Here is a 72,089-nt window from a genome sequence, read left to right as displayed (position 1 = left end):
AAATTTGCAGTTTAAAAATGTAATGGCACTGATATAAGTGGAATCCACAGTTGTTTTGTAAACAAGTCATATGATGGAGGTCAGAAGGTAAAAAGTGAATTATAAAATTACTATTTTTAAAAGTGACACTAAGAAAATATATTAAAATTATATCTAAAATTGCTAGTCATTTATTTTCAGAGGAGGAAAAAACCTCTTGACGAACCATTCGTATCAGAATTGCTAGTTTCAAAAATAATTATTGCACATGGTTAAGTTTTAATTGTTTGGGGGGTGTTATTCCTTTTTCTAGAGTCAGACTCCTACTTTCATCTGGTAGTTTTGTTTTTTATCTTTATTTGCCTTATGGATGCCTCTGACCTTCCATTATATGAAGCACTGGAAAGGAAAAGCTGGATCTCCTGATTTTATTTTTCTATAAGCTGTTTTTAAGGCAAATTTTACTGTTTAATCATGCAAGGATTGTTGGTTTCAACAGAAAGACTCCAAGGAAATGGCCAGACCTGACATTTTTCAACTACATATTTAGAGTTTCCCATTAATCACATTTATTACAAAAGGTACCACATAACTATATCACATTAATATATGTTCAAATTTAACAATTAAGTGGGTTAGGTTTGTATTCATTCACCTCTTTCTCCTTTTTGAGGCTTTATCCTTTTTCAACTAGGTTTCATCCTTAGTTTTTATGTTTTATCCTTTATCAGACACACCCTACTGCATTGACATTTATCTGTCCTATGTTCTGTCCCCTCTACTGGTTTCAAATCATCAGCTAGCTAAATGGATAAATCATTTTCTGTTTATAGGAAAGAGCTAGAGGTCCAGGTGCATTTATTTTAACTGTGGTCTTACAAAGATAATAGATCCACAGGCAGCATGATGTTGCAAAAACAAAACAAAACAAAATAAAATAAAAAAACCCCACTAAACTTGGACTTAAAAGTTTAAATCTCATAGTTTTAACATCAGTTTTGTGATTCTGGACAAATAATTTAACCTCTCTGTAAAATGAAGCTAAGAACACTTGTAATACTACTTCACTGAATTCTAATAATGTATTTTGTAAAATGCTTTGTAGGAAACATTAACAGTAAGAATTTTAAGCCAGGTAGTAGTAGCAGTAGCAGTAGCAATAGCAGTAGCAGTAGCAGTAATAGTAGTAGTAGTAGTAGTAGTAGTAGTAGTAGCAGCAGCAGTAGTAATTCACATTTATATAGGACTTTGCCTCCCACCTTCTCCGCCCCCCCTCAATCACCATGTTAGGTTCTGATGGTGGTATGACTCTTGAACAAAGGAGAAAGAAGATCTAAATCTGGCATGAAGTGTGATATAAGTGGTGTAAAGAGTCATAACTGAGACCACACACCTCATAAGAGGTAAAGGTTAGACTTGAATCCAAGTCCTCCAATGCTAGGCCCAGTGTTCTTTCTACTATACCCATGTTCCCAGTGGGGCTTTGCCTGGGAAAGGGGCAGGGGAAGGAGGTGCAGCTTGCATTTTTAAATCATTTAACAGTATAAATACTGACCTATTTGATGTATGTACTAAGGCAGCCCAGAGTGCATTTACTTTATTCACTCCTTCATTCACCAGATATTTGAATGAAACACTGTTGAATACAAGAACATGTTAAGTCTGTCCCCTTTCTCAAAGAACTTTCCATTTAAAATCATAGAGCCAGACTGAACCAGCTCATGAGAGCCAAAGTTAAAATTTCAGTTGTATTAATTTATATCTTAGAAACTGGCAAACATGACAGATTGGTGCTTGATTAGTATAATCTTTCAATTTCTTTAATATGAAACTGAAAATGTGAATATAAACAAATACTTTCATAGTCACTCAAAACTAAGGAAGTTCCCCCCCCCAAACCTCATGAAAATCTTAGGAAGGATAATTTAAGGAGTGTTGGCACATCATATATCCTTCACATTTTCAGTTTCATATTAAAGAAATTTAAAGATGACATAAATGATTGTTTCAATTTAGTATTTTCACTGATAGCCAAAAAGTCAATTGGACAAAAAGTGGACTTCTTTTTTCAGGTGGAAAGTTTCACACAGAGAATGAAATTGATCTGTCTGACACTTGGCACATTCTCCATTCCAACAGTTCTCTTCTAAGTCCTCCTATATACCCACTATAGGGGATCTACCCAAAATACTCTGGGCCTTTCTCTAGATCTCTTGACATATGAGTGCCAGTGGAGCACACATATGGACTGTCTTACCTCATCTCTCTCTACTTAGTTGTCCATCTTTTCTAGTCATGCATCTATCTCTTCAGTGACATCTTTTATGCCACTGTTTGTGGACAGTTTATTGTTGGTAATACGCTGAAGTCTATTTGTCTCCATTTTGTATGTTGCATCTCCTCTTTGCCCTTGGATTGACCCAGACTCTTGATTCTTCAGAGACTGTGATATGAAATGATAATAACATACTAGCTAGGACATCTAGGTGGCACAGTGGATAAAGCATTGAGCCTGGAGTCAGGAAGACCTGAGTTCAATTCTGTCCTCAGACACTTTACTAGATGTGTGACCCTAGACAAGTCAGTTAACGCTGTTTGCTTCAATTTCCTCATCTGTAAAATGAGCTGGAAAAGGAAATGGCAAAGCACTCCAGTATCTTTGCCAGAAAAACCCCAAATGGTCACAAACAGTTGGACATGACTGAAATGCTGCAGTAATGATGATGATGATGATGATGAGGATGATGATGATGATGATAGCTAGCAAATGTTAGCTTGCTAGCTAAGGTGTTGAGGGCATACACTATTTCATTTGTGTTTTTAGATCCCTAGCACCTAGCATGTTGCCTTGCATATTTAGATAGTACTTTAAGGTTTGCAAAGCTCTTTACAGATATGTCTCATCTGATCCTCAGAACAACTATGGGAGGAAGGTGCTAGTATTGTCCCCATTTTACAGATAAGACAGCTGAGGCAGCAAAGCTCAAGTGACTTGTCTAGGGTCATACAGCTATTAAGTGTCTGAGACTGTATTTGAACTCAGATGTTCTAGACTCCCGACCCAGTGTTCTATCTACCACACCATAAAGCTTCACTGGAAGGATACCGGTGTTAAAAAAGATAGATTTTTGTTTCAAAGGAAAGCTTGAGGTCATTAAAAGTGCTGTCCATTATGCCATAGGCAATGCAGCCAGCTCTCTTCCTCCTATTCAGTTTTGAACCCATTTCATTGTCATCTACAGTATCTGTCCAAGATATTAATGGACCAGTTCTATGGGCAGCTCAACCACCTATGTATGACAGTCTGGACAATAGGTACCCCTCCCTTCTCTTGTTTTTTTCCCTGTGTGAATGGATTGGTATGGCTGAACTTTTTTAAGCATTTATGGATCTCATTTAGGAGGCTCTGTATTGTTCTGAGATTTGATGCAATCACCACAATGTTATCTGCAATCAGAAATATTTGGTGGACCTCTCTGGCTTTAGGGAATTCCTTCCCATTTAGACTCGACACTGGACCTATAACACCAACCGTGACAGTAACAAACCTTTGGCAAGCATATATTTCCCATCTTATGCTTCACTTGTTATCAATAATCAGCAGATCATTGAACACCTCTGTTGTTAGCTCTGTCGAATCTTTTATGAACTAACATATGCTTGGAGAAACTACGTTGTTGGAGATGAGCCTTCAAAGTCCTGTTTTACTCAGCCAAATCAAATCCTTTTTGATTAGTAGGCTGAAAAGAGCTGTGCCCTAAGCCTGGAATAAACTTCCTTCTCATCTCTACATCTCAGAATCACTGTCCTCCCTAGTGGTTCAGCTCACATATCACCTCCTTCATGACCTTATTTGTATTCTCTCCCTCAGATATCTTTGTTTTTCAAATTTCCTTGTCCTACACTTAATTGTGTATATGCCGTATCTCTCCAACCCATAACCCCTCCTCAGGGAGAATAGAAGCTTCTTGAGGGCACAGGCTGTTTCATTTGTATCTTTACAGCACATTGCATTGTACATATTGGGCACTTAATAAGTTAGTAAATTGAATTAAAGGTTTGAGGTGCCTTCCTTACACTAGGCTAAGCTACCAAGGTAGTTCTTTTAAACCAAAGCACTTACTGGTATTACCTTCATGCCTCAGACAGACCATGAATAAGAATGTGAACCTAGAACTCAACCTTAACATAGCTCAGGATAGTTCTTTGTCTTGGTCTGGAAAGTCCTGCTCCTTTTCTTCATGGTGAAATAAGGAAGAAGGCGAAAAAGCTGAGCTTTCCAACTCCTTGATCAGGACTTCACTGTTTTCTTTGAAGTTCTGCAAATTACCCAGGAAGTCATACAAATGTATATTCAAGTGTAATAAATAAATGTTTGGTGACTAAATACTAAATTAATTCTAAGTGCTGATGCCTTTTTGGATTACTCCTTGATATCTATGCTACTGTTTTCCTTATTTAGTGTAATTGGTAGCTGACAATCTACTTAACTTTAGATGCAACAGACTCTAGAAGAGAAAACACTTCTGTTCAGGGGACATAAATTTGGATTCTAATTTAAGCTCTATCACTGACTCTGTGTATGAGTATAAGTAGGTAGCTAAGTTTCCCCATATGCAGAATTGACTACCATCTTTCTCCAACCTGCTTCCATAGAGCTGCTATGAGAATTAGTTATATGCAGTAAAGATTCAAGTACCACTTATATCAAACACTGAAATGTGAGAATAGCAGCCCAGAGATAGGGGACCTGCAGCCTCAAGGCCATATGTGGCCATTTAGGTCCTTAGGTGCAACCTTTTGATGGAATCCAAGTTTTACAGCACAAACCCTTTTATTAAGGGGATTTGTTCTGTGAAGTTTGGATTCAGTTAAAGGGCTGCGCTTGAGGACTACCCCCCCTAGAATATCCTTTTCTAAGCTCCTGTACCATGGTACAGTAGAAACAGCCCTGTCTTTGGAGTCAGAGGGGCCTGTGTTCTAATCCTGGCTCCACTACTTATTACCTGGGTGACCTTGAGCATCTCTCTGGAGCCTCAATTTCTTCATCTGTAAAATGAATAATTAGGACTAGATGATCTTTAAGGTCCCATTAGACTCTAGAACACCTTATGTTCTCTGGGACCCCCCAAAATGCCTGGTGAGTATCCCGGCTTCTTGCAGGAAAAGGGGCAATTTTTTTGAACTGTAAATGGCACCAACAAACACCAGTGTCATCTTATATTCTCCAAACCAATCAATCATAATCCATTGGAGATCAGTCCTTTGCAGACACCAACTTGGCCAGTTATTGGTTTGATAATTGCTATTGTTCCCCTCTTTTCTGTAACTTGTAGGCATGGCTAGCAGGGAAAGGGATAGGGGTACAGGCTATGTTCATGTCCCTCAATTCCAAGTCAGCACTCCCTCAACAACCCTACCTTTCTTAAATGTTACCATCACTACATGACCCCAGAAAATTAAAAAGTAGTTGTCCCCAAGAGCAGATGGGGCACTAACCTTTTGATCTAGACAATCTGCAAATAGGATGCTGACAGAGGGAGCTGCCACCACTGCTGCATTTATACATTTTCACTGTGTTCTTCTAGCTAAGGGGCAGCCAAATCAGCTACTAGGTTGTCCTTGTGAGACCTGAACAGCAAGCTCGCAACTTTAAATAAAATTCTTTCAAAACTACCTTCTGGAATGTAGTTCAGAGGGGGTAAAATCAAAAGTAGTTTTTCTTACTATGCTTCATTACCTTTAACAATTTAAAACACAAAGGCTTTTTCCAGTTGGTTTCAAATATAGCATATGGAAAGCACTTGCCTGGCAGGTTGGAATGAAAGCCCTTAGGGCACTTCTGCTTTGGTTTCAGATACCCAGTAGGCTTGGCACCACCTCCCTCTAGTGGCAAAATACAGTACTACAGTAATACAGATTCCCAATTCTGTATTGGAACTTTCTTAGCACGTTTACTGCCACCACCTGCAGGTAGTTTAGGGCTTACAGCATCCTTCAGAGAATGGATACAATGCACCATCTTTTTAGTTTTTGTGCCCCCTGTGCTTCCTATCTCTTCAACAGGCTTCTTATTTCCACCTGGAAACAGGGACCTAATGGATATTATGAATCCCTAAAAAGGAAGTAGGGTTAAAAGGGTATTGTGTCCCTTGCTTTAAAGAAAATGAGTTCTTTAGATCAGGGGTTCTTAAATTTTTTTGTAGCCTACACCCCTTTAGCAGCCTGGTGAAGCCTAAGGACTCCTTCTCAGAATAATGTTTTTAAATACATAAAATGACATACATAGGACTATAAAGAAAATCAATCATGTTGAAATAGTTATCAAAATATTTTTTTAAAAAAAATAAGTTCACAGACCTTAAGATAAGAAATTCTGCTATAGATAGATTGGGTAGAGTGAAAGACACCAGGGGATGGAGTTATAAAGAGCTAAAAAGGTGTTGTGTTTTTTGTTTTTTTTTATTTTTTTAAGTTAATGAAGGACACTTGGTTAGACAAACAGATATTTGTGTTTATTTTTGCTTTCAGTTTACTAAGTTGTTTCATATTGAATTTACCAGTGCCTCACTGTGATGATATGCCAAGGGTTCTTGCCATAGGAATATGTTAGAAGTGTGGCTGTATTGTGATGGGTTCCTTGTGGTACTTCCGATAGTAAACCACTTTGGATGGAGGTGAACCTGAGGTGCTGGACTTAGAATCAGGAAAACCTGAGTTTATATTTAGCTGCAGACACTTCTAGTAGGATAACCTTGGACAAATCACTTAACCTTCTCTCAGCCTCCATTTACTTATCTGTAAAATGGATATAAAAATAGCCACCTACCTCCCAGGGTTAATGTAAAGATTAAATGAGATTTTTTATATATATATATATAATCTCATTTAGTATAATCTCATTTAATAAATCACTAAAGCACTTTGCAAACCTGAAAGCATTATATAGATGCTAGTTATTATTATTCCAAATGATCCTTGAATGTAGACGTGTCTCTTAAGTATAAAGCTGTCTTCAATATCTATGTATGTATAACTCCATGCCTAGCTCACCTAACATGGAGCCCATAATATCTCCTACCACATGGGTTGGAGTAACCTCTTTGATTAACTTTCTGACTCTTTAAAAGTAATGCATTGAAGCTGTTTGCTTATTTCCACCAGTGGTCAGCTGACTCTTAGCTGCTGCAGCCCAGTGTACTCATTTCCCATATCTGTTGCAGAATTAGGATGATAAACTAGGAATTTCCATCTGTAGAAGCTACATCACACTTTTGTTAGTGACTTTCTGCTCCCCATTGACTCCTCCTACATGGAATGGCTCAAGTGGTAAATATTCAGTAGGATGTCAGCTCTCAGCGTAATGGAAATCTGTAATTTCTTCACCATTGCTATGAAAGTCCTGAGGTAGTTTAGTTCCTTTTAAGGATCAAATTTTAGCTACCAGTGAAACTTTTATTCCTAAAGATCTTGATTGCTATGCTACAGGCTGTCATCAGCCACAGATAGCTGGAGAAGTTGGTGTATACCTTCCTTACCTCTAATAAATAAGCTTATGTTAAACCTCAGTTGTTAGGTAATTCAGTGATGCAAGAAGCAACTATTCTTTTGTAAAGCAGAATTTGAGGTTCAAACCAGGACTTTTACACCCACTTCTGTGTTACACAAGTATAGTCCTCAGAAGCTTTGCCAACAGGGGTAATTCTGGCTAATGATTCATACTGGGTGTGGGAGGAGGAAAATAATCTCACAAATTAATAAATACCAATTGAAAAGGAAAAATGTGATTAGAGCAAAGTTTTAATCGTTAACAAAGAATAATTGCGAAAGGCCAGGTAACACATGGAACACAATATTAGCTCTACCTAAACACTCAAAATTTCTGTTGTCATTGTGATATAGGAAAGCAAAGTTAGATGTATTTTCACTTGGCAGGGGGAAGGAGGGAACCTTCTTATAACTCTTTATCTTATTAACATGTACAAAACTAACTCAGAGCTTAAATACTTTGAAATCACTAAAATCTTGAGGGTCCTATGTTATGTAACTCTACACACTCCACAAATTATGAACATCAGTTTTACAAATGTCTCGTATTTAGTTAGCTGCTTGTATATTGCCTCCTGCCCCTCTCACCCAACCCAAGGCTGCTCCACATACTTCCTTCCCTCCCTTACCCTCAACCCCAACTATAAGGGACTTTAGTCCTTGCACATTCAAGGACACATTAATAATCCTAGAATTTATCCTGGGAAGAGTTCAGAGATCACTAGACCACGATTCCAAATCCAGCACACTTTTAACAGGTCACTGTCACTGTTAACAGAAAGTGGCACGGACTCATAACATGGTTAGAAGACAGGACCATTTTCAAGTTGTGTTTGTACGTGGAGCTAATACAGGCAGCAGCAGTGAAGAGTCAGAGTTGTTAGAATAGTTTCAGCTTGCTCTGAGCTCATTTTTAATTATCACCCAGCTTAATTACAGTTATTAAGATTCTATCTAGCTGAAAGAGAATTGTGTGCAGAGATCTTTTATTTGAGCTCCTATGTTAAAAGATAGGGTTTTTAAGGCTCTAATGTGTCAGAATTTGCATCTCCACAGTGTCAAGCACAGTGTCAGACACATCAAGTCCTCAGTAAATCCTGGCTGACTGAGTGACTGCTTCATCCATTGGAGGGTACAGGTGTATTATACTTGGGGTGGTTGAAGAAGCATAGCCCTTTTCAGAGGGAATAATGTGATAGGCAGCCCTGGATGCCCCAGGCTCTACTGGGTGATAGATAAGATCCCAGCATAATTATAAGATCCTGGTAGTATTTGCCAGATGCAGAAAAGGTGTGTGTCAGTATAAGGGAAGGACTCATTCATATCTTTTTCCTCCGTCTTCTTTGTCTTCTCCCATCTCTCTGGTGAAAGAGGGCTGGAGAGGAAGTACAGAGTGGAGCTGGAGAGAGTAGACTGAACAAACCTGAACTAGATTGATTGAAGTGTTGGGAGGACGCTGAGGTTTCTAGCTTTTCCAAATTAGTCCTGACAACTTAATTCAGGCATCTACAACCTCTCAAACTCATGCCAAAGTCAAATGGGAGATTGTTTTCATTGTCACTCAGGCTTCTAACAAAAGCATAAGGCAAAATTGCAAAGTAAACAAAATTTGTCTTTAATATTCTTCAACCACCAATTTTGAATCTCCCTTCCACCTTTTGCCAGCTATTTTCTGACCCCAGTCTAGCAGCTCCAGACTCCCCTAATCCACATAAATTTGCCCAACCTCTCCACAAAAACCCCTTCTACCTTCTTCCATTCAAAATGCCTATTTCATGAATGCTGCTGATCCCATCTATACATTGATCACTGGATCAATCAAAGTTATGAATCAAAAAAAAGTTATGAATGACCAAAAAAACTTTACACTGCTTGGGGGAGTTTTGCTCTTAAAAAAAAGCTTCTTAAACAAAATGAATCTCCAGTTAGTTCAATATAAGTGTGTGGTCATGGGGATTTTATTTTATTTTTTAATCAGGGAGCTCCCCATTGCTATACTCATGCTCCTATCCTGACAAAAAATAAAATACACAAAATCAGCATTGCATTTGTGCATCATTGCCTCTCTTCCCTCCATCCCTCTCCCCCAAACAAACATTATAATTGGTTCTGAGCTCCAAAGGCCTCAGTTACACAAAGGATCATCCCTTGGGAGGAGAACATGGGCTGTCATAACTGAAGATGAAAACATTCAAAAGTCTGTGTTCTTTAACGCACAGTGTTTCCTGTATTTATTGAAGTATTTATTGTTTCTCCAGTCATTTAAAAATTATCACCCCCAACCACATATCAAGGTGACAAACATACCTTTGTTTGAATTTGTGGTAGAATCTCTGGTAAGCAGGAAGGTGTAAACATCTAAGGACTAGAAACTTAAATGTATAGGCTATAAAAGTCTCTTAAGGAAATAGTGTCTAATAATTTTGTGGATTCTTAGAAGCCAAATGAAGCAAGGGAAAAAAAAGGTCTATAAAGGCAGACTGGGGCTGCTCACAAGTGGCTAACCCTGGAAAAATGATTCCAAGCCTTGACTTTCTAAAACCTAGAAGTTTTCCAATTATCTGCAGGGAAATCTTTATTTCTTTAGATGCTTTAGATCTTTAGATCCTCTGTAGCTAGGCTGGTGATTCAGCTGTGATGACATTCCTCCAAGGATTCCTCATTGAGCCTTAGGGTCCAGGGTTTGTGGGATAGAAACATTACCATATGAAGTCACATTTGACATCTAGAATATGGAGGTTTCTAATAATTTCCCATGAATGCTCATCTAGTCTATAGCTTTCCTAGTCTACGAAGCACTGTACTTGCCACATCTAGATGGTAGGGTCCACTGTTTCTTTGTGAATTTATCACTGGAGGCAGTCACAGAATCAAGAGGTAGAGGTCAGAATAATTATGAGCCTACCAAATTGGTGACAACTCCATGAACTTTAACTGGAAAGCCACCTGGAATTACCAGCAAGAACCTAATGTTTCTGTCATCTAGTTTCCAGAAATGTTACTGGCATGGAGATTCTGAAATGACCGTCAGACCTAGTCACTGACCCACAAAGGGGAAAGGAGTCTGATGACTACTGGAAGCCCACTTGTATGTGGCCTTATTCCAAAGGAGGCCTTGACTTATGGCCCAGAAAGAGCTGAAGTATTCAACCACTAAGCTGTGTCCCTGTCAAAGCTTCTAGATCTATTTGCTATTTCAGTAAAGTTTATCCTCTGATATTAATTTCTTGAAGTCTTCCAGTCAGGGGTCTCTCTTCTATATTAAATACCATTGCCCATGTGCAGCACATATACTGATAGAATAGAGATCACAAATCTAGTCTTCACTTGGTAGCAAAGTTGTAGGGCCAAGGTTTAGAAAACAGAATATCAGATAGCTGGATGATTACTTATTTCAGCCTATGATCATCAGATCTCAGAATAAGGAGTAATAATCATCAAAACTATTTCATATCAGTTAAATATAAAATTAGATCAATGGAACAGATAAGAAGCAGAGACAAACACATTAGCATATTAGTTTGAAAGTCCAAGCACTTGGGGGGAAGACTCCTTATTTAATAAGAACTGCTGGGAAAACTATAGACAGTTTGGCAGAAAATAGATTGAACCTGGCATTTCACACCACATACCACAAATAACTACAAATTGATAAACATCCAAAATGAAAAAGATCGCACCACAAGGCAGGCAAGCTGAAAGAGAGGGAAGAAGAGAGAAAGGAAGAAGGAAAGAAAACAGTAAATGGATAGTGATACCATATATAATTATGATTAGGGAGAGAATTCATAGTTAATCAACAGGTAGTGGATATCACAAAAGAGACAATTTTGATTATGTAAAGTTAAAAAGCCTGTTCACAAACAAAATCAATATAGGTATAAGAAATTAAACTTATTCTGAGAAAAATCTTTGCATTAAACATTTCTGATAACAGTTTGACATTTAAGAAAGGGGATTTAAACAAGCATGAGATTAAGAGCTATTACAGCTTTCAGAAGAAGAAATGCAATCAACTATGTGAAAAATGCATCAAATAACCTATTCTTGAGCAAAATACAAATTAGAAGAACTTTCAGGTATTACTCCCACAACTCTCAAATTGATAATGATGATAAAGGATAAAAATAATCAGAGTTGGAGCTAGAAAACAATCTAGAATTATTTGAGAAAAGCTTCTAAATTGTACAAGTTTTGATCCATCAATCTTGCTACAGACATATACCTTAAGGAGGTTAATAACTGAAAGAAAGGTACCATATATATCAGGATGTTTAGAGCAACACTTTTTGTAGTAACAAAAAACTGAAAATAAAATGCCCATAGATTATAAAATGGTTGACCACATTATGGTATGTGGGCGTAATCAGATACTTATACCATAAGAAGCAACATATGTGAATTATTTCAAAGAAAACATTAGAAGATTTGTTTGAACTGATATAGGACCAAGTGAACAAAACAAAGTACACAACATTTACTGTGACTACAATAACATAAATGAACAGTGCACTGAAAAGCAACTGAAATTAGATACAGCCAGGTGTGGTGGCTTACTCCTTTAATCCCTGATACTGGGGGAGAATGGAGCTAGCTAGTGGATCTCTTGAGCTTGGAAGTTCTGAGCTGCAGAAAGCTAAACTGATCTGTTGACTGTATTAAGTCTGACACCAATATGGTAAGCCTCCTGACTGACTATGGAGGGGAGAACTGGCCCATGTTGGAAATGGAACAGGTCAAAGCTCCCTTGCTAATCAGTAGTGAATGTCTATTGGACTTCTAGCCTGGGAGAAATATGAACAGCCAGTCTCCAAAAAAAAGAAAAAAAATCAGATGACCAATTACCAGTTAAAGAACTGAAGATGAAGCATACTTTCTTCTAGTAAGAGAGGTGGTGGTCCATGGGAACATAGTGTTATATTTGCTATAAATCATGATTGTTGTCTGCTGACAGGGAAGTTTATATAATTGTATATAAAAAAAGAAAGCATCAAAAACATTTTCAAAATTAAAAGAAAACAGAAGGTGGGAAAAAAGAATACTTTAAGGCAGATAAAAGTTAGGAGAGATTACAAAAGGCTGTGTTAAGAAATCAGGTAAATCTCTTTAAGTATTATGAAAAATTCAGAAAACTTCCTCTCAAAAAAGACACAGTCTGAAAAAGGCAGAGAGGAATCATTAGCTGAAACAGATTGTTATTCATAGTAAAGGGCCGAAATAGTAAGCATTCCACATGTTGCCAAGAAATGAACGTTGCCTGCAAATAATTTTACAATTGTCTTTACACTTCTCTCATTCCTTACTGTAAGACATCCAACACCATTTGTTGACTAAAAAGACATCCTGCATGCTGGGTAGAATAAAATGTTAGCAACACTTAAATAGACATAACTTGTAACTGCTCCTGAATTGACAAACCTTGTCTCAAGGGCCTTTACACTGATAAAGGTACGTTGTAGGAGACACTAGAGAAATTCAGATATTATGTTGTTAAGTGGTCAGGTTCTTCAGGCATGGAAAATGTGAGGAATTTTTTCACTTTTGAACAAAGGTTATCAAAAAAAATCACGGGATAATATATTTGGACCTAGAGGAGAACACTGAAATCATTTAGTTAAACCTCTGTTATCTTATAGATCAAGAAACTGAGGCCTAGAGATGTTATGTAATTTGTACAAGACCACAGAAACAGAGAGAGGATTTCAGTGTGGATGCTTAGACTCCATATCCAGTGATCCTTCACAAACCATGCTATTTTGACAAGTGCCATCCTATCACTTTTTTTTTTTTGGCAAATTTATAAGCTCTTCATGTGCATGTTTCCTGCTCTGGAAAAAATTCTACCAATTTTTAATGCAAATTCATATCAGTTTTTAACCTTTGCAGATAAAACTTAAAGGAAAATGCAAAATACTGGCTTCCAGCATGCTATGCAAGCAAGAATTTGCAAAAGGGCATATGACTTGGTAGAACAATAGTAGTACTGAATCCAATACATAATACTCAAACAAACACAGTTTATGTTGAAATCCTTGAGAAGATTTATACTGAATTCTCAATAAAATCCAAACTGTTTGCAGACACATGGCAAGTCAATATTCACAAAGGATTTTGGCAATGAGATGGAATGTTTCTGAAACTATATGCCACTAGCTTGAAAATGCTGTTCCATCATCTTGACTTGAAAACTCAGAATCAGGATCAACGAAAACACTTCCATTTGCCTTTTGAATGTGATTGTTTTGTGGCACATGCCATCCTGATGCTCCACAAAAGCCTTAATAACTACTGTGGCTTGTGGAGGCTGATTGGCCTAGAGATGAACCTTGATCGAATACATTTGGCTTATACAATATACATTGGTCACAGGACAGGGTGGATGACTTGTGGTTTGAGGAAGTACTGCCAGCTACCTAACTCATTCACCAACATTAAGAGCATGGACAGAGAATGGACCAGAAAAGGCAAAGTCAGCAATATTAGTTTTGACTAAAAACCTTACAATGTTGCCCATGAAAATCATCACCCAAGTGTTCAATTCTGTAGTGCTATTCAAAATAAGCTACAAATCAAATGCTAATCCATAATAAAGTACAAAAAGCATAAACTTGCCATCAACCAACCTACAATGAAAAGAACCAAGTGTAGAATCTTCCTATATAATCACATGACAAATGAAGTTTTGCATCCATTGCTAAGGGACAAGGGGGACAGGGAAAGGGAATATACACTTATAGAGTATCTACTATGTGCCAGGTACTGTACTAAGCACTTTACAAATATTATATTGATCCTCCTAACAACCCTGGGAGGTAGGTGCTGTTATTATCCCCATTTTACAATTGAAGAAACTGAAGCAAACAGAGGTTAAGTGACTTGCCCAAGGTCACATAGCTAGTAAGTGTCTGAAGCTAGATTTGAAATCAGGTCTTCCTGAATCCAGATCTATTGTTCTATCCACTGTGCCATCTAGCTGCCTCAGATATAACAGCTCATATTTATATAATACTTTACAAAGTATTTTCTTCACAAAAATCTATGAAATAATGAAAACATTATTCCCATTTTTCAGATTAAAAAAAAAGACCCAAAGAAGTTACTTGACCAAGATCACATGACTAGTAAATGGCAGACCAGAAAATTGAACCTGTCTTCAGACTCCAGTCTTTTCACTATACCATGTGGCCTCTGTAATGCCAGAGGCAATTTGAAGAGGGCCATGAGATAATAATGGCAGACTATACGTGAATCATCCAATTTTTAGCCTGGATTCCATAGGAACACAAAGAGCCAACAATAAAGTTGAAAATTCACTAGGATGAGCTATTGGTTAAAGGACTTGGACAGAGATTAAAACTTCAAACAAAGCATCAATTTGGAAACATTTATTTGCTTGATGATGAATCCAAATGATTGAATGCACTTAATTTGGTCATTGCAACAAGCCTGCGAGGTAGTGAATCACCTATTTTTCAGCTGAATAAACTGAGCAAGAGAGATTAAATGATTTCAAAAGGTCCTATAGCTAATAAGAGCCAGAATCTGAACTGCCAAGTTCAGTCTTTCTACCATACCATGGTATCCACTGTTTCATTTAAGGAAATAGTATTTTTTCCCATTAAAAAAAAAAGAAAACCCTTTTTCTACATTCTCCCCACATGCATTTAAATTTTCAAGAAATAGGTTATTTGTCAGACTTTCTTTTAAGGATCTTGTTTGTGATAAGCATAATCACATTTTCCTTACAACATCCTTATTTTATAGATGAGTAACTAGAGCCTTCATATTAAGTAATGTGCACAAGGACATATAGTAACCCAGTCCTAGAACTTGGACTACAATTTGGGTTTCCAGTTCAGTACAAATAAATGCTTTTTCCACTTAAAACACATTGAATCCTTTAATTAAGAATTGGGGCCATACACTATGCTGTTTATCCACATAAGTCTCCCATTTATATCTTGAGAAGAATAAAATGATTAAAAGTGGACTTGAATCATTTTGATATATTTTAGGTAAATTGAAACTGGATCTTTTCAAATGGAACTGTGATCTCATTGATTTGAGAGCTCTCTTCACTGATGGAGATAAACCATTCACATTGAAAACATTCCTTTTAAAAAGGTAGCTGTAGATACTCATTACTAGTCAATATAATAGTTACATAGAGAGTGTATTTTAAAATACTTAACATTTTGGAAAGAAAACTAAAATAAAATTGGCTTTTAATTGTATATATTTGCCAAATGTATGTCACATCTGCACCTTTTCTTTGTTTTACGGTGAGCTACTATGAGGAACCAACTTCTGCTTTTGAAATCTAGTAAATTCCATAGCTTTAAACCATGGCTTGTTAACTTTTAGGTGTTTTTTTTTCTTTACTAACTATAGATACCGGGCAGAAGGAATAATACCAGAGACTCCAGCTAAACTCATTCAGTTTATGTACCTTCCTGAACACAGAAGCAAGTGGGATAGATCATTACATACATACAGAATGTTACACAGGATTGATTCGGTAATTCATTGTTTCATGTAGAATTTTTACTGCATAGTTTAAATATTTGGTGTTTCAATTGCCTGATAAACTATGTGAGATTTGATTTTATCTTGAACTTTACTTTATTATGTGCACATATACTATTTAAAGAGTTCAAACTGATGCAACTTTTTATATTTAAAAAATCTTGAAGGTTCCATTTTTGTAACATAGTAACTCTTGATCCCTATCACTAAATAACAACAGAGTATGTTGCTAAAAAAAAGACCAAGGTCAGGGATTCTGTCTCTAAGTGGTTCATTTAGCTTTGTTTCATTCCGTAGCTACTGTCTTAAGCCCTTAATTTTGCCCAGTCATCTTGCAGATGTGTGCCTTTCATCACAAGGGGAATGAAAAGTGAATACCAGTGCAAATCCACCCCAGACTTCTTCCAAAACAATTCATAGCATGTTTCCTCCTGATGGTGGTCAATAGAATCATCACTGTACATGTAAAATGGCATTGCCAGATGGCAGTGAGTACTCAAGCACATTTATTATGGGTGGTGAAAAAAGGAAAGTGAAATCTGAAGAAGGAATAGAAGAGGGAGAGACAGGAAGAAAAAGAGAGAAGGAAAAGTTTGAGTAGAAAGCAGGACAGAGTTAAGGAGAAAAATAGCAAGAAGTAAAAAATGGTAGCAAGAGAAAATAGCAGTTATCTGTTGCACATGTATCAGGAAAGGGGGAAGTGGAGGGAATAGGAGGACAATAACAAAGTCAGGCAAAGTAGTGTATGATCACAGGGATGGGAAAAGGAACACTGAACTTTGGAGGAAGATTCTATATACCTTTAACTGCTCTTTAAGGCAGCTGTAGAAGTAAGCCCTAGTGCCTGTGGTATTAAGAGGAAAGCAAGCTGGGCTTACTCCTCTAAAATTATTTTGCTTCACTTACCTTTTTGCGTGTTTTGTATGTTTATGTTGCGGATGGTAGTGTTATGGTAAAAATTTGTGTTTCTGGGAGAATCTTGATAGTAAATTCCTAAAAGACCTATGGTCTTTTAATCCTGTGATATAGCCATAGGAAACAGGAACAACACTGTTAAATGTGGGTGGTGTCAAACAGAATTTTTGGAAGCCTAGCAAATTGTTCACACTATTTGCAAACAGTTTCCATAACAATTTTTTTCAATCCCTTGACCCACTATACCCTACATTTCTCCCACCTCAGAAAATTTCATTTTGCCATGATTGCCACTATAATGCAACTACTTTAGAGTTATATAACTGGAAGAAGAGAGACATGATGATAAAGGTCAACCTGCTTATATACCTTATAATTCCTTACCACCACTAACATAATATCCTAATTTCCCTAGACCCTTAGGACTTCTCTAGTTCTTGAGGATCCCAATACCAAATTTAAGGAAGATCCCCCTCTCCTCCATTTGAAAAACAGCACAAAATTGTATTTATGGTTCTCTTGTTCACAGTACTCATGAGCACTTTAAGGAGTCCCACTATCAATTTAATCTCTACATTAATGAACTTTAGTCTTTAAAATACTGAACTTAAATTTACTTTCTTAAAATGAATTTTAACTACATATTTGGGGCATAAAAGAGGAAAGAAGGACAAGAGGTTAAAAGAAAGTTGTAACTGTCCTTCAGTTTGGAATGACATATATTGCCTTTTTGCTACTAATTTTTCTATTAGTTACTCCTTTGTAGGTATGAGGTAGGATCTAAAGCAGAATTTTCCTTTCAGTATATGGAGTAAAAAGGATAACTTTGTTGGTCCAACTCTTAGCTTTCCTAAAGAAATAAAAACCTTGTGGTGACACTTTGAACAAATTTTACATGGGGGATTCTACTTCCATACTAGTGTCTATTTTCTCTACCAAACCAGAATATATCAGAGCTGAAGCCAGTGGTTGCTTCTGGACCCATGCAAATCATTAATCTCTCTCCCTGGAGACTTATGTCTTTTAGGGACATATGACAAAACCTCCTATGTTTAGGCTACTAGATGACAGGGAAGAAAGTAGTCTACATGACTGAAGTGGAGAATAGAAGAAAAAAGGAGATTTTTTTATTGGGGAGTCGAGCCCCAAGAAGTCTTCCTGTGTGCAGGAAGAGAATAAGGTTCTGTATATTTGTAACTGTAGGTCTAATAAAGTCCCTTTGACAAGTGCTGTATATGATTTGGCAATTTCCTATGCAATTTACAGGCCATATTTTTCTTTCAAAGAAAAACTAACTTTGGAGAATAAAGTTATTTTGGGAACACACAAAAAAATCTGATTTTTACAATAACAGCTACAATTTTTATCTATTTTTGTTACAGGACACGTTTATATTGCACACCATTACAAATAGTTTTGCCATGGGCTCAATTGCCCCCAGAGACTTTGTTGACTTAGTACACATCAAGTACTATGAAGGGGATAAAGTGATTGTCAGTTGTAAGTTGAAACATTTTGGTCATATTTTGGTATAGATTGTCATTTATTGGGTTTTCTTTTTATTTGATCCTACCAAGAATTATTATGTTCTCAAACATTTGCTTTTGGCTTTTATTTTCCTAATGGCATCAATAAATAAACTATTGAAATAGCCTCATTGGTCTCCCTTCACCCACTTACTTCCCTCTTCAATGCATCCTTTATACAGTTGTCAAAAATCTTCCTAAAGTACGGATCTGACTCTATCACTCCTTTGCTCATAAAACTTCAGCAATTCCCCAGTTGTCTCTAGGATGAACCACAAACTCATTGGCCAAACATTTAAGGACCCTCACTATGTAGCTCCAACCTACCTTTCCAGTCTTCACATAACTTCCTCTTTGTACACTTGACAATCCTGTCAAACTAGTTGCTTTCCAAACTCAATATTCCAGAAGAGATAGCCTCCCTCAAGTTTATCTCCCCTTTGGGTTGCCATTTTTGGAAAGCTCACTGCAAATGCCCTTAGTAACATTGTCACAGCTAGGTCTGCTGTTCGAGAAATTTCTTCTGCTTATCCCTAGATTCCCTTAGATTAGACTTTCATGATCTCCCTTCCGGTAAATGGCTTTTCCCTGGTTATGACCCTGGCTCACCACTCTGGAGGGAGTTTGGCTGGCTCCTATGTTTTCCTTCCTCCTCTCCCTCCCATTCACTAAGCTGAACTACAAACATGCTCCAGGGCCAATAGACATGGATCCTTCTGTTTTATACTCATGTCTTCCAACATTAGAACTCAGATCACCTCCACGGAATGGTTATTTTATAAGCTCCTGGTTCCACTGTAATTAAGAAGTATTTTTATACTGGGGTGGGGAACCTGTGGCCTTGAGGCTACATGTGGCCCTCTAGTCCTCAAGTGCAGCCCTTTGACTGAATCCAAACTTCACAGAACAAATCCTTTTTGGATTTAAGCAAAGGGTTGCACTTGAGGACCTAGGGGGCTACAAGTAGCTTCGAAGCTGCAGGTTCCCCACCCCTGTTAGTATGTATATGTGTTGTACATGATATTAAATTTCTTAATTTCCCCCCCTCAATAATTGTTCAAAGTTCCCTCATCATTCAATACTAATACTACTTCATATTGACATAGTATTTTAAGGTTTTCAAAATGTTTTCCTCACAACAATCTTGTGAATTGAGTAGCGTATCTCCACTTTACAGATAAGGAAACTAAAGCTAAGAGGTGAAGTTTCTCAACCATGCTCTTTAAGTGGCAGAGACAAGACCCAGGTCATCTGGTCGACTTGGCTCATCACGTTGTATGGTCACACATTTGTCTTTTTAGTACAAATAGATCCAAATGATAGCCACATACAGGCAGGGGTTAAACTGCTCTCCAGTGTAAGGAGAGAGAGGGAATGGAGAGGCCTTAAGCAGGTTAAGGAAGAGGGGCACAGTATATAACTGACCAATTGTATTTACAAAACTTGGCCAGTGATTGATTCCTACTACTACTTGCCACATGCACCAAAACACCACACAGCCTATGTGCTTCACTTAAACATAGAGGCATCTCACTTGATGCTTGATACAATAGATACAACTTGAAATTTTGAGTGTAAATCACATTTTTGCCATTCATATCCTATTTCAAATTTATTAGGGGAAATTAGTATTTTAAGTCAGCCTGCAATCAGTCCTTTGGGAAAGCACAGTCTTCCATAATCAGAACAGTTGCCCTTTAGTGTTTTATGATTCCTCATTTTTATATGCTGGTTTGTTTTTTAAACATTCCTACTGTAGTGGTCTGTTCTTAAGTTAACTGTCTGTTAATCGGAAGATGTAAACAGGCTTTACTCTCTGATATTTAAGCTCTGGTAACAATTTCTATTAAAATTCAAACTTCAGCCTAAAAAAAACTAAGTAAACACTAACATCTAGAAAACTTATTGTATAATACCTTGTATTTCTATAGGATTTTATGTTTTTATCTCATTTGATTTTCACAATTACCCTGTGAGGTGGGAGTCATTGGTATTGCTTTTCAATTTTACCTATGGGAAACTAGAGCTCAGAAAGAAGTAGTAACTTACCCAAGTGCTCTCTTTTCAGCTTTTCAACATGTCTGTTGGAAGAGATGTCCTTTATCTTTCAGCCTACGTCTAGAAAGATGTCAATGTGTTTTTTTGCTATAACTGTGATATGAAGTGGAATGGGGGAAGGAAACTGATGCTTAACAGCAGGGGCTGTCTTTTTTATCCTCAGCATTTAGTGCTTAGCAAAGTGTTTAGCACACAATAAGGGTATAATAAATGCTTTTCCATTCCCATTACAATCACTTCAACTACCTAGGAGTAGTCAATTAGCCTGGAGCTTAAGATAATACCAAACTTTTTTTTTCCTTCTCTATTTTTATTGAGTAATCATAGGTAACCTTTCCTTTATGGAATATATCACATAAAACCTTTTCTTTCAAGATAAGCCAAGGAAAAGGATAAAATCAGAGATCAGCAGCAGAGATTGAGAGCTAGAAGGGACTATAGAGGAACCCATCCTATCCCACTTACAAATGAGGACACTGAGGCCCAGAAATTAAATGACTTGCCCTGGGTCACACAGCTAGTAAGTGTCTAGACTTTTTTTTTTTAAATTCTGAACCTGACCAACACCAAATTGGGTGAACATTTCCACATACACATTAGACTAGGAAAAAACGGCTTGTACATGGGACTATAGATCTGTATTACAAGCATCTCTTCTTTTTAAATACATAATTTAACATTTTATTTTCAGAGTTGTTCTGCTTGTCTGTGTCTCCTATTGACCTTTGTTCTATCTTTTGTTGACTAATTTTTTTCAAATGAATAGACACATTTTGACTGAAATTCTGAGTTATTGATGGGCCATCTAGGACACAGGACATATCTTTACTCTGATAATAGTAGTAGACCCAAAGCAACACAAAATAAACACCTGCAATCATTCATTCAGCAAACATTTACTAAGTCTGTGCAGATCACAATTTTAGTCCTCTGAAGATTTGCAAAGTTTAAATAAGACCATTCTTGCACCCATGGAGTTTAGTTTATGATGTGAAAATAATTTTTGGACAGAATTATCAAGAGTTCAGCACTAATCAAATTCATTGATTCTTCCTCATATAACTTCACTAGTTTGTCTAAGAATTACCTAAAAAATCTTTAGATATTAGGTCAACCAACTGATCTTTGTTCCTAGGGATACAAAATGAAAAACCACTTGCTGCCCTCAAGAATCTTACATAAGATAAACTCAGATTCTTAATGACATTTAAAGTTTTTAATTTTACCCCTAAGGATACAAAAACAATCATTAGAAATGTCAAATTAAAGCTAGTCTGAGAGACCAGAGTATAAATACCTATGTATATCCCTAAAGATGAATGCTGACAAAGATTAAGTAAAACTGAATGCTGTTTCATAAGTATTTTCTTTAGAGAATATATTGCTCTATTATGTATTTGCCATGTTTGTGGAAAAGGTTTCATTAAAATACCTTTCTTTTTTAAACTACTTAGCTGTTAGTGTGGAATATCCACAATGTCCTCCAACTTCAAGTTATATCCGTGGTTATAACAATCCTTGTGGCTACGTATGTTCACCACTGCCAGAGTAAGTAATTAACATGCACATTTTAAAAAACAAAACTGTTGTTTAATTTATAAAATATAAAATACAAAATACAAAGTACAGATACTCCTTGTTAAATAGAAAAAAATGCATTCTATTGAGATCTGCCATGAAATTCTGCTAAGTAAATCCTATCTTACCCATTGACTTCTATTATAAAATTGGAGATGCATTTTGCTGGAAAAAAATTTGGTTCCTAGGTTCAAAATCATTCTTAAGCATAAGTAGACCAGAAAATTACTTACGAAGTTCTCTATTCACAAAGATATTACCCTACCAGCCTGTAACTAATGTTACACATTTCTCTATTAGAGATTCATTCCTTTGTATCATTAAATAATTGTTCCTGTTTTTTGAAAAGAATGCAAATAGCCTTGGATAGCTAATGCATTAAGTCTTAAGAATTAACACCTTACCATTAATGAATTTATCAAATCACTTCCATCTAACAGCTAACTGGGGGCAACTCCCTGCAGAAGCAAGCATATAATGGATGAGCTTGATAGGAGAAATGGGAGAGGGCCAGACCCTGGATCAAAGCAATCCTCAGGTAAAGTAGGCCTGAGTAGGGTATGATAGTGACCTAGGATGCAGGAGGATGGCACGAAGAAACTGAATGCCAAGAAAAGGGTCAAATTTTTACCTGTTTCAGTTTTATCCAAGCTTACACAAACCTGCCTGGATATAATAATATCACAGAAATACAGCAATTCTTAAAAAAATATATTTAACAGAAAAACTTCAATTAAGAAATTAAAAATAATTATAGTACTTAGAAACCACTACTAGTACTACACTGTTCTCAAATTAGTTACAGGAAAAACACTTAAGAGTTATGTACAATACTAGAAACAGTGGCAATATAATCTGCTTCACAGAATACTGTGAATTAGATTTAGATCAAATTTGATACAATTCATCATTTACTTAAGCTGAGGATGCTAGAAAGTTAATTTCTGTCAAGTGAGATACCTGCACATGAAAAAAAAATCTGCTCATTATATATGAATCTCTTATATTTATTCACAATCAACTTTATAGTGTCCAGAATCTTATGTCATTTTTCTGCAGACAAAAAAGTCTTAAAATACTGTAAAATTTGAAAAAGGAATTCCAATAGGTTTGCTTACAATGAAGGATTTATGGTAATACCTTACATTGACAACTTAGGGAGGCAAAATAAAGTTGAATTAGAAAACCACATTTCTCCATGTGTTTTCCACTGTAATTTAGCTCTGTTGATTACCTACACCAATTGAAAGGATCATTGGTTTAGATAAGCAATATTGTCAGATATCTCGGACCTCTTATTCTGGTATATCCAGAAAGAATAAGAATAAAGTCACTGTCAATAGTTGCTGACCTGGTTACATAGAGCCAACCTCAATCAGCCCTTTGGTAGCTTTCTCTGTGCCCAAAACCTACACTGCTTGCAGCATTGCCTTGTGCATGGAAAAAAAGGCTATCTTATGTGACCTAGCTACCAAGGGCAATCTCAGGTTGGGGCTCATTATGGCTATTCCTAGCAGCTATTAACTTCCTGCCCAATGGATATGTCTTCCTGATTATATGAACAAACATTTGTGAATTAACAACTTAGCTTTCTATGGCAGGGAAAATGGCCCAGACTCTGCTATGCAATATAGACTTGGGGTAGAGGTGGAGAAGGTAGGCCCTTATTAGAAAGTTGTGCACTCTCATTTTATGTACCCTAAACATTTCTTTCCCCAAATAAGTCCTCATTGTTACTGCAAAGAGGAGAGAAGCCTCCCTGGTTTAAGTAGACAGGATTGAAAATAATTTAATAATTTTATTATTTTATATTATTATTTTATTATAAATTAGGATCTTCCTGTGGATACATCTAGAGAACAAGAAATTCTATAGGAAAGGAGCAGAGATGCTTTTAAAAAAAGTTAGTTCTCTAAATTCTGTGTCCCTCAAACCATTTCCACATAAGAAATAAGGGCTATAGACTAAACACCTAGCACCACAGATGGGTCAGTTTCGAAGTTATATATACACAATTCAAATAATCACTAGTTAATTGTACTTTTAAGCAAGGAACGTGAAGCTTTTTTAGGTAAGAACCTGAAGCTCTAGAATTCTAAGAAACATTCTTTGCTCTAGCAATTAAGAAATGATACCTTGTCTGTTTCTAACATTCCTCTAATATAGTCATTCTGGAGCTCCATAATGTCAGAAAATCTCCTAGAACTATAGATATTAGATATCTTCTCCCTATTTCATAACTTGTACATATTAAAATATCACCAAACTTTTAAAATGCCTAAATGCTACCACATTTGACAAATATTACTGAATTACATATCATTATAGCAATAATTTATTTTGACTATATATTTAAGCATGTTTAGAATAAACAGATTAGGTAAATCCAAGAATTCTTTTATTGTTTTTCTTCTCTTCTTTATAGGAACCCTGGCTACTCCAAACTGGTGATGTATGTACAACCAGAACTGAGAGGAAATTTATCCCGAGCTGTGGTTGAGGCAACAATGCCTACCAACTTACTGAATTTGATTCATGATGCAAAAGATGGAATAAAGGCACAAAAGGCCCACTCAGCACATTCATCCCCAAAAGGCCATTCATCATCACTACTTCATAAGAAATGAGGTGGTTCCATGGCTCCTGAATCATGTACTTTCTTCAGTCCTCTTCTAGCAGTCAATGTGGAATGTATACATGCCATTATGCTATGCTAGTCAGTATTCTCATACACATCAGCAGAGGTTCTTAAGGAAACTAAGAACTCAGTTACATAAGGAACATTAAATATAGCTTTTATCTCATTAACAATGATGTTAACTATCAAGTGTTACTAAGAGCACCATTTGTACCTTGCTTTCTTCTGAGAAATGCCACTGAATAAAATTAGAATCGAGCAAACAGGTGCAACAGTGAGCACTCAACATAAACTAAAGCTAAGAGAATACTTTTTTCATTTACTTCATTGACTGTTCAAACTTGATAAACTTGTGTAATATGAGCATAAATAAACAATTCCACTTAAATATACACCAAATAAAATGTAGAATTTAAAACTGGATTGACAAGTCACAAAACTGCAAGACTATCACACATTGCATACCGTTGCTATTTAAACAATTTAAACAAAGTAGTTTGTATGTTGCAAACAATTCGAAGATGCTTTTCTGCACTAGCAATTTAGCTAGTCAGGATTCCTGATCCTTATAAATCACTATGATTTCTAAGGAGATAAAATCTCCAAGAACACTATTCCTATTGAAAAAATCTTACATCAGTATTCTACCTACCCTTTGAAAAACTGTATACCATTTTCACACTTTGGCCTTAACAGTTACTGAGTTTTTCCTTCAAAAAAGATAATCAGATTATATGTGTGTAAAGGCCAAAGAGTCAGGATAAAAGCACAGCTCCCTAAAGGAAAGCCACTTCCAGCTACTCTGGTAGTCTCCCGATTTTCCAGAAGACATATTCCTCTATGTCTTTGCAAGAGGAAAAGTAGAGAAGGAAGGATTCCTAAGGAGAAAAATATCACTTTTGAAGCCACTATGACCTAAGAGAACAGGTCAACTACAGACAGAATCTATCAACTCCAACTCCCTCAGTGCTGGCTGCTCTGTTTTCTCTAGTTAGAATATTCAGAAGATACTTATTAATAACAAAGTAGTTAAAGCTATGGTTTAGAATGCATCATGTTTTGTTATCATGCCAACTTTTACTAGGACCTGTTCTAAGAAACACAGTAATTTTGCAGATCCTTGTAATTCTCTCATGTGATATAGAAGTAGAAACATATTTCCATTTTGCCCATACTGCAAGTGAATATTGTAAATTAAGTGACTTGTCTTCTATGGGATACATGTAGCTAAAGACAGAAGAAAAGAGTAGAGTATCTTTTAATTCTTACTCCCTGACCTTCCATGCTTTCTTTCTTATATAGTATTTAAAATTTCTAAAGGAAGTTTAAAGCATTCCTGGATAGCTAGGATATATACTGATTAAGTATAAGAAAGCTGTGTATCATAATTTTGAAAAGATGGGTAGTAATATCCAAATAACACAGAGATGATTTTGTATTTACTATGACCAGCTACAATTCTAAATTTCATTATCATCTTTCATCATTTTCATTGATTATACTATATATTTTTTCTGATATTCTGAGAACTGTATACCAGTCTGCCTTACTTTAATTCCCATACCAAAAAATTTTCTTACATTCTTATTCACTATTACTCATGACAAACTGGCTCTCACTGTCACTAATAATTAGAGAATACTAGTCTGCTACACAGTGGAGGACTCTGACCTGATTAAGCCTGTAACTGGAATCTCAAGACTGTTGACTTCGTTTTTGTTTAGTCCGTCTCTTTGTAAATCTGTGGACTATAGGGTCCATGGGGTTTTTCTTGGCAAAGATCCTGGAGTAGTTTGCCGTTTTCTTCTCCAGTGGATTAAGGCAAACAGAGGTTAAGTGACTTGCCTGGGGTCACACAGCTAGTGAGTGTGTAAGGCCACATTTGAACTCAGGTCTTCTTGACTCCAGGCCCAGCTCTCTATCAACTGAGGCATCTAGCTGCCTCCAATAAATTACTCCATCTATTTATATTTTTTCTCACTTTTCCTTCTCTTTCATTAATATGACTATGGAATGATTCTGGTAACATTTTCTTAAACAAAGTAGTATTGTTTATTTTGACTGTGTCAACTCCAAATAGAAGCTTGTTTGTAGAATTCTAATCATAAGAACTTAAAACCCCTTACTTTTCTTTGATAAAAAAATGAAAGCTTTAGTTTGATAAACATATTTTTAAACTGATTAAATGTTTAGTCTTAAAAAGAATTTCAGTAATCATGTCAACTGGAATACAAAATAACTTTGTAGATTTCTATAGATGTTTTTAGCCCATTACATATTTTTGAACTTTTGTCAAAGTTCCAACAAGTGCTATTCAGAGAATCAAGAAAATAAGTAACAGATTATCGATCATCAGAATTACATGATATATTCTATCAGTAAAAATTTAATATATACATTTCTGTTAATTCAGACAATTTAATATGTAGCAAAGGCATTATGGTCTTGCTAAATTAATGGGATGTGGCTATTAAAATCAGCTTAATTTATAGATCAAAAGATATTCTTCTAATCTCTCATTATTAATAGACATTGCCAAGGGAGCTTAAGGTAGGGATGAAAAAAATCAGGAGATAATGTTATGGCTATTGTTAGTAATAAAAAACTAGGAAATAAGAAAATATAGATAATAAGTAAATAGATAAGTATTAAGTAAAATAACATTTTGAGATTTACCAAAAAAAAAATGAGTTCCTATTTTTGGTACATATTTGTTGAAACAGAAAAAAAGAAAACCTGGTAAGATTCCCTTCTTTTTCAATGCATTTTCCAATAGGCAAAGAGCATCCATTCACATGACAAATTTTCCTTATAATATATATTCTATATGAATAGTGATAGAATAGGCAAACAGAAAATAAAGTTAATTTAATATATTCCTATTATATATATTTCTCCAGGATGGGATAGAGGGTGATAAAGAGAATGACGACGGTAGACTGATACATTTTTGTGAAGAATTTTTTTTAGCTTGCTCAGTTTATCTTGATATATAATATTACCTATAAATTTGTAACAAAAAAACTTCCAGATTTTTTTTTTTGGAATAGAAAAATAGAATTTGATTTCTATTACCTTTCCCACATCACAGTAAATATGGTAAAATTATTCCAAGATGAAGGCCATGAAACATCATTCATTCTCATCTAAGGATCTGGCTAGCTAATTCTGTTCAATTTTAAACTTCTTCAGCAATTGGAAATAGATGTTAAGTCCATTGCAAATGCCACAGGACCCAAACTAGACAGATAAAACATGATGTGGACTACTGTTCTCCCTAGGATTTTACTTTTTGTTCTATGTAATTGATATATCTGGGCTCCTCCTTGCACTCCACTAAAATTAAGAAACGCTTTTCAAAAGGAAAGTGTACCCAATCATGTATTTCCTAACCATGGCTACTGCCATGATTCTAAAAATGAAATTCAATGCCTGTGTACATATACAAGAATACCATCTGAACCAATGCTTCTACCTCCATGTTCTGTAAAAAACAAGAGATAAAACAGTTTGCATTACTGAGTTTACTTTATAAGCTAAAATGTCTTACTACAACATATCACCATACTTGTATCTCCTGACCTTGCCACTGTTCCTACCTTAGCATCTATGACATTAATGAATTACAAAACCATTGAGGTCATTGATGAAATGTGGTACAGTGGAAAAACTACTGATCTTAACAAACAGAATACTTCCGTTTGAATCTTAGCTCCAGCACTCACTAGCTGTGGGACTCTAGGTGAGTGACTTTACTTCTCTATGCCTCAGTTTTACAATTTGCAAAATAAAGATAATTTGTAATAGCTATACTACAGTTTGTGAAAAAAGGACTTTATAATTTTTTTTTAAGAGAGATATCATTGTCTTTCCTGGACACAAAACATTCACGGGATTTAGATCTGAAATGAACCTTAAAAATCATCTAATCCAAATTTCCCATTTCATAGATAAGAAAATTATAGCCTAGAAAGGCTGTGATTGGTATGAAATTACTCAGTGGTATGTATGCAGTAGACACAGTATTCAAACCCATATATCTGGACACAAAATTCAATGTTCTTTCCAAACTACCACATCACCTCCTTAACCAGTTGTGGTCTTTTCGAGAATAATTTGGAAAAAGGGTATTAACCACAGAGAACACAAGCTCCCTGAGGCCAACAACATCATCGTTTTTTAATCTTTGTATCTTCAGTGCCATTTATATAAAAGGACTTAAAAAATTATTGCACTGCATTGAAACAAGTTCATTTTGAAAAGTGGCCTCGAAAAAGGACAGTTGAGTAACGTGACTGGTCGGAACAAGACAGAAACTTCTCAGCCTGAAAAATCATAACAATTTTGAGAGAAAAGGGTCTTATCCTCTTCCTTTTAAGGTTTTTCAAAACCATACTGGAAAGTCGTATGCATTCCTAAAAAAGATTTGTTTCTTAAACTTAGTCATGGCCTATTTATGTCTCTTACTCTTTTATACCTATTCCAAAGCCATCTGTAAGCTAATTCTACTCACCAGGACATATGATTGACTGACAGTTGATAATGATTGGTCAAGTACATCTCATATGCTACGTTTATCAATTGTGCCACAACTAAGAGTTTAGGTCAATATACTTTAGATAGCTTAACTATGTTGTTAAACCCTGAAATCATCCAAGGTGATAGATCACTTGAATATCAAAAAGGAAATTATCTGATAGAAGTTATGTCCTCTATGAGCCTCTCTGATGAGTTTAACTGTAGAGAACTTATAACATTTGGAGAATTTAAAAAATGTTTTAAATAAAGGACATCTATAGCAGAGCTCCAAATAGTTACAAGATGTTGAGCCTTTATCATTCCTGCTAGAAATTTCATTTTAGCTGCCTTCAAAATACTTGTGCTATAATTTTTCTTTGGGTTATAAAGGGAAAAGGCCTTCAGTAACCACTGACTACTTAAAATCTAAGGGAGTCCAAACACAAAGAAAGATATTAGAATCTTATACTCACTTGCATGCATATTGCCTTGTAAACAATCTCAAGTTTTTTCCTATAGATTATTTCTATATAGACCAAAAATTTCTTAAGATGGGCCATGCTTGTCAATGGAGATACCTCCACCATATCCTTAAATATCAGTTTCCTAACCAGTGTTCCAGGGTACTTTGACAAGTTACAAAGATACACTTATGTCACAAGCATGGGGTATCATTACTCTGCCAATTTTTGACCTGGAAGGGGAAGTTGGAGATGATTAATAACTGAGATGAAAATAATATTTTTCTCATATTTGATGGCAAGGAGTTCCAGCTTCAAATATGCAGCAAAAGCTGTAGAAATATCATATCTACTCCCCACAGTCCTGTATAAAAAATGGCAAGCTAAAATTCTCCCTTACTTACCATCTGGGTCAAAATAAGAGTTCTTAGGACAACCCCACCTTGTACACTGAAGTCCTAATGCCAGTATACCCTTAATTTTTCCCTATGGAGTCTTCACCTTCTTGCACCCACCTGCCCCTCCCACCCCAGCCAATAAAAGCTAGTTGAACTATTTGAACACACAGTGACTGGAACCATCCATTAAACCTGAATATTTTGTTGTCAGCTTATATTACGGAATGTATGTTAGTTACCCGAGGCAAAGTCAATGTTTTTATAAGTTGGCTGAAACTAAAGTTTTCCATATTTTCATATCTCTCAGTGAGCTGAGGTTCTTGGGCTGCTTCAAATTTCAAAAAGGAAACATTTATTGCTATTCTTTAACTTCCTACAGTTCAGCATTATGTGGAAATTTAAAATTTACATATGCATGCATACATTTCCCAAATTTATGGAATATGTACTAATGCTGACCATGATATTCTTTTTATTGAAAATCTTCAATATAAAATAGCTTAAAAATGAGAGGAAGATAATACTTTACATTATTCTGATATGAACACTTCTATGCTTTATGTAAGAGTTTACCTCCCTTCTGCTGTTTGTGCTTTACTGGAATGTTTCATATTAGTCAGATTTCTACATTACTGAATACCTAATAAACGGTTTAATATCAAACACCTTAATAAGCTGTTAGACTGAGGGGAACATAATGTTGTTGCTATTTGCTTAGCATATATTTTTAGATTTTTTTTCCATCATGCTTATTCATGTACAGTTTGGAAAGAGGATCCTGTTCTTTTCCACTCAGCCAAAAGTTCTTTTTGAACATCTTCTGGTAATTCAAAAAAAACTGCAGGGTCAATGCCAGAAGGAAAAGTAATTTCCTCCTCTGAAGATTCTTGTTCTTTGTTTTCTGTAAGACTGAGATGCTGAGAAACTGAGCCTGTAAGCTGCTTATGGCTATCTGCAGTGTGACTTCTGGAAAAGAGCTGCTGACTTTGTAAGTTTGGGAAAGAATGGAATATAGACACAGCAGGGTTTGTATTTGAAAAATGGAATCCTTGGGATTCTTTAGGTCCTTGACTCATTCTTTCATCTCTCAGCTCACTGTCTAAATAGTGAGGAGAATCCTTTCGGCTAAACAGGTAAGTGGAACCAGTGCTACTTAAACCTGATGTACCTGGTTCACTGGTAGATATAGAGGCTAACTGTTTGCTATTGGATAAATGATCTCTGGGATTTGAAATGATGTCATGCATTTGTTTTGAAGAAAAGAAAGATAACACTCCTTTAGAGGCATGTAATGGACAACTCAAACTTCCCTTTCCTTGAATTTTTTCTCTAGTTTTGCCAGAAAGGATTTCTTCTTGAATATCTACTGGAAGCTGCTTAAAGACTTCATGGTCAATACCCTCAGGAAGTGAGTGAAATGGAAAATCATGAATTTCTTTTTCTTTAGTAAAATTTGAAGTATCTACTGGAGACTCTCCAGTTTTTATGCTTTCAATTCTTCCACTTGGTAGAAAATCCCAGTTTATTTCCTTGTCTTGTGAAAATTCTTCCATATGAGTATCTTTCATTTTCTAGAACACAAAAAAATTTAAAATATAAATATATGATCTCATAGATAAACTGCCCATGACACATCCATGTTCATGCTAGGATGTGTCTGTCCATGTTAAGACATGAATTAATACATTACTCTAGATATAAATCTAGGAGCATGCACTTTTCCCCCAATAGGCTTCAAAACTTCCTGTGATTAGTTTCAAGTAAGTATGATTAAACCATAGCAATCTAGTTCTGTCATGTGGTTCTCATATCACTAACCCTATGATTCATGACCTATCCTCCCAGGTAGGTGAATTGCTAATGTTACAAACTAAACTGGCTAAAACCAAAATTTTAGGGCTAGAAGGAGCCTTAGAGATAGTATATAAGTCTAACCCCTTCATTTTATAGATGATGAAACTGAGACCCAGGGAAATTAAGTTATTTGTCCAAAGTTACTTTAAAGATAAATTCCTGCACAGTGCAATAAGGACAATTATTTGAGAAAATTACTACTCTGAAGAATAACAGAAACACCAGAGAAGAAAAATCATTACTATGATATTTATAAAACACTATTATCAATATATAAAGATAATTTTAAAAATTTATATTCTATGGAACTTTGGCTAAGATATTTTTTTAATCTTGTCTTAAAAGTTATCTATATAATCTCACTGAATTTTTCTTATTTATTGTCTCTAGCACATAAGCAACTAGATATTACTTATATCACTAATATTTTTTAAATTAAGTGCCTACTTAAATTTATAACTGGCATAAGCTCATCACATTAATAAATATTATTTGATAAAACAGACTTTAACATTCTAATTAGATGTTTGTTTTCATTTTAAAATTACAAATTAATATTTTAAAACAGTTTCAGTAACATTTACAATAAAAAATTAATTGCTGCAAATTAAGAAGTAAATTGACAGCCTTATTCTAGATGTGAATCATATAGTTTAAAATAGTGTTTTTGTTAATCATTCCATTTTTGGTTATCATAGCTAAGGGCCAACAAATTATTGTTGTATTTTTTAATCATCTGAAAATATCACTGACTTTTGCCAGCTTTTACTATTTACCTCTGACATGAGTGTCACTCAATAGCCCATCTATATAATGTATATAAATGCTGCTGTTATAGCTCAATAAAATGTCAGGATAAGTAATTGAAGCATTTTAATGAAAATTCATTTGCCTTCTTCTATGGAAATGAAAATTAAAAGGTCTTGATTTTTTAAGCCTGTTTCATAATACCCAGTACAATCTGAAAACTTATTTCTACTTCCAAAATTCCAAGTTTCTCTACCATTTATGTTACACAACGTATATGATCAACAAAAGAAATCATTCAGCTGTTTTAATCAATGGCGTAAGTTTCTAGATTCGATGAACATTTAATGTCAAAATCAGATGAACAAAAGACTCTAATAAAACAGTAACAACTGGGAATATAAATGAATAAAAACCTAATCCAGAGAAAGCAGCACACAGTACCAGAGCTGGACTCTCATGACCTTAAACACACAATCTAAACAACCTAGTTATTTGCCCAAACCCTGCACTTACATAAGTGCGCTTGCCAGAGTGTGAAGTTGTTGATGATGATGGTGTTAAATAAAATTCGATAGATCCTTTCTTAGAGGTAGGTAGTGATTTAAGATTGGAGAAGCACACACTTAGAAGGGTAAGATGAAATGGCATCTTCACATTTACCATATTTCGAAATAGTTTCATAAGTATATCAACCATTGGGGTCATAACATCATAATTTCCTAAATGAATTATTTAAAAGAGGTAAGAAAAATAAATGCATTTACATGAATTATTAGAATCAAGAGCTTAATTATGAATAAGATAGATTTAAAGCACTGATAAAATCAAGAAAATAAAACCTAGGATACATATAATTGAGGTATCTTACAATAACATGGAAAGCCAAATGATTACAAGTAGTATTTAATCCTAAAATTGCCAAGAGGTTCAGCAGGTTTAATAAAAGAAAAAAAAAAAGGATTTAAAAATTTTTTTATAACAAGCTAAAGTTATGACTATAAAAGAAATTAGAAGTGATGCAGTGCCAAAGAATAAGCAATTCTGACCCCTCTGAATTGGGAAAGCCTTTTTACCTGCCTCGTATTTAAGTTTCACTATCTGAAAAAAGAGAAAATAATTAGCTTGACATTTTCTAGGGAAAAATGGGCTGGTGGCACAACCCCCACTTTCCGATTTAGTCACTTAGACTTTCTGAACCTCAGGTTCCTTCCCCATAAGACAATGATAACAACCCCTGTGGTATCTGACTCACAGGGTTCTTGTGAGAGTCCAAAGAAATAATCCATATATCAAAGAATTCTGCAAAATGATAAAAATGTTATATCAGTATCCGTTATTATCATCATTATTGATGGGGAAGAGTGGCAGTCCCCTCATTCCTGTAACAATTGTTTACGATGCTTTAATTCCCCACTGATACCATTGCTATCTTTATACTGATCATCTAGGCAGCAAAACTAGCCCATACCTAAAGATGACAATAGGAAACCTAATGAATAAGGCTTATCATTAAGTCCTTCTAAGACACCTGGAAGGTAAAAAGGCTTCACTCAAAGTTAACCATTTCCTTCTTTTATCATAATCTTACAATATTAACAGTCTAAGAAAAGGTAGGGAGGAGCTATAAACTAGAAGAATAAACTTCAAAGCACTTGTTTTTCAGGTAAGGAAACTAATACTTTGATTGGTGAAGTTACGAGCCTAGGGTCATGAAGCCTACTCACTGCAGAATTAGAACGCAGATCTCCTGAATGCAAGTCCAGTGCTCTTTGCATCACAGAGTATTTCCTCTAACATTTGGCTTATTCTAGAGACTCCTAAAATGTAAGTGTTTAAAGCTCTTTAGTTATCCTACAAGTTCTCCACATTTGAAAACAGTCTTCCTATTCCCTGGCATACGTTAGACCTGGACACCATCTATGACAAGGTTCCCCTTGATCCCTGTCCAAAATTCTCTTCTACAATCTACTACTACAAAAACATTTGATATTTTGGGGTCAGCTTCTGGAGTCCTGAAATGACCAAGCAATGAGTCAAAAAAATTGTTACTGCTAAAGGAGCCTATAAGAAAAAAGGATGGAAAAAGCCCTTAATTTTTAAAAAATTTTTACTCTTTTTTATTATTTTGTTTAAAAAAAATACATCTTTAAGGATATTTCTTAATTATAATTTAAAGAAAAGGTGGTTTATATGGGTCTCTGGGGTTCAGTTGTGAGACTACAAGGGCACAGCAACAGGCTGTACTACTAACATAGTTCTACTATTTAATTGTTAAAAATTTTTAATATTTAATTGTTAAAATTTAATATTTAATTGTTTAATTGTTAAATATTTAATTTGTTAAAAATTCCAGTGACACCTTGTAGTAATGAATTTCTCAATATAGCAAAATTAAACGGAATGCAAATGGAAAAGTCTATTCACAACAAAGAAAGAAATGAAGAAGTCAATAAAACAAGCCCAAACCTGTCCCTAACTTCTGAATTACATGAGATGGAATAGGACACTGACGACTCTCACGGTTAAAATATCGGTCAGATGAAAACCGACGGATGATTAATCTTATTGTATGTGGCTTCCTTCCATCTTTGCATACTCTGAAAATAAGGAACCATGATAGTTAGGAATTTCAAATAAGGCACAGCAGCACTTCACTTAACTTTGGAAGCTTCTTAACTATGAAACTGCGACTGTCTACAATGCAGCCAAGAACCAGGAAATGAAAAAGACCACAGAGCAACAAAAATAATTATCACAAAGTCCTTATACTCATAGGACAGCCCCTCAAGCTCACACTCAGAATCTATTTAGTCTTAATTTCTACAAAATAATTCTAACAAGCTTGGTTATCTGCTTTGCCAGCCTACAGCAAATCAGAAGCAAGACAGTCAAGTAGCACTGCTGCTATGATGCACTTTAAGACAAGTAACAGAGAAAAAAGCACCTAATGAGGAAGGAAGCAAATAAATTTTTAAAAGCAGGTATACAAAAAAGCATACTATTTTAGGGCCAGTTAATCACTATGTAAATAGCCCTATATACTTTTAGGGGCATTTCTGTAGAAACTGAACATACTAGTAATGACCCTGATTCATAAATAAAGAATTAAACTATGTTCACTATACTCAATTTAAGAAGGCAGGTAAATGTATAATGTATTTTTTAGAAAGAGTTCTAATAAAAATGGTCAAAACAAACAAAAAAAAAGTTTTGGCACTCAGAGGGATATATTTCAATTAACTGGAAAAAATTTAATTAGAATACCTCATTCCTGAGGGAAAAAATCCTGATGATGACTTTTTCCTTTCTACTCTACAAAACACAGATTTGAATCTCTTTGACATGTCTTCTAGAGATGATGAGCAAGTCACAATGAACAAGAATAATATCCACTTTTAAAAACTTGCTCAAATTGAGCATTTTTAGCTGGAGACTTAAATAGAACACTCAGAAGTGTGTAAGAAATACCTATTTATCTTTAATTGCTTTTCCACTGAATTTTCTAATAAGTATGACTTTGTTTACTCAGAATAACATTTTTATCCTTTTCTATAAACATATCAATAATTATTATCTCACAGTTAAATATGTTCTAATAGATTAAACTAATTAAAGAAATAATCTTCTTCATGTTTAAGGACAGAAGTAATTTTAAACTATCCAAGTCACAAAGAACTGAAAAAACATGATGTAAACAATCAATCTGGCATAATATTCATCACCAAATACTTCAGCATTTTAAAAAGCATTAGATTTCAGAAGGATTCAAAGAAGAAAAAAACTACTATTATTTTAAGGAATTTATCCTAAGATAAATTCCCTTTTCTTTTCTTTTTTCGGTGAGGCAATTGGGGTTAAGTGACTTGCCCAGGGTCATACAGCTTGTAAGTATTGTGTGTCTGAGGCCGGATTTGAATTCAGGTCCTCCTGACTCCATGGCCGGGGCTCTATCCACTATGTAACCGAGCTGTCCCAGATTTTCCCCTTTTAAGGGAAGTACAAGAAACCTCTGAATTTTCAACATGCTTCTTTAATTATATACATTGAAACTATTTGCTGATCTTTACATAAAAGAGATTTGCAGTTTCATGTACCATCCTCTCCTGTTCCACAATGAATGTGGAAATGCTTGTTGTATTCATTTTTTGTTCAAAGTTCAGAATGAAAAAGAAAATTCTTCAGTGGATGGGTGGTAGATGGTAGGCATCTTCACATGGTCAAGACGTGCAACCCCAGTTCTGTGCAAATGGCCGATGGCCAGTTCTGTGAGTGGGAGACAATAGGAAAACTGTATTTCTGTGGTTTCTCTGCCACACATAATTGTTCATAAAAGTTAGGGAGTTCAGAATAACCTTGTATTTGGATACAATGATTTGCATGACCCAATTCCACAGCAGTCTTCCCAGGAACAGGCTGAGTCATAATGCTGGAGCTGGGTCATACTAATCTGTCCTCAGCTGACTAGCACTCTAAACTGCATGGTTATGCTGAACAGATGAAAGCCTTGCTCCAAGTGGTGGGGAAAACTAGAGAAATTCAACTTTTGGGACTCACAGTCAACTGTTAACTGAATCTACAATCATAGCCTCTCTGCCTTTACCTACAGGATTTTTTGTTGCTGGATTCTCCTTTCAGTCCTAAAGTAGAAAGTACCACCATGGTTTACACCCTAAAAAACCTCTAATAGAGTAAAGTCCAATCAGGGAATTGGAAGTTGGGGTCTGAAAGGAACAATTTTCTAGAGAATATATAGAAGTGGATCTGATGGCAAATGGGTCAGAAGGCTGAATTTACTTGCCAAGCCTATGGTCTCAGAAGCAACTCATAAATTCATATTTTTATACTTATACAGTCCCTGTCAAACTTTCATATAACCTTATTCACTCAAAGTTAACCATTTCCTTCTTTTATCATAATTGTAAAATATAAACAGTCTAAGAAAAGGTAGGGAGGAGCCATAAACTGGAAGAATAAGCTTCAAAGCACTGTATATTCATCTTCTTAATTCCTCTTTAACCTAAGAATAAATATACCTTTTCCAATAGAGATTTAGAAAAAGACCCTGCTAGATTACAGCAGGCTCAATGATCTGACTTCCCTGAATCCTGATCCCCACTCAACCCTTTCCCTTTTCCTAAAGCAAAAGCAAACGGTGATATGTTAGTTTCAGGGAGGGTAGGACAATGCAGTTGTCACAGAAAAAATTTCAAGTTCTTCCTTATTGTCAAACAGCAAATCAAGGGAGTCTTTTTAAGAGCCTCGGTATAGCCACCAAGTTACTAAATTCTAAGTGACAGAAGTAAAAAAAGAAAAAAAAAATCTTGTAAAAATGGATATATCATTACTCCTGTTAGCACATCATAGAAATTTCACAGTTAATTTATCTCTTAATTTTTAGTCTCCAGCTTAATCTACAGCTTATAAAAAAGAATATCAATTATCCTTTCAATGTATAGTCTATAGAATACAAACAAGATAACTCAGCAAGAAGGCAAATCACCTGTTCAAAAGACTAGCAAGTAGTTCTTCAATTTTTTTTTTAGCTTCCACTTCTGATGAGCACTTTTTAAAGGAATCTTCTTCACTAAAGGACTACCAAAATACACACAAATGTTAAAGGATTATTTCACACCCTGATAAACAATTTCTACTCTTAGAACACATGTCAAACTTCCAAATAGCAGTTTCTTCATCTGTAAAATAAGGGACTGACCTAGATGGTCTGTAAGTTATCTTCTAGCTCTAAATCTAGGATTCTATGTTTCTAAATAAGGGCACTTATATAAATTCTTTACTCATATCTACCACACTTTATTAATTCCTTAGGTTTAGTTATATTTAGTTATATTTTTAACAGTTAGTATCCTTAATAAGAGTAATATGCTCTAATGGAAAGCATTCTGGAATTGTGGTTAAGAAAGCTGACTGATTGGATGATGTGCTACAATACCAGCCTTTTAGAAGCTTCCTGGAATGTTGGGGCTCCAGTGTTAGCTCCAACCCTACTGTGACTTCAGGAAAGCTCTGCTTCAATTTCAGTAAAATGAAGGTGATCGTATCCTTCCCATCTTACCTCATACCAGAGCTGCTGTGAATTAAGATAACTTGATTCAATAAATACTTATTAAGTGCCTACTAAACAGAAAACATGATAGAGATTGAAGGCAATAAAATACATGTCCCATGACCACAAGAAGTTTAAAATCCAGCAGGGGAGACAAGGTATGTACATAAATAACTGAATAGCTGAGATTAAATAAAACAGAATAAATAGATTACAGGAAAGTGAGTAAGGTAAGACCAGAAAGATAGGTTGGAGCCATTCTGTAGAGGGACTCGAGTGCCAGGCAATAAGGTATGGAATGTAACCCTTGGGCAAAGGAGAACCACTGATGGTTTTTGAGCAACAATAATAACAGCCTTTACAGCTTATTCCTCAAAATAATCCTGTGAAATAAGTGGTGCAAATCCATTTTATAGCTTAAAAGCTTGGGCTCTCTTTGAAAGATTAATGACATGCATACAGCCAAATGGCTAGTAAATGGCAGGCAGGACTCAGAACCAAGAACACTGTTATATTGTGGGTTTTTTTTTTTCACTATGCCATGTTGCTTCTCTGTGTAGAATGATACAATCACATCTATACAGTAACACTGATCTGAAATAGTGTATAGGAACAATTAAATGGGGAAGAAATCATAGATGGGAAGATGAGTTTAGCAGTTTTTGTAATAGACTGGGCAAGGTGATCTGGACTAGAGTAGTGATGGCAAACAAAGATGGCCTCAAGAGCTATACCAGTGCTACAAAGCCCTTGAATCACAATTAGTAGAACATAAGCTCCTTGGAATCAGCAATTGTCTTGTTTTATCTTTGTATGCCCAATGTCTTGCACATACCAGGCACTTAGAAGATGTGTGCTGAGTTTAACCAAATGAACATGGAAGGTAAAGAAGGGAAAGAAACAAATAAAAATTGGTGCTGAGAGTGCCTAGAAGAATGGCAATCCCATTAACAGAAATGCAGAAGTCAGAAAGAAGAATAAATGTGGAGATGAAGATAATCAGTTTTAATAAGGACTTATACTAAGGGTAGGCAATGAGCTAAATAACCTTTAAGTGTCCTTTCCAGTGCTATGATTCTATGAGTTTATGTTACACATGTTGAATTTAAACAGAAAATATGAAATTGGGGTCCAGAGATTGAGCTGAAGATAGAGATTTGGAAGTCATTCACTGGGTTTAACTTACCACAGCCCCAAGAGTCAATGAGATCACCAAGAGAAAGAGAAGAGAAACAGACTAAGGACAAAATCCTGGGAAAAGATAAGGCATGAGAAGGAAAGGAGTCAACAAAGACTTTTTGGAGTCACTTCAGAAGTAGTTGTAGAAGGAGAGGACAAAAAGGGTTGTGAATATTGTTAAATGCAATAGTGAGGCAAAAGATAACAAATGAGAAATGTCATTGGATTTGGCAATTTGGAAATTAATAGCAATGTAAGAAGTTTCTGTAGAGTAGTGAGAAATGATGCAGTTGCATGGAACTGAGGAACTAGTAGCTGATAACCATCTAAGGAAGGCACAAGAGGGATGCACAGAGTGTTCTTCAAGAAGTTTGCAAGTCAAAAGACGAGGGTATATAAGACAGTGAGTGTGATCAGCATGAAGAAAGAAAGGAGGAACATTGACTAGGTAACATGAGGAAGGTGAGGAAAAGTTAGGGGAGTTAGAGGAGACCTGAGCACGTTTATAGGTATAAAGGATAGGGTGAGTGGATAAAAGCAACTTAAAACACATTAAAGAGTATGGATGATGAAGAAAGGTACTGAAGATGGGAAGGAAATAAACTGGGGAAAAGAAAAGGAGTAGATCTTAGGAAGAAAGGTTCATCTGAAACAGGAGGGAAGGAAGAGAATGTGAGGAAAGTCAAGGAATTTCAAAGTAGATAGATGGCCTTCACCTCAGAAAAGTAGGCTATCTGCAGAGCGCAGAAGTCAGAAGTGGGTTACAGACTTGAAGAGAGTAAAATTGGTTTGGAACAGCACTTTAGAGAATGGGATATGGAGTTAACTAACGTTGAATAAAGACTGTCACACAACAGAAGATAAATAATTGAAGAATGTTTAAATATTAAAAAACAAAGCCTGAATTAAAATCAGGTAAGGCACACTCAAAAAAGGAATTTACCTAAGGATTTCATCACACAAGTGGTTGAAAAGATTAAGAATTGTAATAGTTTCCCCAAATATCCATACTCTTGACATTTACGCTACACTGCTAATAATTTAATCTTTGTACTATGCAACATGTTTTTCCCCTAGCTATTTTTGCCTTTTCAATTCGGTAAATGTGGACTTTTTTCCATCCTTCTTCCTTTCAGTTTCCTTTAGCACATTAAAATTATTGTTGAATTTGTTTATCAATGGAACTCATTTGACTGCAGTAAAAATTCTTTCTCTTATAATCTCCTTTTATGAAGTCAAAAAGAATAAGTTAAAATAAATGTGCATATCTGTCTACATATATATTTATAGAATACTAATAATAAGAGCTAACATTTATATAGTGCTTACTATGTGCCAAGCAATACATGCTAAATGCTCTACAATTATTATTTCATTTGATAAATGTATCAATTTAGCAATACTTCTGTCACCCTTCACCGTTACTCCCATCTTCCTAAGAAATATCTTACCTTCTAAGCATATCTATTATAAAACACCACTAAGTCTTCATAAAATTGATTTTAGATAATTTAAAAATACCGTGTTTAACATCAACAATGTACAGTATAATTAAGCAAAGCTATATTACAAGAATAGAAATTTAAAACTTAATTTTGTCTTTTGTGCACATGAAAACTGGCTGCATTTTATTCAAATTAGTTATGTAAAATAGTAAACCCTTTTCTAAATTGTCTTTGATTTAAAAACAATTATTGATCTTATGCAACAAATCATAATTTTATGAAGAAAGGATTGTTTCATTAACCCAGGGGTGGGGAACCTATGACCTTCTAAATCCTTAAGTGCGGCCTTTTGACTGAATTTGGATGCAAATTCAGTCAAAAGGCCGCACTTAAGGATTTAAAAGGCCACATGTGTCCTTGAGACCACAGGTCCCCCACCCCTGGGTTAACCAATCAAATTAGAAAAGTTTAGTTGTGACACACCAAAACTCTTAAAATTTTAATTGACTATAAATGTAGTATTCAAAACTCTTTCTTTCACTCTGAAAAGTTGCACAGAACTTTACATGAAACATTCACCTGAGGTGGTCCTGAAGGAGTCACAGGGGAGTTATCTTCTCCAAAGCTGAACTTCTGTATACGCTGAGCAACTGAAATTCCTAGTTCTTTCTCTAGTATTTCAGGTGAAAAGGTTTGGAGATCATGGACACTACTGATACCCAATGATTCAAGGCGTTTGGTAGTTTTATAGCCAATACCTAGGTAATAAGAAAAAGATGAATGAATGCAGTATTTCACATACAAATAAAATTAACAAGGATTAATAATTAATCATCTAAGCTTTTTAATTTTAGTACAGAAATTTCCAAAGACCAAACTCATTCTGAATTAGGCTGTAGTTCTGGAAAACAGGGACTATATATTTTGTTTCCCTACAAGAGCCCAGCAGAGTACTATCATAATTGTTATTTTTTAATGTTTGTTAAATTAAATGAAACTTTCATCTTGTTTTAAATAACACTGAAGATGTTAGCAATTCACAGGTATTTTTCAAATTTGTTGTTGTTCTGTCATTTAGTTGTGTCTGATTCTCCATGACCCCATGGTCCATGAGGTTTTCTTGGCAAAGATACTACAGGGGTTTGCCATTTCCTTCTTCAATGGATCCAGTGGATCCTTTTGTCAGACAATCAGAGGTTATGTAACTTGCCCAGGGTCACACAGCTAGGAAGTGTTCTGAGACTAGATTTGAACTCAGATCTTCTTGATTCTAGGCCTAGTGCTCTATCCACTGAGCCATCAGTTGCCTCTATTTTTTTAAAAATTAATTTATTTTGATTTATCAACAATCACTTCCATAAGCTTTTGAGTTTTAACTTTTCCTCTCTTTCCCTCCCCACGACAGCGCACAATCTGATATAGGCCTTTACTTTTTTCCCTCTATTTCTCAATAGAGAATTTAATTAGAATATCTAATACTAAAGTAATACAAATAAGAACTCAAGTTTAGAAAAGGGAATTTATGCAGTTTCTCATTTGATTTTCATAATAACCTGGGAAAGAGGCACCAAATATATTTATTAACCATTTTACAGATGCCGTAACAGGCTCTGAGTTTAGGTGGCATACTTAGAGTCATAGCATGAGTGCTGGAAGCAGGGTACAATCCCACATTTCCAAATCAATCACTTGTTCCGTTACACCATGTTGGCTTTCACATAAATAAGAATGATTTGTATTTATCCACTACAATTTTTAAGTACAGTAACACCTCATTTATCTAGAAGCCTTGGAAACCAACATGGTATAGTAGAAAAGAGCACTGGATTTATAATGAGAGCACCTAGTATTGAATTCCAGCCCTGACACTTAGTTAGCTAGTTGCCCTTAGTTAACTAGTTAGCCTAAGACCCTCTACAGGTCTTAATTTTCTTATCTTAAGTTAGGAGGTTTCAGTATATCAGTGATTTTCAAATTTTTTTTAATCTCAGGACCCCTTTATACTCTTAAAAATTATGGAGGTCTGGGACAGCTAAGTGGCACAGTTGATAGAGCTCTGGCCTTGGAGTCAGAAAGACCTGAATTCAAATCCAACCTGAGACACTTAACACTTACTAGCTGTGTGACCCTGATTGCCTCACCAAAAAAGCAAAAAAAAAAAAAAATTACTGAGGACCTCAAAGAGCTTTTGTTTATGTGTGTAACTGTTATGTAGCAATATCTACCATATTAGATATTAAAACTGATCATTTTAAAAATACTTATGAATTCACTTAAAATAATAAACCCACTTCATGTAAACACAAATAGCATGTTTTTTGTGTGAAAATAACCACATTTTTAAAACAAAAAATTAATGAGAAGAGTGGCATTGTTTCACATATTTTTGCATGTCTGACTTAACAGAAGACATTTGGATTCTCTTATCTGCTCTTGTATTCTCTCTGTGAAAAAATGATGCTCTGGTTGGAAGTATATGAAAAAACTCTGGCCTCACAAAGATATGTAGATAGAAAAGGGAGGAATGTTTTAATGGAAAAATAACAGTATTATGACTATGAAAATAGTTTTAAACTCATGGACCCCATGAAACGGTCTCAGTGGTCCCTGGGGTCCTTGGAGCATATTTTGACAACCATTACAGGAGATGATCTCTGAGGTCTCTTCTCATTCTAACTATACGATCATACGGTTATATATTTGGTAGTCCTAAATATCTAGAGGGAAGGTAAGGGATGCAGTTGACTGAGTGCTGGGCTTGGAGTCAGGAAGACTCTTCTTCCTGAGTTCAAATCTGGCCTCAGACAAGTCACTTAATCCTATTTGTCTCAGTTCCTCACCTGTAAAATGAGCTGGAGAAGGAAATAGCAAACCGCTCCAGTATCTTTGCCAAGAAAACCCCGAATGGGGTCATGAAAAGTTGGACACGACTGAAAAATGACAAACAACAACAAAATACCTAGGAAACATATAAATTCCAGGATATAAACACGAAAGGCCTTAAAATAAACAAAATAAATGTCATTGAATTGAAACTCTGAAGCTTATTCACTTTAAGAAAAACACCTTCTACCCTTATTTAGAATCTTATTCTTCTTTTAAGCAAAATTTTAATAAAGCTTGTTTATTTGTTTTATCAACCCATAGCAGTCAGAACTAGTGAATTAGAAAGGAAGACTGCTGGGGACACACAAGCTGAAAGTAATCAGGTGGAAAAGGTAAAAGGACACAAAAATGCAAAAAGCAGGCCCAAGAATTCAAAAAATGTAGCAGGCCATGGCCATTTAGTTTGGGAGCAAATAGTCCTATACACCACTTTAATAAGCCCGAAGGATATCACTATATTCTGATAATTCTTACAATGAAGATGGGAAAGGGGAACGGAGGAAAGGAATAAGTGTTTATATAACACCTACTATGTGCCAGGCACTGTGCTAAACACTACAAATATTATTTCATTTGATCCTCACCCTGTCAAGATGCTAAGAAAAGTTTAAATTATGTTAATTTGAGGGTAGAAAAGTGTTTATTAGAACAATTTTCATCAAAAAATCTTCTAACCTCACTCTCCAATAATGCTAGATAAATGTGTTGTTACTACATTCATTATGTGGTGTTACTATCACTAAATGATTCTAAATTATTCAACCATTTAACCTTCTGAAAAAAAAAACAGAGCAAAACAGAGTCAGGAGAAGACAGTCTCCTACTTTATTATACTGTACACTCTGGAAATGGAAGGAAATGGAGAAGAGTCTAGACATGACAAAATTTAACCAAATTATATTATACTTCTTGTTTATAATTAATTTTATGCTAATACTTTTATTGACCAGATAAAAGTATACATGGTGGCAGCTAGGTTGCACAGTGGATAGAGCACCGACTCTGGAGTCAGGAGAACCTGAGTTCAAATCTGGCCTTACACACTTGACAGTTACTAGCTGTGTGACCCTGGGCAAGTCACTTAACCCCATTGCCTAGCCCTCCCCTCCCCCCCCAAAAATCATACATAGCAATGAGTTTAGAAATTATCCCCATATTTCCTATGTATTTAACATGGGTTACTTATTGGAGGTTACTTATTTTTTTTATAAGTGAACAAGAATCCTAATACATTCATGGAACACATTGTTATTTCCGAAAAGATTCAAAAGCAACAAAATACAAATAAAGCAAATACTTTCAAAGCCCATCTTTCTTACCAGGCATTTGCTTTATGTGGTCCAAACTACCAATGAGATCTTGACAACTTTCAGGCATTAACACTGTTTGCTGATTTGGTTTAAAGGTGCCAGAGACTAATTTGGACAACAGTTTATTCGAAGCTACTCCAGCACAGCCTGTGAGACCCAGCTGATTAAATATAGCTTCTCTCATCTCTGCCGCAATCTGAGATCCAATGAGTAATCTCACATGCAAAACATCATTTAGGTTTACAGCTATAAAAACAATATAACATGGTTAAATGTTAAATAAAGAGCTAGAAGGGGGATAGGAAGCCATCTCCCTTACTGAGTCTATTATTTTTGCCCTCACACTGCCACACATTTTATCTTATTTTCTCTGTGGTTCACAGGGTTGTTATAAGCCAAAGAGTGATATTATTACCTGATATAAAGAACCTGTAACATTGTGAATATATTCTGTGGATATTCAACAAGTAATTGTTGAGATAAACCATTGGTTAATATGCTTTAAAAAAAGAGAGAAGAAAACCAAATCACTAGTATCAAAAATGAAAAGGTTGAATATACCACTAATGAAGATAAAATTAAAACAATTATTAGGAGTTATTTTGCCAAATTACATACCAATAAATTTAACAATTTTAGCACAAAGGAAAAATACTTACAAAAATATAAACTGCCTAGGTTAACAAAGAGGAAACAGAATATCTAAATAAACCTATTGAAGAAAAAAGAAATTGAACAGACGATAAATGAGCTTCCTAAGAAAAAAAGCATTAGGAGCATATGGATTTACAAGTGAATTCTACCAAACAATTAAAGATCAATTCAATATTATCCAATATCCAATATTATTCAATTAATTCCAATATTAAATAAATTATTTAGAATAATAGACAAAGAAGGAGTCCTGCCAAACTTCTCTTTTGAAACAAATATGGTGCTGATACCTGAATCAGGAAGAGCAACAGAGAAAGAAAATTATAGACCAATTTCACTAACAAATATGGATGCAAAATTGGTAAATAAAATACTGGCTAGGAGACTACAACCATATATCACAAAGATTAATGAAGGGATGGTTTAACATAAGGAAAACTATTAATATAATTGATTTTTATCAATATCAAAGGTAACAAAAATCATATGATTATATTAATAGATGAAGAAAAAGCTTCTGACAAAATACAATACTCATTCCTATTAATAATACTTGAAAGCATACATATAAAAGGATTTTTCCTTAATGATAAAAAGCATCTACCTAAAATCATAAGTAAGCATTATCTGTAATGGGGATAAGCCAGAAGCCTTCCCAAAAAGATCAGGGGGTGAAACAAGGATGCCCATTATCACCAATATTATTCAATATTGTATTAGAAATGCTAGCAATAGCAATAAGAGAAGAAAAAGATATTGAAAGAATCAGAATGAGCATTGAAGTAATAAAACTATCTCTTTTTGCAGACAATATGAAGATATACTTGGAAAATCCTAGAGATTCAACTAAAAAGCTAGTGGAAACAATGAATAATTTTAGCAAAGTAGTAGGATATAAAACGAACCCACATAAATCTTTAGCATTTCTATATCCAACAAAACCCTGCAAGAAGAGATAGTAAGAGATACTCCATTTAAAATAACCACAGACAGCATAAAATACATGGAAGCACACCTGTCAAGACAAACACAGCACCTATATGAATATAATTATAAAACATTCTTTACACAAATAAAGTCAGATTTAAATAACTGGAGAAATATTAATTGTTCATGGGTGGGCAGAGTCAAAATAATAAAAATGACAATCTACCTAAACTAATATATTTATTCAATGCCCTCTTAATTAAATTATCAAAAAATTATTTTATTGAGCTAGAAAAAATAAAAACAAAATTCATTAGGAAGAACAAAAGGTCAAGAATATCAAAGGAATTAAAGGAAAAAATGTAAATGAAGAAGGTTTAGCAGTACCATATCTTGAACCATATTATACGGCAGTAATTATCAAAACTGTCTGATATTAATTAAGAAAAAGAAAGGTGGTTCAATAGAAAAGAGAAGCTATACAATATATAGTAGTAAATGATTCTTGTGCTTGACAGATGTAAGGATCTAAGCTTCTGGGGTAAGAATTCACTCTTGGGGCACCTAGGTGCACAGTGGATAGAGCTCTGGTTTTGGAGTCACAAGGACCTGAGTTCAAATCCAGTCTTAGACACTTGACACTTACTAGCTGCGTGACCCTTGGCAAGTCACTTAACTCCAATTGCCTCACCAAACAAAAGCTAAAAAAAAAAAAAAAAAAAAAAATAATTCACCCTTTGGCAAAAATTGTTGGAAAAACTGGAAAGCAGTCTGATAGAAACTTGGTATACATTAATATCTTATACCATTTACCAAGATAAGGTCAAAATGGATATATGACTTAGATATAAAGGGAGATACCACAAATAAATTAGAAGAACATGGAACACATTATTTATCAGACTTATAGATAGGAGAAGAATTTATGAATAAAGAACAGATAGAAAGCACTGAAATAGAAAATGGATAATTTTGATTATATTAAAATAAAAAGGATTTGTACATATAAAACCAATGTACCCAAAATTAATAGGAAAGCAGAAAATTGGGGAAATATTTTTATGGACATTTCTTGGATAAAGGTCTCATACCTCAAATACACAGGGAATTTCATCAAATTTATAAGAATATGAGTCATTCCCCAATTGACAAATGGTCAAAGGATATAAACAGGAAGCGTATGAATGAAGACATCAAAGTTATATATAGTCATATGAAAAAATACTCTAAATCATTATTGATTAGAGAAATGCAAATTAAAACAACTTGAGATATCCTCTCACACCTGTCTGACTTGCTAAAATGATAGAAGGGGAAAATGACAAATGTTGGAGGGGATGTGGAAAAATTGGGACATTAATATGCTGTTAGTGGAACTGTGAACTGATCCAACTATTCTGGAGCGCAATCTGGAATCATGCCCAAAGAATTATAAAACTGTGTACACCCTTTAACCCAGCAATACCACTAGTAGGTCTGTTTCCCAAGTTGATCAGGGAAAAAGGAGAAGAATCTGTATGTTCTAAAATATTTATAGCAGCTCTTTTTGCAGTGGCAAAGAACTGGAAAGTGAGGGGATGTCCATCAACTGGGGAAAGGCTAAACAAGTTATGGTACATGGCTGTAATGGAATACTACTGTGCTGTAAAAAACGATGAGCTGGTTGATTTTAGAAAAGTATGAAAAGACTTGCATGAAATAATGAAGAGTGAAATAAAAGCAGAATCAAGAGACGTTGGATATAGTAACAGCAATATTGTTCAAAGAGTAACTGTGAACAACTAAACTATTCTAAGCATTATAAATATTCAAATCAACTACAAAAGACCTATGAAGGAAGATGCTATCTACCTGCAGAGAAAGAAATGATAAATAAAAATATGCATAGTGTGGTTTTACACACACACATACACATACACACACACACACACACACACACAGTGTCAAACGGTAACTTTCTCTAGTGCAGCATGGGGAGAGAGAGAAAGGGACAGTCTGGAACTTAAAATGTAGCCAAAAATGCTAATTTAATTTAAAAATAATAAATGACTGTGGATTAAAAGGTGTTCCAAAATGTATGTTATACAATTAGCTGTAACCTTATGCTTTCTCTATATAACATAATTTAAAAAATTGTGTTATACTTGATAATTTGAATACCAATTATCATTTTTTATAATTAGTGTGACAAAATTACAATATACATTCAATGAGTATGAAAAATAATAAAAGGATTTTACCTCCCTTCTTATAAAAAATTACTATCAGCACTAATAAAAATTTCACTAGCATTTACCTCTAAATATAATTGCAATCAATATAAACTTGACTTTAAAAATACACATTAAAAATGAACTATTTACTGTAGTTCTTTTCAAAATTACCTAAACTAGACATCTGGAAAACTGAGCTTCAAGGGAAACAGAATAAGTAAATCATGCAAAAAATATGCAAAAAGCATCTAATAAACTCTTGCCTTGGAGAAATCTTTTCAGAATATGAAGGAAAAGTTAAGGTTACCGCTACTCTCTACCTTAATGCTGAAGAAAAAGGAATAACTGGTTACTGAGAAAGAAGTGGTGAAAACACTGAGAAAAGTTAGCCTCATAAGAGTTAGGAAAAGAAGTACTAGGCATAGTCAGATTTTAGGAAACCAAGTTTCAAAAAGTTCAAAGAAAAGAGAGATAAAATTGTATGACCAGAGTTTTTAATGGAGGTTTCTAAAAGAAAGATAGTTGGCTATAAACAATAAAGTTCTGACATTACAATTACAAATAATACTAATAAAGAGACAAAAGGAAAGGTTTAAAGAGACTAATTGTACAAGAACTCAACAGTGAGTTTAAATGTGAAATTTTACACATGAAAGATAGTAAGAAGGGCTACACAAACCAAGGACAAATACTAAAACTGGCATGGTCCTATAAAGTTAATGTCAGGAAGGTTAAAGTCCAAAATGAACTTAGCCTTGTGAGAAATGCTAAAAACAATTTTTAAAAGGGCATTTTAGCAGCTATGGTGTTTCAGACAACTAACAAGGGAATTCTAGGTCTTCCTCAAGGGTGAGACACGAGAAAGCAAAACAACTCTTTATTTTATTTCTGTTTCTCCTCCAAAGAGCAAAAAGTAAAACAGATATGGCTAAAAGGTAATTGAAACATAAAGTTGGATAATAGACCACCTAGGCACTTTAATTCAAATTGACAAGCACAGAAAAATATATCCTAATGAATTAAAAGACCTTTCAGATATGATTCCAGAACAATTTTTGGTAATGTTTGAGTGATGGCAAAAGATGGGGATGGTGCCAAATGATAAGCAACTATTTTGAATAAGGAAAAAAATGGGGTCTTGAAACTATAGTTTGATGTCAGCAGTAAAATTTGAGAATGTATTAAACATATGAATTGTGGTCACTTAAAAAAGAAAGCAGAGCTACCATGGGTTCACTAAAAACAAGTCATATCAAACTTAACTAATTTTTTATGAAAATTCCACCTACCGATCAGAAGAACTGCACATATAATCTAGGTTTCAGGAATAAAAACAATAATAATGATGATAATAATTATAATAAAGACTAAATTGAGAGGTTATCCTTGTGGAAAAGATTAATAAAGATGGCTTATTTTGTCTGACCTGGCCCTTCTATTAGAACTAGCCATGCCTTCCCATGCCAGAAAGGAATGGGGGGAAGTGGATTCTAAAGCTGACAGGGCTGGATAATACTTAGGTATATGCACAGCTAGGTACAGAAGGCAGCTAGGTGACTCAGCAGATGGCCTAGAGTCAAGAAGATGCGAGTTCAAATCCAGCCTCAGACACTTACTCGCTGTGTGACCCTGAGCAAGTCACTTAACTTCTGTTTGCCTTAATCCACTAGAGAAGAAAATGGCAAACCACTCCAGTATCTTTGCCAAGAAAATCCCATGGACAGCTATAGGTTCATGAAATATTGGGCACAACTGAACAACAACAAAACAGCTAGGTGAATGATTTGGCCCTGACCTGTCAAAAACATTAATGTTCACCAGCTACAGATGACAGAAAGCTAAGAACAATAACAAATATCAAGATTCACAAACATCAAAATAATTTAGAAATGGCAAACTAACAAGATGAAAAGTCAACTAAGATGTAAAAATGATTAAAATAACAAGATGCAAAAACTTGCTCTTGGGTTCAAAAGCAGGATGGGAAATACAATGTTTAGCACCAGTCTATAGGTAAAATATCTAGGGCTTATAGTTGGTTACCAAGCCAATATGAATAAACAGTATAAATTACTTCCAGAAAATCTAATATAATATGGAACTGTATTAACATAATAATAAGAACAAAGGAAGTTTCACATAACAGTAGAGTCAGAAAGTAACTCAAGGATCATCCAGGTTCTTGATGAAGACCACTACTAATGGCAAACCCATCTTCTGAGGCAGCCCACTCCATATTGGAGAGCTCTGGTTTCCTCATATAGAGTTAATCAAGTTCACTTCGCATCTTCTACCCTTTGCTCTTAATTCTGTCCTCTGAGGTCACTCTCAAAAAAGTCTAATGATATGACAGTCCTTCAAATACTTAAAGATCCCAATCACTTTCCTGCAGGGAAGGCAGGCTGAAATGAACTACTGTTAAAATGTGACACTTTGAGCAACCATAAAGAAATATGAAACAATAGGTATCTGGAGAAGAGGTGGTATTAGGAGACTGGACAAAGTCCCAGGAAAAAAATGTAGAAGGAAACCAAAGATAAACTTAATTTACTTTGAAATTCTGCCTTTAGACAGGCGTGGTGTGGGAATGATACAGTGAGGGGAAATGAAAAAGAACTCTCTTGAAGATATTAACTCTTTTGAAGTTATAAGAGAGAAGCAGTAGGTAACTTTTGAAAACAGTATTGAAAAGTGGTAGGGTTGTCACACCTAGCTATAATGACTATTCCATATATCAGTAATATTTGCTAAGCTATCCAACTTTTAATGTAGGGATTAAATACCCCAGAAAGATTCTTAACTGTGTGGGTTACCTTAACTACAAAGAGTAATATTGCTCCCAAAGCATAAAGTTTCAGTATAACAAAGTAACGAGATATAAAATACTCTCAATAGTGACTAAGTGGGAAAATAAAAACTCACACTGATTATTGTAAACATGACCAGAGACAGCCAATACAGAATAGTCATCACTTTGTAGCTGATGCAGTCTCTTCTCAACCGTCTGGGTTATATCCACAAAATTTTCATCAAATCCCAATCTTTCAACAACTGGACTGAATTCTTCCAATAACTCTAAAGAGAAATAATATTAGAGTGCATATGCAAACTGAAATTATAAGTAAAATAGGCTAAAATAATATATTTTAATTACACAATTTTAAAATAATCTGAACAGCATGATGTATATTGTGTTAAACAAAACATGGGTTGTTTCAAAATGTAATAAAACTTCAGTTATGCAAAGACCAACTAACTTTGAGAAATTTTAAAAACTGCCAATAAAAGAAAGTTTACTCCAGGGATTTAATAATAAATGTAATTTCAAGAGTAGATCTTGAGGTCAGAACATATTTAACTCAATCTACTACTCTTCTATATTAAAATGATATGACTGAGGTGCTGGAAGATCCCACATTAACACAGAAAAATTAAGTTCTACTTACCAAATCAGGCAAGTAGGTAAATAAATTTTAGAAAAGATTTTCAATAGGAGTTGAAAAGGATTTTCTAGTTAGCCCTGAGTTAACCTGAAAAACTGAGTAAACAAAATACACTATTACTCAAGCATTCCAGTTAGTCAAGTTCTACTGCACATCAAAATGATAAATCCAAAACAACTGTCAGATCTGATACATTAATATGAAAACTCCTTGCCCCTTGGGACTCAGTGTATGCACACTAATATGAGATTGCACAATCGAATACACTGAATAGGAATTTTCACTTTTCCCTGAGTCATCCTATATTAGAAACAGCTGGACATCAGAAAGATAAATTGTTATTCTGTGCCAGTGGGACAATTTCTAGGTTCTCTAAAAATTATCTAAAGAATTAAAAAAGTTATTTCTTTCTACTCATATTACTACTTCATCAGGAAAATACTAAAAATACTTCATATTTTATGGATTCTAACTTTGATGATACTAGGAAAACCACTTTCATAAAGCTAACAAGAGGGCTTAATGATTACAAGGATCAGTTTCAATCTACCTAGAGAACTTTTCTGTTTGTAAGGTGAGACTGAAGATATTTCTGGCCAAAAAACGGGCCTCTTTTGCCGGCTCATATCTATCTCTACAAAGTTTACTCCTGGTGATTAAGAGTCAAACTTATAGTGTAAAACATATATACATACACATACATATATGTTATAAAAGTTACATATATACATGTTATATATATATATATACATTATATATATTACATAAATATGTTATAAAAGTAACAATATAAGAATGAAAAACTGGGTCCCAGTATCATTGCAGTCACCTTTATTAACAAAATATTAAAAAATAGTTGTTATATATCTAATTGTACATATATCATTAAAGACACTCTATCAATTAGAAGTTTACAATCAAATATAACATCAAGGTACATACACTAATAAGAAACATAAAGATTTAGGATAAAAAACATTAATCAGGGAAGGACTTTTGTTATAAACAGGCCGATGATAAGGATATCTGAAATTTGAAGGAGCTATGACTTCCTTAATGCAACAGAAACTCTCTCCACCAAACACAGATCACAATCTATCTATAACTTAGTAGGTAAGTCCTGGGAATTGTCTGAGAAACACAGAGGTTAAGAGTCTTCCTGTGGGTAAATACATGTAATAAGTGTCAAAAACCAGATTTAAACCCAGATTTTCCTGTATCCAAGATCAAAACTATCTCATACTACAAAGCTGATATGCTAAGTTCATTAGTAAGAATCTATATGCTGATACTACATCATGAAAATGGTATAAGGATAATTAAAAAATCTAAAATCCACTAGTGACTATATAAGTCATTCTCAAAATTGGGAAATTGTGCTCATGTATTTCTAATTCCTACAGGTCACTAAGATTCCATTCTGTACTGCTTCAGTGAAAAATGCCATATTGATTTATATAATTTCTCCACTCCACATTCCATAATTTACTCTGAAATTGTGGGGGGAGGGCAGGATCTGGGGAAAAGATAAGATAACATCTAGATCCTACTCCAAACATTATTCTTGGCAACCTGCATTAATCTTTGAGAATCCAACACTCACTCAGTAAAGAAGTGACCACCCAGAATAAATAATTGCAACTTAAATTACTAATATTTCTGCTTTTAGCAATCATTACTGAAAACAATAAATATTTTAAATGAAGATACATAATTATAAGAAAGAAACAGAAAGATAGGGGAAAGATGCTCATTTGCAAGCAATCAAAAGGTGGTATATTTTCATTTAAGATTTTTCTTTCAAGTTTCAAGACTTTTGGTCCAGGAAATCAAGAACCTGTAAGTATTAAAACCTCAGTTCACTATTAGTTGTACTACCATGGAGAAATCACGTGATTTTGGGCCCTGTTTCCTATCTGTTTAATTGTAATGATAAAAATTGCACTCCTGACTCACTTCTTTGCAGAGGTGGGGAACTATAGGTGCATATATATACATACACATGTATATATATGCATAATTATAATATATATTGCATCTAATCTAAGACATAGTTCACATGTTGGTTGGTTTTGCTAAAATGCTTTTTTTACTCTTTTAAAATCTTTCTTACTAGGGATGGCTTGCTGGGTAGATGGGAAGATATATTCAGAAATGAAAGTGATTAAATACATGTGTGTGTATAAAATTTTAATCCCCTTAAAAATAATATTTGTATGACCTACCTCACAGGGTTGTTGAAAAGAAAAGCATTTTATAAACTGTCATGTACATATAGAATGGGTGGGCTGGTCTGTGAAGACTCGTCATTGAAATATGGAGCTTATTTCCTGCCTGGTTTCAGTCCCAGCTACCATGTGGATGACTCAGTGGTTGGTACTATGTGATGATAAAGAATATTCTAATTAGCTGCAGAGCTAAAAGAACTTTTGACTCAGAGGCTGCTGAGCTGGATGAGCACACAAAAGGAGTGACTAGCATTTTTTTTTATTCTCTTTCCTTGATGTTCCTTTAAGTGAGGAACACTTTGAACAAGTCCTGAGAGTGGGGTAGGAAAGGGGTAGAGGCCCTGCTCCCCTTCCACACGGCAGCTGTGAGCACATGGACATCTTTGCTTGTGTTTATTCTTCTTCAATCTTAGGTAAGTATTCCAAGATGTACCTGTTTAGGCAATGATGTGAATTTGGGAGATCCAAAGATCCCATAAGAATTGAACGGTAGCAGAAGAGACCAGGGGTGATAATGGTTGATAGTAGTGAAAATGGTTATAGATGGATACAGAAAGGCTCAAGACAGAGGTAGCTTCAGGGAGTGCGATCTCTCAGAGTGGACAATGTGTCAGCTGTAGACTGCAGAAAGGGACTGACAAGCAGAGTAAGACTTTAGAGGACCTTCACCCAAACTCTACAAAGGGAGGAAAGGCCTTATTATATTCCATGTGTGAAAACCCTTTTGGATTATTGGGTTCCCTCTCCTCAAAGGTCTCCAAGCACAAGCTGGATGGCCATTTGCTGGGCATGTTATAGCAGATATTCCTTTCATGTGTGGATTGCACTAAATCGTTCCTTCCAATTCACAAACTCTGTGATTCTGTGAACCTGTAGCCCCAGAAAGGATGTTACGTAGGGGCTTCATCTGGCATAATTTTTTCAGCCCTTCAAATTTGTACGAACCCAAAGGAGAGACAATTCCTCATCTAGGGTTCTCATTATTGGATACCCTAATTTTCAGGAATCCACAGGGAAAAATAAGCATCTTTTTCTCTTTTGTTCTTTTAAAATCTAATTGGGCAATCTGCTGGTGTGTTCCCTTTATGTCATCCAGGTTCCTTTATGATAATTTTTGCTTGAGTGATTACACACTGTTATGAGTTTGGTGATTAAGGAATCAATGGGTCAACAAGCATTAAGTGTCTAATATGTGTCAGTCACCATGTTCAACTTTGGGAATACAAAGGAAAGCAAAAATAAAGTTTCTGCCCTCAAGGAGTTCCATTCTAATGGAGGAGACATGCAAATAACTATGTACATATAAAAAATATACAGCACACAAGGAAGGTAATTTCAGAGGGAAGGTACTAGCCAAGTGGGGAAGGACAGGAAAAGCTTCCTATAGAAGATGGAATTTGAGTAGTGCCTTAAAGAAATCAGGAAAGTTAGGACAGATATAGGGGGAAGACAATCAAGTGAAAGATTTTGTTGTTGGTGTTGTTTTGTTTTGTTTTTTAAGGATAATAATAGTAACTAATGTTTCTATGGCACTTCAAACCTTGTAAAGTATTTTTTTTTTTTTTAAATATGTGGACATGTTTGCAGGAAGCAAGGAGTGAGCCAGTAGATATGGAGAGAGGAAGGGTAAGAGGGTAAGAGAGAGAGAGAGAGACAGACAGGCAGACAGACACACAGGACAGAGAGACAGAAAGAGACAGAGAATAACTTAAGGGTCCAGATCCCAGAGGAGAGAGAAAAAGATGAGTTCAATGGCACAAGAAATGGGGTTTCTCAAGGAAAAGGCTCACTTCTTCCTATAAGACCACACTATTGAATGTATCCTCCAATCTTCTAACCTGTATGTTTTTTTTTTTACATAGTTGTCTGGGTAAAGGCCTGAGAATGATAACATGGAACCAAATGCATGGGTTTTGAGATAGCTATTTTTTCACTTTCACTTAATTGCACATTGTCTGCTGTGTTCCTGATGTTTATGGTTACCAAAAAGTAGTATTTGAATACAGTTGTCCCTGTATAACCCTAAGGCCTTTGGGGGCAGTTTTTCCTTTTGCCTGAACACACCTGCCTTTTACCACAAAAAAGTCAATCTATAAATGACAAAGGAACAAGACTTTATACATGAAGAATGAAGTCTAAACAACAGAGAATACATTTATTTTTGGTTTTGTGTTTAACAGTATAGACTCAGCTAAATTCCCACTTTCCCTAGTAGCTTCTTTACTATATGTAGCAGGACTCCAGTAAATATTTGTGAATGGATGAATACGGTAAATCTCCTACATTCTCAAACAGCACCAAAGTAATAGCTCCCTATACCCTGGAATGGATGAGAAGTTACACATGATAACTATCTACATAAAGTCTTGCCTTTTATCACCATTTTCTCAGAATGATGGACTTAGTTTCAAACTATTTCTCTAAAGCACACCTGCACAACCTGCGGCCCGCTAAAGGATTTCAGGTGGCCCCGAAAAACGTAAAGGAAAACATCCTCTACAATTTTTGCAGAATACCCAAAATCCTTTGGCATGCCTGTGGACTGTAAGCAATCCACTGACCATAGGTTGTGCAGGCCTGCTCTAAAGGGATGAAGCTTCCCTGGTACGCCAACAGCTTAGGGGAAGGGAGAAGACAGAGGTGGAAAAGGGAGAAAAAGAGCTGACAGCCACGAAGGAGCTTTCTCTTAACAAGGGCTGCCTCCTCAGTCAATCCTGGCAATTACAAAGTACTTTATTTTGAAAGTCTCTGAAGTTACTATTTCAAAGTAAAAATTTTAAAAAGCAGAAGAACGGGAGATAGAGACATTGCATAAGGAACATACTTTCTTTTCAAAATGTGAGCTATGAAAACATGAATAAATGCAGTAGCTTTTTGCACCAACTTGTCTGTCCTTCAGCTTCTCATTCCCTCTCTTCAATCACTAAAATACTGCCAACTCAATTTTAACCATGTGGTGGTTTTGGCTGCATTAAATTAGATTTAGTACAAATTAAAAATCCTCAGAATTAGATACTTATTTTATTTCAGTGATTTTCAAAAATCAGTGAAGTTAATCACCATTTGCAGAATGTTTTAAGTACTGTCTGTAACAGTATATAATATTTCTTTATGGTTAATTTTAAAAACACGTATGTTTACAATGTTACATTTATTTTATTTAAAACTAAAAATATATAGCTTTAAGTTTATTGTTTTTATGTTAAGCTGTTTTCTTTGGTAGTGTAATATTTGTAAAGCACCAGTAAGGAAAATCTCAGAATCACTGACAAAATTCCTATTACATTAATCCCAGTCAGCATTATCCCCAATATGTAGATTTAAATTTATGTAATTTATGTAAATTTATGTAATCTCTTTCTACACAAAACTAGCATGATCTAACATGATCATGATCATACATATATATGATTTCATGTTAGATCATGATCATACATATAAATATATATAGATCATGTATATAAATATATATATGTAATAAAACTAAATAATACCATTTCACAAGCATTTGGAGAACCATCCTTGTCTATAAATTGTACCTGTAACCTTGTATGATATTTCTCTATAGCGTGTCAGGTCTTCTCCATTAACTAGCACCAGCTGTGGACACTTTTCTTTTGCATCTCTCACAGACATCAGTTTTTTAACTCCAAGTTTCCTGGCTTCATAGTTACAGGTGACAACCAAATATTTTTGCTGAACACCTATGGGGAAAACAGTGTTAGGGGAAAACTCAGCAAGATGTAAGGGAATCACCTGTTAACATTCAAATAAAAATTACATTTTTTATAATACATTACAATGCAAAACATTTTGGTAACAAAAATCTCCAAGTGCTCAATTTAGAACTATTCCCTATTTTCATCAGTAAAATTGTAAGAAACAGAAACACTAGTATCTCTAGTTATTAATTACTCATAAGGGTTTACTCCATATTAAATGTCCAAACTGAATTCTTATTAGCTAATCATAATCTTTGGGTGTTATGTTTCAGAGAAAATTGGAGCTTGAGTTAGTTACAACTCTGTAGCTGTTATCAAGAATTAGAGAGGGACAGGATTACTGTTATTTCATTGGTATAGAAAACACAAAGGTGAAAAAAACTACCTCTATCATGTAAGTCAGCACTTTTTCTCTCATAACTAAAGTCTTAGCACTGAGAAGTTCAGTAACTTCTTCAGGATCACATAGCCAGTGCCTTTCAGAGATAAGTTTTCCTGGGGTCAAAGACAGCTCTCTACCCATTTCACTATACTGCCTCCCTTTAGATATTATAAGATACTGACTAAAATAGTAGAAAGTGCACCATACTCACAATGCATTATAATATAAACCATGAAACACTAATATGTGAATCCATTTCACAGGTGAGTGGGGTAATTTGTTCTATATTTGGGGGGTTTCTTAACAGCCTATGACCAAAAGTCAGCTTTTTCTGGGGGTGTTTTCTTTGGTGAAATCTGAAGAAAAGATCTCTAATATTTTCTCAGATGGTACAGAGATTGAATTAACTTTACTCTTTAATAATCACAGATTATGCTCTATTAAAAATGTTCAGAACTGGAAGAACTGTCAAACAAAATTAACTGCTAGTTGCTGCTAGTAAAAAATCACTTTCATCTTCTGAACATTTTGACACTGCATAAAGTGCTCTATTTCAAGTACTAGCTTGTCATAATTATTAGGGATACCCCCCATTCTAATCCTGATTTGTTGGACTATACAGCAAAGGTAAGGTATTCAAGAAGAGTTACAGGCCAAGGGTAAGCAAAAGATGAGAAGAAATTATGATCAGCAGCATAACATATTAAAAATTCAGTTTTACCATTTTTTGGAAGGCTACATAAGTTTTATATGAAATATTTCAGCCAGGGCACAATCTTCAGAAATAAATTATGTTGTAGAAGACAACTGGAGCTAAATTATTCCTAAACTTTTAATGATAAAAACAAGCTACTTTGCCTAGGTATCAATTTACAAAAGATTAAAGTATGATGAAGCACACCAATTTAAAGCAAAACATATTATTTAATTCCTTTATTTTCTCCAAGAGTAATAACTAGTCATTCTTTAGCTTCAAAAGTTCACTACAAGGTTCTTATGAACTCCTGTTTAAAACAATTTGCTTGAGGACCACAAGAAAAATATGACAGTTGCTTCATAATTTAATATGCACCTTTTTTATAAGGTTTAAAATGGAATTTTACAGTTGCCTAAAGTATATTTCTCTTGAGTATGCTTATGGAATTCTACAAGTTCTACTTTGAAGAACTCATTCTCATTTATGAATTTAACAAATATTTATTAAACACCTTCTATGAGTAAAGTACTTTTCAAAATCCAACAACTTCCACACAAATATTAAGTAACAATTAAACAAGACCCAGCTGGTGACACAGTGGAATTCTGGGCCTAATTTCAGGAAGACCTGAATTCAAATCTAGCCTCAGGAACTTGATAGCAAGGTAACCTTGGGCAAGTCATTTAACCTCTGCCTGCCAGTTTTCTCCACTATACAATAGGGATAATAACAGCACCTACTTTCCAATGTTATTGTGAGGATCAAATGACTTATAAAGCACTTAGCATAGTGCCTGGCACATAGTAGGTGCTACATAAATGCTTATTCCCTTCCCTCCCAGAAACTCAATTCCCCAATTGTAATGAATGTGCCTGCATTGCCTTCATCTTTCACAAAACTTCCAATTACTCCTGCAGAGTTTTTTGCCTACATGGTGAACTTAGAATTATATACCCTGTCAGAGCTAAAATTTTTAAAGATCAGTTCCTCTAAGTGTGGTCCTGTGAACCCTGGAGGTATTCTTCAGGTCCACAAGTCAAAAACTATTCCCATTATAATACTTGGACATTTTAATTTCCAATGCAGTATCAACAGATATAACCCACATAAAACCTCTTTGGGATCCTCAATAATTTTTAAGAATATAAAGGGGTCCTTAGATCAAAATGTCTGAGAACTGTATGCTCAAGTCCTACCTTCTTATTTGATGAAGAAATGAAGGTCATGAGAAAATAACTTGACTAAGGAAGGTCACACAACTAGAGAATGGCAGAGCCAAAATCTGAACCAAATTCTTCTGGTTTTAACTATTTAGTCTTGTGTTTATCTATTCCATTAATTCAACAATGTGATCTGTTGTTAATTTTTAAAAGTGCAAATCCTGAACTTCAAGTGCAAGGATTGTGCTTTTCATACTGTTTTATACCCTCAGTGACTGGCACAGGCCTCAGCCCATAGAAGAAGTTCAATAAATGACTGTTGATGACATGACTTTGATACTGTAAAAAATTCTATTCCTTAAACCAAATTTGTTTAAAAAAATCATTTAAACAAAATATCAATGAACATTTGCATATGGTCTAGGAACTGATTAATTTTGAGCATCCTCTATCTCCCCCTTTAAGACACTATAGAAGAAAAGGGTATATTCAGGGCTGAAGGCCATTTTATATTTTTGGCCAACGCAAGAGTTGCCATGGCCAAAAAAATTCACCATCTAGTGACCACCCTTCTGGTGATGAGGGTGGCAATAATACCTGTATTTATCAGGAATTATTTCTTCCCCACAAGAAATTTGAAGAGCATGCTGTTTCATTTTTTATCTCTCTTAGGACCTAAAAGTGCATTATACACGTAAGGCACTCAATAAAAATTTCCTGAATAACTATAGATCACATCAACCTCAAAATAACAGTGCTAGTAGCTATTCCCACTTTTTAGGATGGGAAACCCAAATTCAAGTAATTTACTTATGAATGCAAATAGAAAGTACCAGCTAGCCTGAAGGTCAATCCATAAATAAAACTAAGCTATTTATTGCTTTTGCACTGACAAGTGTCCGTACACATATATAAATTTCTTGCTGTTTTTACTTCAGATGATCCATTTATAAAATGATTACAAAATCTATATCCCCTCATTACTATTGATTACAGGAACCACTTTTAAAGCTCTATAATACTGAGCTGAGTAAAATGGAATGGAACAAAATAACAAAACAAAATATGCCATTCTAACAGATTTAATCCTTAAATATAAAAAAGGGAAAGAAAATATGTAAGTCCAGAAATACCTAAAGGTTTGCCTTTTAATTCTGGATGAGAGATCATTTCCACTTGTGCATAAAAGCAATCCAGATCCACGTGTACTATGACTCTGTAGGAAGAACTTCCTGCCGGCACAACTTGGCCATGAACTGCTGCACCACATGCAAAGAAATGCAAAACATTTTCACTCCTTAATCTATGCTAACATGGTAGGGTTGTGGTAAGAGACGGTAAATGACAAAAGTGGGGTTGTGTCTGGCATAAGAGTTTTGCATCTTTTCCTGACTTATCCTATGAGCCAAGGCAGCTAAGTTATAGAATTTAGAACACTTTCAATGGATTAAAACAAAACAAAACAAAACAAAAAGTTTTACTTGACATTTATGCATTTTCTATTTTTCAGCACAATTGTTTAATTCTGAAAAAAAAATCAACTTGATGTGATCCAATAATGAAAAAGCAGGTTAACTACCACTTGGACATTAACAGTATTTAATTTCTTCCCCTTGGAAGAAATACAAAGTGATCCAAACAATAATCTCCAAGGAACTAAGTGAACCCGATTCCTTACAAACTTCACTACACCTGGTCCACGTGGTAACATCAGAACTTCAAATGGCAAAGGAACAAAAGCTGTGTGTTTTAAAGGGCTTAACATCTCTATTACTAGACTTGAAACCTCTTAGGCATTGGAGTGATAAGAGCCAAGGCGAAGATGCACCTGCTCTTTGGATAAGACTCATCCTGGCTTCCCCCAAGCCACAACAGTCAGATCTCGACAATCCCCAGGCCCTTCTGGTTCGGTGAGCGAAGCCCTGGGTGGGCCTCCCCAGGGACCTGGGGGAGGGGAGAGCAGCAGCCAGCCCGGCCCCTCCCTGAGCTTACACCGTAGGACCCACCCCATCCTCTCCCTCCCAGCTCCCGCGTGCAAGGGGGTGGGAGGGGCTTGCCATGGGGCGGAATTTGACAACTTCTCAAACCTCGAACTTGGTGGGAGGCCCTTTTATGTCTCGTTTTCTTACTTTTTTTTTTTTTTTAACAAGTCTAAAAAAATGTTTTTTGGAAATGCGCCCTTGCTTGCCTGACACGTGGAAGAGCAAAATGACCCTTAACCCTTCGGGGCTCTGGGCTACACCGGACGTGCCCGCAACTCTGGGGCTCACTCCTGCCCTGCTCGGGGCCAGGGCGACGAGAACAAAGGACCAGAGGCAGAGCCGGGGTGGGGGGCGCAGTCCCCGGCCCTCGTACCCTGCACCCCCGCCCCCGCCTCGGCCTCCTGCTCTCCCCCAGCTCGGAGCCGGCCGAGGCCCTCCCCCCTCCCGCGGCCGCTCTCAGTTCATTTACACGGAGCGGGGCCGACCGTCTCCACGGGCCCCGTGGCGCTCGGGGCGCCTCCTGCCGCCCCCAAGAGCGGAGGGTCCATGGTGTCTTCCTCCTCGTCCTCTTCTTCCTCGTCCTCGTCCTCCTCTTCCTCCGGCTCCACCCCCAGCGTGTCCATTTCCGCGGCGGCCAACCGCAGCTCGGCCTTCCTGCCGCCTCCGCCCCCGTCGCCCCGGGAAACCGCGAGCTCGCAGGCCCCGCCCCTTCGCCGCCTTCCCGCGCGCGGCGTCTGCGCGGAAGGACGGGGCCGAGCTGCCTGTTACCGGCGGGGAGCATGCGTGCGCATGCGCCCCCTCCAGCCTGCCCACCTGCCCTGAGGGGAAACGGATAGTAACCCTGAAACGTGCGGGCTGAAACCTTTATGCTGCCTGGGAAGTCCCTCTGGGACCGAGCTGGCGGTAAAGTCCCCACGAGAGAGAACGAAACCCCCAGACTAGCCATTTTTAGTTGACGAGGACAGAAAGAGGCCTACGTCACATAAGTACTCAGCCCATCCATCAGCAAAATGGCTCAGGTCCTTGACTGAGGATTCAAGAGCAGGATGCCGGCTCTAGCCTAGGGTGACAACAGGAAAGTCGGTGCAAAGTAATATGAGTAACTTCAGTATCAGGAGATGGTAGAGATCATTTTTTTTTGCTGGCGAGTGGGGATTTCCCTTGCACCCTTCACCCCAAGAAGTCTCTTCTGTAATGACATTAACTCAACCACAAATGAGACAAAAAATGTTAACAGATCAATCAAAATTGAGGCCCTGAGTGACTCGTCCAAGGTCTTGGGCTTCTTTTCCACTACATGAAATTGCTGTTGAAAAAAGAATGAATGCCTTTGACTGCTACTAAATAGCAAAACATATAAATAGTGATTAAAATCAAAAACAGAAGAATGAATCTCAAAAACTACAGTCCCTGGAAAAGTTCACAGCTGCAGAACCTTGAGATACTTATGCAAGGGAGTTAATGATGCTGTTGTGATTAGAGGAATGTGAAAAGAGAGGCTACTTCAAGAGTTTGGTACTAAGAATTTTAGGTACCACTAGGATAGAATAATTTTATTAAAAAATAGTCATTCAGACTTTTCTTGAAGAATTCCAGTTAGGGGGAAGCTTCTACAGAATCACTGAATTAAATAATTGGAGGGAAAGTCAGAGGTTATCAGATCTGAAAGGACTCCTCATTATATATAAAACATATTAGACTAGTGATCATTCCAACTTTTGTTTGTTGGAGGTAACTTTTGTTACCTCCAATGAACGTAATCCCATGGCCTCCCAAAGCAGCCTATTCTGCCTTTGGATATTTCTATTATGAAATTTTTCCTTTCATCAAAGCTTACATTTGTCTCCTGACTATTTCTACCAATTACTACCTGTTCTACCATCTAAATTCAAACAGAACAAGTAATTAATCATTACTTTTCCACATGATAATTCTTCAAATATTGGATCCTGACTATCATCCAATGTATTAGCACCCCTCCTAGTTTTGTGTAGTTTACACATTTGAGATGCATTCATATATATGCCTTTATACAAGTCACTGTTAAAAAATGTCAAACTACCCAGGGACAAACAATACCCTGGTGCCACTCCACTGCAGAGTTTCTTCCAAGTTGACAAAGGGTCATAGTCTTAGAGACAGAAGAAACCTTAGACGCCGTCAAGTTGAACTTCCTTATTTTATAGATGAAGAAACTGAGGCACAAAGAGGTTCAGTAACTTGTCCAGGGTGATTGTAGTTAGTAAGGGTCTGAGTCAAGATTTGAACTGAGGTCTTATTGAGACCAAATTGAGCATTCTGCACATTAGCAACTTCATCAGACCAATAATCATTACTTTTTGGGTCCAACCATTCAGTGGATTCCCCAAAGCATATAATTCCTAAGGCAAATCATTTCACTTTCACTCTAATTGTTAAGAAGCTTTACTTTATATTGTTCATATATGCCTGTTTACAATTTCTACCTAAACTTCTAGTACAGGCCACTGGAGCCAAACAGAAATCTACTGTCTCTTTCATATGACAATCCTTCATGTATTTGAAAACAGCTTTAATATTTCCTCAACAAGTCTTCTATTTTTCAGGCTAAATATTCCTTCAGATACTTGAAGACAGCTGTCATGTGCCCCTTCAGTCTTCTCTTAACAGGCTAAACAACACCACCTCTTTAAAGTGATTCTCATATGACACATACTTGAGGCTCTTCATCTTCCTGTTTGCTCTTCTCTGGATGCTCTCCTGTTTATTGAGGCCTTTAAATTATAGTGCTCAGAGATGATCATAGTACTTCCAGGTGCAGGATGACCATATCATTGTATGGAAAAGGGATGGTGGTACAGCGGATAGAGCAATGGACTTAGAGTCAGAAAAGTCTGAGCTCAAATCCATCTTCAGACGTTTATGAGGTATGTGATCTTGCACAAGTCACTTAACCTTTGTTTGCCTCAGTTTTCTCGTAAAATAGAAATAATAACAGCACCTATCACTTAAAGTTGTTGTGAAGATCAAATAAGATATTTGTAAGGCCCATGGCACAGTGCCTGGCAGATAACATGAGTTATACACATGCTAGTTATTATTATATGACTCAAGATCATGTTTTCTTTTTTTTCCTGCTGCTACACCTCACTCCTGACTCATTTTGAACTAACAGCCTGCTGTAAGCCTCAGATAATTTTCAGACAGACTGCTATCTAACTATAGCTTACCATTCTATACTTGTAAAGTTGATTTTTTGAACCTAGATGTAAAAATTTCAGATTTGTCCCTTTTGAATTTCATCCCATTAGATTCATCCCAAATCTCTAGATTGGCATGAGCCTTTTGGATACTGTCCCCCATTGTGTTAGCTGTTTTGCCCACCTTTGTGTCATCTGCAATTTTGATAACCGTGCCATCTATGCCTTTGTTTAAATAAATAAAATAAATACAAATATACAAGGCCAACCACAGGTTCCTTTGCCACCCAGTGGAGATCTTTGATCAAAGTGACATCAAACTATTAAGATTACTCTTTGACACTAGCCATCCAATTCTAAGTCTGTTTAATAAAATTGTTATTTCATCCATTATATCTCCATATTTTCCACAAGAATAATATACAGTTCTTCATGAAATGCTTTGCTAAAATCTAGCTGAACTCCAGCATTTCCTTAATCTACTAGCTTAGTAACTGTCAAAAAAGGAAATAAGATTAGTCTGTCATGACCTGTTCTTCATGAACCATGAAGGCATTTTGTAATTACTGCTTCCTTTTTGAGATGTTCTATAACCATCTCTTTAATGATTCAGTTTGCCACATCATACTGCTGATTCATATTAAACTTGCAGTCCACCAAAACCCCCAGATCTTTTTAGACAGTCTGCTGTCTAACCATGCTTTTCCTATCTGACTTGGGATACTGATATTTTTTCAATCCAAGTCTAAGTCTTTACATTTATTCATATTAAATTTCATTTTGTTATGTGCCATTCATTGTTTTAACCTATTGAAATGTTTTTAGATCCTTACTATGTGATCCAGCATGTTAGCTATTTCTCTGTTCTCCCCTCTAATCCATCCTCCATACAACTGAAGAATTAGTGTTCCTCAGACACAGATCTAATGTCACTCCCCTACTCAAAAATTGTCAGTGGCTTCTTATTACCTCTCAGATAAAATACAAGCTCCTAAAAAAACCTGATGCTTAAAGCTTGCCACAGTTTGTCACTTACCTACTTTTCCAGACTTATTTTATAATACTCTCATTCAAGTGCTCTACGTTCTAGACAAAATGGCTTACTAGTAGTTCCTGGAACTCAACATCCCACACCCTTCTCTGTCCCTTTGTACGGGCTTTCCCTACATTACAATTCCTTCTCACCTCAGCTTCTTATAATTCCTAGTTTCTTTTAAGGCTCAGCTCAGATGTCACATCCTACAAGAAACCTTTCCTGATCCCCTCAGTTATTAATGCTTTCTATATCTTTATATTAGTTTATATGTTTATCTAGTTAGATAGGTATAGATAAATATAGATAAATTAAGTGCTTACTGTGTAGTGCCAGGGTAAAACTGTCTTTTACCTCTTTTTGCATCCCCAGTGCTTAGTATAATGTCTGACATAAAATGTATATTGATTAATTGTGCTATGTATTGTATTTTGAATACATGTTGGATACCCCAGTAGAATGCAACCTTCTTAGGTACAGGGACTATTTCATTTTTTTCTTTATATCTCTAAAACAGTGCGTTTTAGTACATAGGTATTAAACAAATGCTTGTTGGATTGGATTAGATTGGTTGAGAATGAGAGAATATAAAATACTAATATATGTGGTTCTCTGGAAAGGAAAATTCACATGAAATTTTCTTAATATAGAGGAAACAAGCTGTTTTTATTATTATTTGTCATCACTGCTCTGATTTCAGAAAACTAGGAGTGGAGGAGAGCTAATGACCTCCCAAATATGAATAAAAATATAATAAATTTGGTTGACATGTCTTTCATTCTGAATTTCCTATGGTTTTAACTTAATAATCTCAGGAAATAAATATTTTGAGCCATAAGGATAATTTAGCATATAGAACAGCTGAGAAAAATACAAAAGGCCTAAATAAACATTGTTTTTAATTAAATAACATTTTAATCAACACAATTAAATGTGAGAGCTTTAGAGAAAAAAAAGATTCTTTCTACTACCCCAAACTGCCTCTCATGCCCATCTTAATTTACTCAGAAAAGAAATAAGACAGTTTAGAGACATTACAGTAGCAAGCTTTCAGGGAATAGTGTCCTCAGTGGGGAGTGAGGGCAGAAGTAGTAAATTTGGTGGTGGTGGAGAGGGTAAGAGGCAGAACAGTATTTGAAAGTGTCATTAATAATGCATTGGGAAAAACTCTTGAAGGCCTGGAGAGATTGCTGTTGGTATCATCCTAATAAAGACCAGTGCTCTTAAAAGCATTGTCCAGTTCTTAAGAGCACTCTCCAGTTCTAATGAAACATAGGTTTCCAGATATTTGTATGGTGCTTGTTTATTTTAAAAAGTCAAATCAAATTACTAGTATTGAAAAGAAAAAGTAAGAATTCACAACAAATGAAGAAAAAAGTAAGTTATTGGAAACCATTTTACCTAACTATATATGCAAATAAAACTGGTAACTTAAATGGATGAATATTTTTATTAGTGTGCAAATCCCAAATTAACAGAATGAGAATCAAAAAATTTAAATAACCCAATAATAGAAAAAGAAATTGAATAATAATAAGTAATTCATACAGAAAAAATAACCCAAGACCATGTGGAATCGAAAGTGAATTTTATGAAACAACTAAAGAAAAAATAATTCTGATATTACTTAAACTGAAAGAATAAGAAAATAAGGTATCTTACCAAGTTCCTTCCATGATAGAAATAAGGCCTTGATATCTGAACCAAGGAGAATCAATACAGAGAAAGACAACTATAAACCTCTAAGAAACATTAATGCAAAATTTTGAAAAATTTGAAATAAAATATTAGCAAGGTTAACATAGCACTATGATCAGGTTGGATTAATAGTGGGAATACAGAGTTGGTTCACGCATTAGGAAACTTAGTAATGTAATAGACTATGTTATTATTAAGAACATATATTAAGAACAATGAATTATATCAACAGTTACAGAAAATTTTTTTTGATAAGCTATATTGCCCAATCCTACTAAAACAATAGAAAATGCAAGAATAAAAGAACTTTGCCTGACTGTGATAAGTAGTATTTATCTAAAACCAAGAGCTAGCATTGTATATAATGAGGTTAAACTAGAGACCTTTCCAATAAGGTCAGAGTAAAGCAAGGATGTCCGTTATCGCTACTTCTATTTGATATACTGCTAGCAATTCTAGGTATAGAAATAAAAAAAAAATCAGAAGAATAATTATAGGCAAAGAAGAAACAAAATTATTACTTTTTGCAGATGATATGGTGGTTTCGTTGAGAGAATCTTAGATAATCAAGTAAAAATTAATTGAAACAATTAAAAATTTCAGCAAAGTTATGGGATATAAAATAAATCCACAGAGACAATCATTTCTGCATGTTACAAATAAAATTCAGAAGGAAGAGATAGAGAAATTTCATTTAAAATAACTAACATATAAAATACATGAGAACCATCTTGCCAAACCACTCACAGGAACTACATGAATAAAACTACAAACCATTCTTTACACAAATAAATACAAAACTAAGTAATTGGAGAAATGTTAATTGCTAATGAGTAGACTGAACCAATATAATAAAAATTACAACACTACCTAAATTTATTTATCCAGTGCTGTACCAATCAAACTATAAAAGGATCACTTTAGAGAACAAGAAAAAAATAACAAAATTCACCTGAAGTAACAAAAGATTAAAAATCTCAAGTGAAATAATGAAAAATAGTGGGAAGGAAAGAGACCTAGCTGTACCAGATTTGAAGCTATACTACAAAGTATTAATCATCATGATGATTTAGTACATTAAGAACTAGAGAGTTTGATCAATGGAACAGATTAAGTACACAGCATATAGCATCAAATGAACACAGTAGCCTCGTATCTGAAAAAAAAAATTAAAAACCACCTCAGCTACTGGCATAAGAACTCACTATGCAAGAAAAACTGCCAGAAGAACTAGAAAGTAGTCTAGCAAAAATTAGTTATAGAACAACATCTCACATTGGTTACCAAGATAAGTACCAATTTATTAGACATAAAAGGTGACAATATAAACAAATTTGAGGAGCAAGGAAGAAATTATCTTTCAAATCTGTGAGTAAGAGAACAATTCATGACCAAACACAGGATTAAGAGGATCACAGAAGATAAAATGGACAATTTCATTACATAAAATTAAAAAGATTTTATGCAAGAAAAACAAATGCAGTTAAAATTGGTGATCAGGAAACATCAAACTTCTCTGAAAAGAGACTTATTTCATATACTCACATACACACACACAAACATACATACATACATACTTACACACACATATATGACTGATTCAAATTTATAAACAGAAGAGCTATTTCCCAGTTGGTAAATGTTCAAATGACATGGACAGGCAGTTTTCTAAGGAAGACATCTAAGTGACCAATAGCTATATAGAAAAAAATGCCTCAAAATCACTAATAATTAGAGAAATGCAAGTTAAAACAATTCTGAGGTTCCACCTCATACCATCAGATTGCAACATCATAAAAAAGAAAAATGGCAAATGTTGAGAGGGCTGCAGGAAAACATTAACTCACTCTTGGCAGAGCTATGAATTGGTTCAGCCACTCTAGAAAGAAATTTGGAACTATGCCCCCAAAAGTTACTAAACTGCAAATACCCTTTGAGCTAGTAATACCATTACTAGGCCTATATCCCAAAGAAAGAAGAAAAGGTCCCATATTTCTAGTACCTCTTTTTGGGTGGCAAAGAATGGAAAACTAAAGATGTGTTCATCAATTGGGAGAATGGCTAAACAAATTATGGTAAATAAATGTAATGGATTATTATTGTGCTATAAGAAAAGATGAAAGGGATGATAGCAGAGCAACCTGAGAAGACCTATATAATTGATACAGAGTAAAATGAGCAGAACCAGGAGAATAATTTATAAAATAAAACATTGTAAAGGCAAAGGATTTTGAAAGAATTATGAACTCTGATATATGATAGGGCCAACCACAATTCCAAACAACTGATGATAAAACATTCTACATAGCTCCTGACAGAGGTGATAAACTCAGGTTGAGACATACGTTTTTTGTGCATGGATGATGAGGGAATTTGTTCTGCCTGACTATACATATTTGTTTCAAGGATTTTGTTTTTGTTCCCCCTCTTTAACCTTCTCCCCCAAACAAGAAGGAAGAGAAAATAGATTTTTGATAGAAAAAAATAAAATTTAACTAAAAATTTATTTTAAATAAACCATTTAGGGCAGGGGAATGTGGAAGGGACGGGAAGAATGGATTTCTTTTGTAGCCATTTGTTGTGCTAATGTACCACTTTAGTCTAAAAATAAATTGAGTACACTTGAGTAAAAAAAAAAGATATCTTGTCCTTTAACAGAAGCATTAACAATTTTATAGGGTTGCAAGTTAACTCTGGGGAAAAAGATTAATGAGCCAGAAATTATTTATGAGGGTTGGAAGTTAAAAGTATAAACCCCAGAAAGCATTAGGTGGCTAAAATCAGACTATAATTATAATACCTTATAACAGCAAGGTGCATATAAGTACACTCAGTATTTATCTAATGCTTTATATCCAAGGGTTCTCAGTCCCCCTGTCAATATAGTACATACCTCTTAAAGAACTATTTTTCTTTCTCTGCCTTTTTCATGTTATAACATCAGCTATCATTATACTATGTTGTATGAGCAACACAATAGCTGCAGTTGAAATTATTTTTACTTGTTACCAAAAAGATATACTGTATATAATGTAGTTGGGGCTGGGGGAGGGTGTGATACCAGAGTGGAGTTTTTGTAACAGCTTTTCTTTGACTTTGGTAGGTATCTGATAAAAGGGTTTCAAAGTCATTTTAGTA

The 72,089-nt window shown here is 35.3% G+C and overlaps 2 protein-coding genes across 6 annotated transcripts in view; one reads left to right on the top strand and one right to left on the bottom strand.

The window, feature by feature from the left end:
* Positions 1–25,193, top strand: part of STARD6 (StAR related lipid transfer domain containing 6) — a 25,540-nt gene extending 347 nt beyond the window's left edge. Inside the window, exons 3-6 of the mRNA XM_027869012.1 lie at positions 15,919–16,045; positions 18,351–18,468; positions 22,007–22,100; positions 24,556–25,193. Of these exons, the coding sequence (XP_027724813.1) occupies positions 15,919–16,045; positions 18,351–18,468; positions 22,007–22,100; positions 24,556–24,757 (541 nt within the window). The 3' untranslated portion in view covers positions 24,758–25,193. The remainder of the gene's footprint in view (positions 1–15,918; positions 16,046–18,350; positions 18,469–22,006; positions 22,101–24,555) is intronic.
* Positions 25,194–28,277: 3,084 nt separating this feature from the next.
* Positions 28,278–63,703, bottom strand: POLI (DNA polymerase iota). Of its 5 annotated transcripts, none has more exons than XM_027869045.1 (10): positions 63,511–63,703; positions 62,193–62,318; positions 58,638–58,802; positions 52,350–52,502; positions 45,643–45,879; positions 42,017–42,195; positions 38,250–38,341; positions 35,216–35,346; positions 33,263–33,468; positions 28,278–31,716 (listed from the first exon to the last, which is right to left on the bottom strand). In XM_027869045.1, the coding sequence occupies exons 1-10, from the start codon at positions 63,662–63,664 to the stop codon at positions 30,895–30,897; spliced, it is 2,265 nt and encodes a 754-aa protein (XP_027724846.1). In that variant the 5' UTR covers positions 63,665–63,703; the 3' UTR covers positions 28,278–30,894. The 5 variants fall into 5 exon arrangements, with proteins under 5 accessions (XP_027724846.1, XP_027724848.1, XP_027724851.1 ...); XM_027869047.1 differs by having other exon boundaries at positions 62,193–62,315; XM_027869050.1 differs by having other exon boundaries at positions 62,193–62,315; positions 63,527–63,700.
* Positions 63,704–72,089: the final 8,386 nt, after the last annotated feature.

Source organism: Vombatus ursinus, unplaced genomic scaffold (genome assembly GCF_900497805.2).
Source record: "Vombatus ursinus unplaced genomic scaffold, bare-nosed wombat genome assembly UNPS02014791.1, whole genome shotgun sequence".
Taxonomy (NCBI): Eukaryota; Metazoa; Chordata; class Mammalia; order Diprotodontia; family Vombatidae; genus Vombatus; species Vombatus ursinus.
Note: the sequence above shows the minus strand (reverse complement) of the source record. Positions and strands in the feature narration are given on the sequence as shown.

What these genes read in the sequence shown, in the direction of transcription:
- POLI (XM_027869045.1), bottom strand. Translation starts at nt 63,664, where the DNA reads ATGGACACGCTGGGGGTGGAGCCGGAGGAAGAGGAGGACGAGGACGAG. An exon ending in ATTAAAAGGCAAACCTTTAG is followed by an intron (nt 58,803 to 62,192) that starts GTATTTCTGGAC and finishes TTTTCCCCATAG; the next exon opens with GTGTTCAGCAAAAATATTTG. An exon ending in CTTGCTAGTCTTTTGAACAG is followed by an intron (nt 35,347 to 38,249) that starts GTGATTTGCCTT and finishes CCTTATTTTCAG; the next exon opens with AGTATGCAAAGATGGAAGGA.